The sequence below is a fragment of the Trifolium pratense genome, linkage group LG5, assembly GCF_020283565.1.
Source record: "Trifolium pratense cultivar HEN17-A07 linkage group LG5, ARS_RC_1.1, whole genome shotgun sequence".
NCBI classification, from domain to species: domain Eukaryota; kingdom Viridiplantae; phylum Streptophyta; class Magnoliopsida; order Fabales; family Fabaceae; genus Trifolium; species Trifolium pratense.
Genome location: NC_060063.1, coordinates 23,445,486 through 23,517,574, shown reverse-complemented (window position 1 = coordinate 23,517,574; position 72,089 = coordinate 23,445,486). Strand labels below are relative to the sequence as shown.

The 72,089-nt window shown below is 36.9% G+C and overlaps 3 protein-coding genes and 1 long non-coding RNA gene across 4 annotated transcripts; 3 read left to right on the top strand and 1 right to left on the bottom strand.

Moving 5' to 3' along the window:
• The first annotated feature begins 10,194 nt into the window (after positions 1 to 10,194).
• On the top strand, positions 10,195 to 10,851 carry LOC123886281. The gene has a single exon (XM_045935614.1). It carries the CDS (start codon positions 10,195 to 10,197, stop codon positions 10,849 to 10,851), a length of 657 nt encoding a protein of 218 aa, XP_045791570.1.
• An 11,116-nt stretch (positions 10,852 to 21,967) lies between these two features.
• LOC123886280 lies at positions 21,968 to 41,458 on the bottom strand. The gene is made up of 4 exons (XM_045935612.1): positions 41,157 to 41,458; positions 22,594 to 22,973; positions 22,193 to 22,479; positions 21,968 to 22,099 (listed from the first exon to the last, which is right to left on the bottom strand). The coding sequence occupies exons 1-4, from the start codon at positions 41,456 to 41,458 to the stop codon at positions 21,968 to 21,970; spliced, it is 1,101 nt and encodes a 366-aa protein (XP_045791568.1).
• Positions 41,459 to 43,484: 2,026 nt separating this feature from the next.
• On the top strand, positions 43,485 to 45,531 carry LOC123886279 (eukaryotic translation initiation factor 5B-like). The gene is made up of 5 exons (XM_045935611.1): positions 43,485 to 43,842; positions 43,965 to 44,098; positions 44,170 to 44,432; positions 44,550 to 44,670; positions 44,758 to 45,531. The coding sequence occupies exons 1-5, from the start codon at positions 43,485 to 43,487 to the stop codon at positions 45,529 to 45,531; spliced, it is 1,650 nt and encodes a 549-aa protein (XP_045791567.1).
• An 18,950-nt stretch (positions 45,532 to 64,481) lies between these two features.
• Positions 64,482 to 65,172, top strand: LOC123884987. The gene is made up of 2 exons (XR_006801040.1): positions 64,482 to 64,513; positions 64,900 to 65,172. It is a non-coding gene; the product is annotated as an uncharacterized LOC123884987 (long non-coding RNA).
• Positions 65,173 to 72,089: the final 6,917 nt, after the last annotated feature.

Below are 72,089 nucleotides of genomic sequence, written 5' to 3'. Positions count from 1 at the left end.
AGAAAATGCCGAGATGTTCATGATGTTTGCATCATTGAAACACGAAGGAATAGTTAAGATAGAAGAGTTACCGATCGTTTGTGAATTCCCAGATGTGTTTCCGGATGATATATCTGACGTGCCTCCAAAGCGAGAGGTAGAGTTTTCTATCGACCTAGTACCTGGAACTAGCCCGATATCGATGGCGCCGTATCGAATGTCAGCGTCAGAGTTGAATGAGTTGAAGAAGCAACTTGAAGAGCTGCTTGAGAAGAGGTTTGTTCGACCGAGTGTTTCGCCATGGGGAGCGCCGGTATTGCTTGTAAAGAAGAAAGATGGAAGCATGAGATTGTGTATAGACTATCGTCAGTTGAACAAAGTGACGATCAAGAATAAATATCCACTTCCGAGGATAGATGATTTGATGGATCAACTAGTTGGAGCTTGCGTGTTTAGTAAGATCGATTTGAGATCTGGATACCATCAGATTAGAGTGAAGACGGAAGACATACCTAAGACTGCATTTAGGACGAGGTATGGGCACTACGAGTATTCAGTTATGCCGTTTGGTGTGACCAATGCACCTGGAGTTTTCATGGAGTATATGAACCGAATTTTCCATTCATTTTTGGATAGATTCGTGGTGGTATTCATCGACGACATTTTGATTTACTCAAAATCCGAGGAAGAGCACGAAGAGCACTTGAGAATTGTTTTGCAAGTCTTGAAGGAGAAGAAGTTGTATGCCAAGTTGTCGAAGTGTGAGTTTTGGATGAAAGAGGTGAGTTTCCTAGGGCATATAATTTCAAGTGGAGGAATCGCGGTAGATCCTGCGAAGGTTGAAGCTGTGTCACAGTGGGGAACGCCGGAATCTGTTTCAGAGATTAGAAGTTTCATTGGTTTAGCCGGTTATTATAGAAGATTCATCGAAGGTTTTTCGAAGTTGGCTTTGCCGTTAACCAAGTTGACGAGGAAAGATCAAGCGTTTGTTTGGGATGGTATTTGTGAGAAGAGTTTCCAAGAGCTCAAGAGAAGATTGACTACTGCACCCGTGTTGATTTTACCCGATGCCAAAGAGTCGTTCGTCGTGTATTGCGATGCTTCGAAGTTAGGACTTGGCGGAGTGCTTATGCAAGGGAGTAATGTGGTAGCATATGCTTCAAGGCAACTGAAGGTTCACGAGAGGAACTATCCAACGCATGATTTGGAGTTAGCCGCAATGGTGTTTGCTTTGAAAGTGTGGAGACACTACTTGTATGGATCGAGGTTTGAAGTGTTTAGTGATCACAAGAGTCTGAAATACTTATTCGACCAGAAGGAGTTGAATATGAGGCAACGAAGATGGCTCGAATTCTTAAAGGACTACGATTTTGATTTGAGTTATCACCCCGGAAAAGCCAATGTGGTGGCCGATGCATTAAGTAGGAAAACTTTGCATATGTCATCATTGATGGTGAGAGAGTTAGAGTTGATTGAAGAATTCCGAGACTTGAGTCTTGTGTGTGAGGTTACTTCTTCAAGTGTGAAGCTTGGAATGTTAAGATTGACGAATCCTTTTCTTGAAGATATTAAAGAACATCAGAAATCGGATAAGAGATTGATGGAGAAGATGGTACTCATCAATGAAGGCAAGGAGACCAATATCAAGATTGACGAAAGTGGGGTCATGAGATTTCAAGGAAGAGTTTGTGTACCGGATGTACCCGAATTAAAAAGAATGATCATGGAAGAAGGTCACAGAAGTGGTTTGAGTATTCATCCTGGGGTACACAAGATGTATCAGGATTTGAGGAAGTTATTTTGGTGGCCGGGAATGAAGAGGCAAATTTCTGAATTTGTTTATTCATGCTTAACTTGTCAGAAATCGAAGATCGAACATCAGAAGCCGTTTGGTTTGTTACAGCCAATGTTTATACCCGAATGGAAATGGGATAGCATTGCAATGGATTTTGTGGGAGGTTTACCGAAGACCAAGAAAGGTAACGAGGTGATTTGGGTTGTGGTAGATCGTCTGACGAAGTGTGCTCACTTCATTGCTATCAGGAAAGGTACTTTGGTGCCTAAGTTGGCCGAGATTTATGTGGAGCAGATTGTGAAGCTACATGGTATTCCAACAAGTATTATTTCGGATAGAGATCCGAGATTTACTTCCAGATTTTGGGAAAGCTTGCAAGAAGCTTTAGGAACGAAGTTGAGGTTGAGTTCAGCTTATCATCCTCAGACAGATGGTCAGTCGGAGAGGACGATACAATCCTTAGAGGATTTGTTGAGGGCTTGTGTTTTGGAGCAAAACGTGAATTGGGATTCTTGTTTGCCGTTGGTAGAGTTTACATACAACAACAGTTACCATTCTAGTATCGGAATGGCACCGTTTGAGGCTTTGTATGGGAGAAGGTGTAGGACACCTCTGTGTTGGTATGAAACTGGAGAAGGTGCAATTCTTGGACCAGAGATTGTACAAGAAACAACAGAGAAGATTCGAATGATTCGTGAGAAGATGAAAGCGTCTCAGAGTCGACAGAAGAGTTATCATGATAAGAGGAGGAAGGACATTGAATTCCAAGAAGGGGATCATGTATTCCTACGAGTTACATCGACTACTGGAGTAGGACGTGCGTTGAAGTCAAGGAAGTTGACATCGAGGTTTATTGGACCGTTTGAGATTTTGAAGCGAGTTGGGAAAGTTGCATATAGGATTGCATTACCGCCATCATTGGCGAATTTGCACGATGTTTTCCATGTATCACAGTTGCGCAAGTATGTGTCTGATCCGACACACGTGATTGAATCGGACGATGTTCAAGTGAGGGATGACTTGACCATCGAGACTGTGCCTTTGAGAATCGAAGGAAGAGAAGTGAAGAGGTTGAGAAACAAAGAGATTGCATCCGTGAAAGTCGTGTGGGGAGGACCGGCTGGTGAGAATGCAACGTGGGAGTTGGAAAGCAAGATGAGAGATTCTTATCCCGATCTGTTTCTAGGTAATTTCGAGGGCGAAATTCTTTTAAGGGGGGTAGGATTGTAACGACCCATTTTTCGTATTCGTATATTTTATTAAATGTTATTTTATTTATTAATTGGCTTTTATTATTTTAGTGAGCGACGAATAATTATTTAGCCGAACGTAAGTTGTTAGACGCGAGAACCATTGTTTTGGGCTTAATGGGCGTGAGAGGCCATATGGGCCTAAGCCAATTGGGCTTGGTTCATGATTTTTAGGGAGAGGTATTTAAGGAAAACTTGTCATGAGACTTAGCTCATTTCATGATCTTTTGTCTTAGAAGCAAGATAGAGCTAAGCTAGGGTTTGATCAAGAGAGAAAGCTTGAGCAAGAGAAGGCTTGGATCATCACCAACTTAAGGTAAGAGATTAGAATTCATGATTCTTGAGTGGCAAGGAGAGGGGAGATTGTCTATGTCTCCATTCCCGAACTCTCCCACTCAAATTCTTTTAGACTTTCGATTAAGCTTTTGTATGTGAGTGTGATGTCCTTCATCATCACTTTGTATGTGTTAATCACTAGCTTGATTTCATGATAAATATGCATGTGTTTGGATCATGTTGAAAAAGTTTATGAAAGTTGCTTAAAACCCAAGAAATTGGCATGATTTTGATTGTTTGAGGTATTTGGATGTTTGGAAGGGATGATTAATGTTCCTTGATACCATATATGCTTGAAATAGCTGTTTATAAGAATTTATAACATGTTTGAATGAATTTTTGAGTTGATTCAATGTTAAACCGCCTTATTGAAACTCAAGAACAGATATTTTTCTGGTATAGTTCGCTAAGCGACCAGGAGTTTGCTGTAGCGAACATGTTCGCTGAAGCTCGCCAATGCTCGCCATGAGCAGGTGACTTCCGGGTGAGGTTCGCGTAGGCTCGCTAAGCCTTCGCTCAGTGACTAGTTCGTTGAAGCTCGCCAATGCTCGCCATGAGCAGGTAACTTCCTGGTGAGGTTCGCCATGTCTCGCTGAGGCTTCGCTTAGCGAAGGCCTCTGTGACAGCAATTCTTGTTGATGTTTGTAAGTGTGATTAGGCACTTGTAACATGGTTTAATGGTATCCTTACATGATTGTTGATACATGTTGATACTGTTAATGCTTATTGTTAATTGTTATATGATTGATAAACGTGTATGCAATAAGTTGTAGCTTAAAGTGAGCAATGTGAAGTTTTGGCATTAATTGTAATGTTAAGTGAATGTGTTAGGATTGTGTTCCCGCATTCATAAAAGAGTAGCTTCGAGCTAAAGAATATCATATGGTTGATATGTGTATACATACATGCATTCATGATTGTATGTGAACATTGGAAACTTGGGTTCCAATAACGAAAATGGATTATGTGTCCATAATGAAGCCGAGGATCGGATTAGATGAATCCATGAGTCCGGAGTTGCTATCCAACAGGATATAAAACTGTGTTGGCTTATCCAAGGGAGATAAGATGGTTCGGTAAGTTCCGACATATCCAGCAAGATATAAAACTGTTCTTGGTCCACCGTTGGTGAGACACCTTGGTACCACATGCATTTAGTTATGTCTAGGGATGGCATGACAGTGAATTAATTGGCATTAGATACCTTAGGGTAAATGCGCATATATTTGATAAATGGTATGTGACATTATCTGGTTGAATTGTGTTGAACCTTATTAATTGATAATTGTTTAGTACGATGTTTTGGCGTGAGTTAGAATATGTATGATGTAGTTCGAAAGTGTAAGACCTTTCTTATACTCGTATGATATGCGATTATGTTTTTCTAACTCTCTGCTTTGTGTTATTTGCTGGACCTTTGGGGGTTCAGATATTCAGGCTGAGGACTGTGCCAACGTTTAGACTGCTGTTTTAGCGTGGTGTTGAAGTACCTTTTGGTGAGGAGACTTAGCATAGATTTCTCCTTATAGTGCTAGCTTTTGACTAGAGGTTGTAAATAGTAAATGCTCTGGTAATGTAACATCGAGTCGGGGTTACGCTTGGATTTCATCGTATATCGGTGTTACCTTTTTGATATGCTAGTTCTTGTATAAGTGACATCCTTAGGGATGAATATGGCTTATGTATATATATGTATATATATATATGCATGTTTGGTTTGATTGAATCCGCTGTTGCTTTTCATGTTAAACTTCATGACGCTCTGTGTGTGTATGCTTGTGTTTTAATTACCGCGTGGCACTCTGCCTTTACACTTGTTGAAAAGTTTTTAAAATTACGTTTTTAAGGGTAGTATGGGTTAGGGTGTTACACTTCACAACTCCCAAATCCTTGATTTTGAAGTTGTGATCCAGAATAGTTTTGATTCTATCTATCTCTTGCATATTAGTGCCAGCCAATATCACATCATCAACATATATAAGTAATGTAGTGAAGTTGTTTTATTGATTGAGTGTGAATAATGAATAATCAGAGGTGGATTGTGTATATCCCTCCCTGACTAACAAAGATGTAAGCTTCTCATACCACTTTCTGCTGGCTTGTTTCAAACCATACAAATTTTGAGCAGCTTACAGACTTGGTTAGGCTGAGTGCACTGAACACCATCTGGTATTTGCATATAAACATTCTCCTGTAAATCTCCATGCAAGAAGGCATTATTTACATCCAACTGATGTAAGAACCACCCTTTGATGGATGCAATGGCAAGAAGCATTCTAACTGTAGTGAGTTTAGCAACAGGTGAGAAAGTGTCAAAAAAATCAAGACCTTCTACCTGGTTATAACCTTTAGCTACAAGTCTGGCTTTGTATCTCTCTATGGTGCCATCAGACTTGTGCTTAATTTTGTAAACCCACTTGTTACCAATTGGCTTAACATTAGGTGGCAAATCTACAATCTTCCAAGTGCCAGTACGAGCCAATGCCTCAAGCTCAGAATTCATAGCTTGTATCCAATGTTCTGATTTGCAAGCTTCATTATAGGTTTTAGGTTCTGTGTGTTGTGTGAGAGACATTGTGTAGACACTATGTGAAGAAGACAAATGATCTAAAGAATGAAATGAGGAGATAGGATAGAGAATACCTGGAGATGATGGCTGTGTGGATGAATCTGAAGAACTGCATACATAATCAGACAGATAGGAAGGTTTATGCTTTATCCTGTCAGGCCTAACCAATGGTGAAGTAGCAGTTGGTGTAGGGTTAGGTAAATTATGTTGTTGGTTAGGTGTGTTAGGAGGTGAGTCATTTGGTGGTGTAATGGCAGAAGTGTCAAAGTATTGGGTTGAATTATCTGGTGAAGGAGTGATGGAATCACAGTCAAGGATTGAATGGTAATGCCAATGGATTTTGGAATTATTGGTGGTATAAGGCAGGATATGATCAAAATGTTTAACATTTCTTGAAATGAAAATGTCTCTAGATTCAAGATCAAAAAGGATGGTACCTTTGACACCTTGCTTGTAGCCTAAGAAAATGCATTTTCTACCCCTTGGTGATAGTTTTGTTCTACCAGCAGTTAAAGTAGATGCATATGCAAGAGAACCAAAAACTTTCAAATCGTTTAAATCAGGTAAGGATTGATGCAACATTTCATATGGTGATTTATTTTCAAGTACAAGTGTGGGAATTCTATTAATGATGTATGCAGCATGTAATACAGCATAAGACCAGAAATTTTTAGGTAAATTAGACTGGTATAAAAGAGCTCTACCAATGTTCAAAAGATGTTGATGTTTCCTCTCCACTCTACCATTTTGTTGTGGAGATTCTACACAACTTGTTTGATGTAAAATGCCATTGGAAGAGTAGTAATCATGCATTAGAAACTCTGGTCCATTATCAGACCTAACAATTTTGACTTGATGATTATATTGAGTTTTTATCATTTTGAGTAAAGTTACTATATGAGTTCTAGTTTCAGCTTTAGATTTCATTAAGATAATCCATGTGAATCTGCTATAATCATCTACAGCAGTTAAAAAATATGAATAACCATGAACAGATTTTATTGATATAGGGCCCCAAATGTCAAAATGAATTACATCATAAGCAGCAACTGCTTTATTAAAACTACTACCATAAGGCAGTTTCTTAAACCTAGCAAGGTGACAAATGTCACATATTCCTTTATGATCTGCTATTACATAAGGGAACTTATTTTTCAAACTAACAAGTCTATGATGGGAAGGGTGCCCTAATCTAAAATGCCATATAGCTGTTTTGGGAATGGTGGCATGGTTAGAACCATCAATGGAAGCAACATGAGCCAATCTATCTGTGAGTTTAAGGTGATACAGACCTTCATGCTCATCACCAGAACCAATCATCTTCAAGCACTTCTTGTCCTGAATGACACATTGTGAACCAGTGAAATTAACAATGTAATTAGATGAACTACAAAGTTTGGACACAACAAGTAAATTGATTGAAAAAGCAGGCACATATAGAACATCATTAATGACTAAATTTGAAGAAAAACTAACAATACCAGAATATTTTGCAATTGCAAAATTTCCATTAGGCAATTTAATGTGAATAGGATTGATTTCAATATATGATTGAAACCAAGATAATGAATTGCATATGTGGTGACTAGCACCTGAATCAATGATCCAAGTACCAAGAACACATGCATTATGAGAAGAAAGATGAATACCTTTGTGAATCACTGATGAATGATCAGTGATGATGGAAGAACCAACCTGATTGGAGCTTGCAGAACCAACATTGGATGCAAGATTGGAATTCTGAAGGAGATTCATGAGCTTATCATACTGATCTTGAGAGAGTGATGGAGGAGTTGGAGCAACATTAGAATCAACACTACCTCCCTCAGCTGCAACATTATGAGCAGATGAAAACTTCTTCATGTGTGGTGGAACACCATTCTTTTTGAAGCAATTTTCAACCACATGATTGTCCTTTCCACAGTAAGAACAACTACGTGTAGAAGATTTTGAACTAGAAGAAGGTTTTGCAGATCTTGCAGCATTAACCAAAATCTTAGAATCATCAATTTCAGCAAAGTTACCTTGGCGTTCATGCTGGATAACTAGGGAAAAAACTCTGTTAATCGGAGGAAGAGGCTCCATGATCAAAATCTGTGACTTAACAGTGGAAAAATTCTCATTCAAACCAGTTAGAAAACGAACGGTTTGAAGCAAGGTGTGATTTCTACGCGCAGATCTCATAGCTTCGCAAGCACAACGCTGACGGCAAGTGCAAGAAGGAATTGGAAGATACAATTCCAATTCTTCCCAAAGAGTCTTGAGTTCAGAGTAGAAATCAGTTACAGAACGATTATCTTGTTTTAAAGCATAGATTTCTTGTTGAAGTTCAGAGATACAAACCAAATCACCTTGCGAGAAACGTTCACGAAGATCATTCCATATATCAATGGCGTTCTCCATGAATACCACAGATTGAGCAATCGAAGGAGAAATGGAGTTCAAAATCCAAGATGAAATCAACTGATTGCAACGGTGCCAAGCACGATATGCAGGATCAAAGTCATCGTACGACATTGGAAGAGCACCGGTGATGAAATCAAGCTTCATCTTCGCACCGAGCGCACGTTTCATAGAACGTGACCAAGAGTGGTAGTTAGAACCGGTGAGAAGAGGAGTAACAATAACGGAGGAAGGTCCATCGCCGGGATGGACATAGTAAGGAGAAGAATTGTCAAGAACGGGATCAGGTTGAGCTCGAACCATGATGAAAAACGGTTACGGCGGCGGAAGAAAACAGTTACGGTGGTGGAAAAGCGGTTAGGATCTTGAAGGCGGATGATACCATGTTATGATTCAAGGATAAAGAGAGAATTGAAGGAAAAGATTCATCATTATTGAATAGAATGAATTATTCTTACACTAAGATCACTTATATACAATCTAATGGATCTACCATAAGCTAAGCTACACTATCTACACAATAACTTGTGCTACAAGTTAGTTACAAAGTTGTTAGCTATACAATGTATAATGCATCTTAGGCTTGATCATGAGCATCACTTAACAATTATGGAAGATTTTCATTTACTTGTGGCGGCTTGCCCCCAATGTGTTTGCCTTACATCCGCCACTGGTAATATAATTAATGTTGCATGGAAAAGAGAAATTATAAGTTACTCCAGTTTACAAAATTGTCCTTCATTAATGGTATGGAAAAGATAAATTATGAGTTTGTTTACAAAATTGTTCTTTGTTAATGGTATGGAAAATATAAATTGAAGAATTTAAAAAAGATAGAGTAATAAATAGTTAATTGTATAATAGGAAAAATAACATTAAATATTTCATGGGTATTATAAGATGACTTATAATTTAGTACAAATTTTTTTCTCAAAACAACTTATAATTTGGTACGGATGAGTAATAATTAGAATTCTTTTCTATTGTAACCAACTCAATGTTTCTCTACATACCCATAGTTGAGAGCAAAGCCTCATAACAAATTAAGACTCATGGTTAACAGCAAAAATGAAAAGAATTTGGAAATTTTTATGAGCGGGAGCTACCTGATAGGGCGGGAGTTAGACGGGCAGTAAACAGTGTTAAATGGGAAGGGTGATATTTGTTGCATTGATTGACAAATAAGGGAGGTTAGTGTTCACTTACAAATTAGATAGGGTGTTTGTGTTATTTAAAAAGATCTAAAGGGAGGTCAATTTAATTCGTGTAATTGTATTGTTTAAAGCTCATCAATATCATCAACTTCCTTGGGCAAAATTGATATGAAACCTTCAAAATCTCTTAGTTTGAAGAATTTTCATGACAAAATGCCAAATTGCCAATAGATGAGATGCTAAGGGACAGAGGTGTTGTTTAGTAATTGTCAAACTTATCATATTGTGTCAGATGTAGTTACATCTGTCCATAATAAAGTGTAGCGAAAAGTGTGTGAACATCTGTCTAGCTGAGTCAGTTAGTTAGTTAGTTCGACAGTTACACATTCTGTTAGGTTGTTACTTCGAGAATAAGATACACTGTATAGCTTATAAATACAAATGTATACTCTGGTTTTTGAATCAGATGATTATCACTTCATTGTAATTCACTATTACTCTCAAATTAATAAAGAATTCATTTTTCTCTCTTCTCCTTCATCTCTCTCAAACCACAAAGTGTGTATATCTGATTTTGCTTCAACATTTTGTTACAACATATTGGTATCTAGAGCCTTTTGGTTCACAGTGTAGATTACACAAAGATCTAGATTCTTGGGTGAATTCTCATCACAGTATAGAATTCACATCCAGTATGAAGTGTTTGAGATGGATAAGAATGAGTCAATTGCAGAATATGTCTCAAAGGTGCAGGGTTTGGTTCATACAATGAAGAATTGTGGAGAAACCATAACAGATCACATGATCATAGAAAAGGTAATGAGAACTTTAATCCCTAACTATGATCACATTATTGCTGCTATACAAGAATTTGGTAGTTTTCCAACAATGCAATTGGAAGATCTTGTTGGCTCATTGGAAGCACATGAATTAGTGATAAATAAAAGAAAGAATGCTCAAGAAACTGTACAGGCTATGCAAGCACAAACATTCAAGAAGAATGGTGGGAATAAAGGAAAGAATCATGATAAGTCAAAGAATTTTTCACAAAAGCACAATAAATTTGATGGAAAATCTGAATCCTTCAAGAAAGGAGGAGGAACATCAAATTCAAAGAAAAAAGATAAGAGCCACATTCAGTGCTATAATTATGAAAAATATGGTCATTATGCATCTGATTGCTGGTACAAGAAAGGGAAAGAAAAGGCAACAGATTCAGAAGATGATGAAGCAAAGCTTGTGCAAGAAGGTTCAAGTAGTGGAGCAGTCGCATTCATGGCTGCAGTTTCTGAAGAGAGAACTACATCTACATCTGCTCAACATCTGGAGAATGGTTTTTCGATACAGGTTGTTCCAACCATATGACATGACATCAGAACTGGCTAAACAAATTTGATGACACAAGAAAAACAAAGTTAAGTTAGCAGATGGCAGATGCATTCAAGTAGAAGGAACTGGTAACATGGTGATCAAGAGAAAGAATGAGAGTTCAACCATAGTGAAAGACATCTTGTTTGTACCAGGTATGGATTGTAACTTACTTAGTGTTGGTCAATTGATAGAGAAAGGCTTCTCAGTCAGTATAAAGAATGAGAATTTTGAGTTGTATGATCCTGCAAATATGTTAGTATTGAGGTCACCTTTGGCTAAGAATAGAACATTCAAAACTGTGATCAACAATACTGAAGTTGAATGTATGAAGGCTGCAGTAGCAGAATATAAGAAAAATTGGTTATGGCATTTAAGGTTTGGTCATTTAAACTTTAAATACTTGAATCAATTAGCAAGTAACGAGATGGTAGCAGGATTGCCCAGGAATGCATTCACAAAATCTTTGCCACTAAGATCAACAAGTGTTTTGGAAGTTGTACACTCATATGTGTGTGGACCATTTGATGTAGAATCACTTGGTGGAAACAGATATTTCATAACATTTGTGGATGAGTATAGCAGAAAGTTGTGGATACACTTGATGCAGTCAAAGGATGAGGCACTTGATGTATTCAAGAATTTGGTAGAGAATCAAAGCAGCAAGAGAATTAAAATTCTCATAACTTATGGAGGTGGTGAGTATACTTCAAGGAAGTTTGAGTCATTTTGTGAAGAAAATGACATTGAACATGAAGTCACAGCTCCATACACACCTCAACACAATGGTTAGGTTGAGAGAAGGAACATAACCATACTTGACATGGGCTAGATGCATGGTGAAGCATAGAAATCTACCTAAGCCATTTTGGGGTGACGTAGTTAACACTGCAGTTTATGTGTTGAACAGATGTCCAACAAGAAAGTTGAAGGATAAGGTTCCTGAAGAGGTCTAGTATGGCAAGAAGCCAAGTGTCAGTCACTTTAGTGCATTGTGTTACAAGCATGTACCAGAGGCCAAAAGAAAGAAACTGGATGATAGAAGTGAGTCTATGATTCTAGTAGGCTATCATGCAACTGGTGCATACCCTAAGTCAAAGAAAATGATATTTAGCAGAGATGTCATAATTGATGAAGCAAAATCCTGGGATTGGATATCTGGCAGCAATACAAGCAAGCCAATGATGAGCCTGACTGAAGATGAAAACACTGACAGTGAGACAGGTGTAGATACACCAGATGTTAGATCACCAGACACTCATGTTAATATAGAAACAAGAGCCAAATCAACAAGGACAAGAAGAGCTCCAGCTAGATTACAAGATTGTGAGCTTGCACATGACAATGAATTCAATGATGATGGTGAATTAGTGCATTTTGCATTATTGGCAGGTGCTAAGCTAATTAACTATCTTGAAGCCTTAAATGACAGAAAATGGAAGAAAGCCATAGAAGAGGAGTTAAATGCTATTGAAATAAACCAGACTTAGGAGTTAGTGAAACTTCCAGCAGAAAAGAAAGCCATAGCAGTAAAATGGGTTTTCAAGGTAAAACTCAATCCAGATGGTTTAGTAGCAAAGTACAAAGCAACATTAGTGGAAAGAGGCTTCTTACAAAAGGCAGGGTTAGATTACTCTGAAGTTTATTCACTTGTGGCTAGAATTGAAACAGTGAGGCTGGTTATAGCTATTGCAAATGCAAGATATTGGCCTATGTACTATATGGATGTGAAGTCTGCATTTTTTAATGGACCACTCGAGGAACTAGTTTTTGTGACTTAGCCACCTGGTTTTGTGATTAAAGACAAGGAGAATATGATATACATGTTGAAGAAGGCATTGTATGGATTGAAACAAGCTCCAAGAGCTTGGAACAAAAGAATTGATGGATTTCTTGTGAAACTTGGTTTCATCAAGTGCAAATCAGAATATGGAGTTTATGTGCAAAAATCAATGTCTAGCATCATTTTAATATATTTGTATGTAGATGATCTTTTGATAACTGGAAGTGACATAGTGAAGATCAATGAATTCAAAATTGTTATGATGACTGAGTTTGAAATGACAGACTTGGGTTGAGTTTCTTACTTCTTAGGAATTGAGTTTCTGAGAACTACAAGAGAGTTGATGCTACATCAAAAGAAGTATGTTGGAGAGATATATGTTTTGCTGTAGGCTTGGTAAGTAGGTTCATGGAAGAGCCTAGAAAGTCACATATGAATGCAGCCAGAAGAGTGTTGAGATACATTGCAGGTACACTTGAGTTTGGAATTCTCTTTCCAACATCAGCAAGGAATGCAAGGCAAGAGATAATTTGTTGTTCAGATGCTGACTGATGTGGTGACAAGATTGATAGAAGGAGTACCACTGGTTATTTCTTCAAGTTCATGGATGCTTTAGTTTTTTGGTGTTCAACGAAGCAACCTGTAGTTGCCCTTTCATCATGTGAAGCAGAGTAGATTTGCTGGTTCATATGCTGCTTGTCAAGCTTTATGGATTGAATCAGTTTTAAAGGAGCTAAAGGTAGGTGTTGAAAGACTAATCAAGTTGCAGATTGACAACAAGTCTGCCATAAACTTAGCTAAGAATCCAGTGCTTCATGGTAGAAGCAAACATATCGAGGCAAGGTTTCACTTTCTAAGGGAGCGAGTTAATCAAGGAAGCCTAGAAGTGGAGCATTGTGCAACTGAGTCTCAGATTGCAGATATTCTGACAAAGAGTTTGGAAACTGACAGGTTTTTAAGCCTTAGAAATTCACTAGGTGTTTTTTAACTTAAGAATTGATGTATAGGTTTGAAATTAAGGGAGTATGTTGTTTAGTAATTGTCAAACCTATCATGTTTTGCCAGATGTAGTTACATCTGTCCATAATAAGGTGTAGCGACAAGTGTGTGAACACATTCTGTTAGGTTGTCTAGCTGAGTCAGTTAGTTAGTTAGGCAGTTACACATTCTGTTAGGTTGTTACTTAGAGAGTAAGATACACTGTATAGCTTATAAATACAGATATATACTCTAGTTTTTGAATCAGATGATTATCACTTCATTGTAATTCACTATTACTCTCAGATGATTTTGTTTCAACATTTTGTTACAACAAGGGGTTGCTAGTTACCTTCTGTCTGCAGCTTGTGCTTCAAGTAATCTGAAACCTTACAACATTTATTCTTTTCTTGTCCATATGCTTTGAAAATCTGGGCCTAGTTCTTTGACGTTCTGCACAACAGTTATAAAAATGTCTTTGATTGATGATCTTGTCAACATTTGTGATAAAGCTACATTAGTTAATATTTTAAGCACAATGTTTTTTTTTTAAAAAATGGATTTTAAGGAAAAATGCTAACTAGTGCCCGTAGTTAATTAATGAATCAAAAGTATTAAAATTGTCTTGAAACTTGTATAGTCAAAATTTTTTTAAAATCTATAAAAAAAATTAATGTAAAATTTAGTATTATTTTTGGGTTTGTTAACTAGTGTTCCGAAGCACTAATTAACATGACCCATGTTTTAAGGTATACCGGAAACCAAATTAAATTTCAGAACGCTTATGCACTTCAATTTTGTCATTGTCTTACTAGTTTCAAATGTTGCTTTATCGGGTAACAAATCCAAGTGCTTCGCCAATTCATCCATCACAAACTTCATTATTTTGAAACTCCTGACAAAAAAATAAAATGGAATTACTTGCTTCAAAGTGCGAGTTTTTAGCCACTCGTAACACAAAAATAAAAATTTGCAGGTTGGTCCGCCCTGCTCCCGCTCTATTTTTTCAACTAGCTAAGCGGAGTGGCCCAATTAGAGGGGTCGAGTTCAAACTTTTGGCTTAGTTCACAAAAAATAGCAAGTTAAACAAACAAACCGACTCATTTTACCATCCCAATAGTCATCCTAGTTTCTTTTTATGAGAGAAATTTTACTTCAATTCTTCTTCATCCATCGAAAATAAGTGATTTTAGGTCTTTTAATTTTTTGGCTCGAAATCACCATGCATCCTTTTCCGCTCATTTATATATATATATATATATATATATATATATATATATATATATAGAGAGAGAGAGAGAGAGAGAGAGAGAGAGAGAGAGAGATATGTACTATGAGAATGATATTGTTATATGAGAATATGAGAATGAATCTTAACCATTAGATTAAAAATAGACATTTTGCATTAAAAGACTTATTAACAATAAAACATGTTTCTCTCTCTACTGTATCATTTCTCATAAACCAATACACTTTGTCTTCTCCAACCCACCACCACCATGACGATATGCAAATCTGGAACTTCAAATTAAGGAAAGAAAAATCCAATTACAGAACATGTCTCTTATCTAGTGAAGGGGTTTGCTGCAACATAAATTCTTTCATCTCTTCCAGTCACTTCAATTTTTGTTGCCAATTTCTAGTGCCGCCAATATTATAAACAGATTTCAAACAAAATAAAGTGCTCAAAGATTAAATTTTATAATCTGGCGGTGACATGAATCATTTCAATTGAAGAATCAAACCCATAAAGAGTTGTGCTTGTCAATTTTTCTACTGTGAATGCTTTAATAGAGACAACGAACAATAACGACGAATCGACAAGCAACAGGAGAACAACGGCGGACAACAACAACACGGCAAAATTGACCGACACGGCAAACAACGATGTTGACTATGAATGTTCAATGGCGAACAACGACGTCGACGGAAGCAACGGGAGAACAACAACACGGTAAAAACGACCGACACGGCGAAATCCACAAGGCGAAAAACGGCAACCAACGACAGCAAAATGACTCTCAACGCTGAACAAGATGTCGAAAAGAGATGCAATGAGAAAATGAGAGAGGAAGAAGAAGCGATAAAATGGGTAAAAAAACATTAAAAAAGATAGGTTGTCACTCACTTAATCCATGTATTTCAATCCAATGGTTAAGATTAATTCTCATATTCGTATATAACAATATCATTCACATAGTATTACATCGTATGAGTGTAGCATTGTTGTCCTTGGTGCGACAAGGTAATTGGTTTTTCATGTTTGTATGCCGGAATATTTGTTCAGCTCAGATTGACAAAATAACTTTCGATTCAATGTAGATTTATCTAATGTTGAGCTGGTGATCAACACTACATATTCAAATGCATAGTATTCCGGTCACTTTAACTTTATCAATTTTGTAGTTGTTTTGTCGTTAACTTGATATTGTGAACTTATTCACATATTCATATAGTTTTATACTACAAAAGATAATTGCATTTTGCGACGGTTCTGGAGGCTATTAGCGGCGGTTTGAAGCGTCGCAAAATCTTGGTGTCGGAACCACAAAATGTGACGGTAATGTCAACTCACTGCCGCACAAACCTTCGCAGACGGTCTTGCGGCGATTAATAGCGTCGCAATACACATAAATGGAGCTGAAATTTTTGAACTATTCCGCGGCGGTTTTGAACTGTCGCCCTTGTATTTTACTGTTTAGCGGCAGTTTGAAACCGTCGGAATATATATCGTTTTTTAAAAAAAAATAATTCTGGCCTTATTTTTCCTGCAATTATTTGTTCTTTTCCGTTTCTTTTTTTTTTTTTTTTTGGAATTAACTTCTTTTTTTTACAACATAATGTAATTCAAATCTTCCCAAAATATAACATAAGTGTGAATATATTAATAATTGGCATAGCCACAAACACATTAAGTGGCTGTAGCTAAAATTAACACAAAAATAACAATATCAAATGTTGCACATTAATACTTGAGAAGTTTGATCTCATAAAGGCTTTGATCAAAGAAATCCTTGTCGTAAGCCACTAGATTTTGGTCTAGTGGTGAGGGGTTTGAGTAGGGGCGTCTCTGGGTTTTAGGAGACCCTGCGCAAAATATAAAATGGCCCCTTAATATAAAAAAATTATTTTTTTTATTAAAAATAACTGTCGATTTAAATTGCGTATAATATAAAAAAAAATCATTTTTATTCTTGTAAACATATAGATTATCAATATTAAACCAATTGCATCAAATCAAATGAGATAAGAAATACAAAATAATTATCTTTGTATATAACGTCAAAAAAGAACCTCCTAATCTGAGTTTAAATTTTATGGAAAGATTAAAATGGACTAAAACTATATTTCCGAGTATAGATAACTAATCTATTGATATTCATATGATATTATATGAACATTAACAATATATAACTATTAGTTTAGGGCCTAAAAATTAATCTATTAATATACATATACATATGTCTCTACATCAACACCTGGGCGCAGATCTTGAGCTTGTATAGCTTTATTAAATGTAGTAGGTGACATGATAGCGGTCAACTATTACAAAATTTAAAACAACTTGTAAATTCTTGTCCTGGGATGTAATGTAACGTTTTGAATGAATAAATATCTTATTTTTAATAAATATATTATTTAAATTTGAAAATAAGTCGTTTTCCACGTTTTCTTTTCATTCATTATAAATTATAATGCGTTCTTTGAAATGTTTTTTTGCGTGAATGTTTTATCATTGATTAGAAGGCCAGTGAGATAGTGGCCAGAAACACATTGACAATGACTGCAAGATTATTAAGGTTAAAAAGAATTTCAAAGACAAACTTCTAAGAACTATTTTGAATTTTCATATTATTAAATGGAAGAATGATGAAAGCTTGTTGGAGGGACAAGGTGACAAAATTGGGTATGCTGGCTTTTAAGCATCTTTCTTCATGATAGGGTCACAGGGAACAATGCTAAGGTCATTTCTGTTTAAATTAGAGACTAGAAAATCTAATTAATCTTATTATAATGTTTTAAACATGTCTACGAAATATTCATTCAAAAAGACACATAAAAGAATGGACTAAAACTAGCACTGACAATGACCCGAGCCAACTCACAAATAGTTCGAAACTTGATTCATTAGTTGACTCATTGAACTTGGTTCATGAACTAAATGAATTGAACTTGAGTTAAAAATTAAATTCGTTAAATAAATGAGCTGAACATAAACTATACGCGTAAATGATCTTTTTAGTTCAGTTTAAACCTATATTTGGCTATAGCCTATACCTTTGCACTTTAATTTGTTTTAAACTCTCCCTTTACCACAAAAATAAATTTGTATGCGTTTATGCATTATACATTTGTGGTGATTTTTATATTTCTTGTTTTTTTGTATTTATGTCGGCTTGAATTTTATACGTGTTTGTCCATTATACATTTTGGGTGACTTTTGTTGGAATATTTTATAATATTCTAATAATATTATGTGGGCAAATATCTTTATATAATTATATTAGCTATTTATCAATTAGAAGCCTTAATTGATTAAGTGATCAAATAAAGTTAAAAGGCTTATTAGATTTCTATTTAGAAATTAATTAATTAATTGGATATGGGTTCAATATGAGTGGATGTCAGGATGGCCCATTTCGGAATAATGGGAACCCTAATTGGCCATCACACTATATATAGGCTATGGTCCCCAATATACCGGACACACCGCATATCGACTCTTCACCCCATCTGAATAGTCCTAAAGGCATAAGGAGTCCTGGTTGAGGAAGAACCATAAGTCAACGGGTGTTCGTCATCCGATTCTGTTTCAGGTCAGTTCATCAAGTGGATTCATCTATCCATGTATTCCTATAATCCTTGATAAATCAACATGTCGTAGATCCTATTTTATATACATGCTTGTTTTTATTTGGCTTCCGCACTAAAGTAAGATTATAATTTAATCTTTATTATTAAGAGCATGTATATAATTAAATTATTAAGTTAATTCCAACAAGCGGTATCAGAGCAGGTCTTCATAGTTGATTTATTAGCATTCAATAGATTGGGATAATAAGGCTTTGCGTTGCAATTTTCTTTATGGTTATGGTTTTGGTAGTTCAAATCGATCCGGTGGGTTTAATTAAAGGCATGACAAATTTCAATTTTTGTGAATTTGTGTCAAAGTTTTTTTTTTTTCTTCTTCTTCTTCACCAGATTGAATGTTTCGATGATTAAGGATCCCATTAAAATAATTGATTTAAATCCAGGTTGTTTCTTTGAGATCATTTATTTTATTTGAAGTGTTTTGTGATTTTAATTATTTGGTACTAATTAAAATCGAATACGTGAACTGGCTAGCATCGGAAAAATTGGACATTGATATGATATATTAAGCTTAAATTTGAATATGAGGATTTTAAGTGATTGTATCTTACTGTTTTCTTCAATTTATCAAAATATACAAAGTTATGGAAAATAAAATCCGGTTGATTTTACTGTCAAAAAAAAAAAAATCCGGTTGATTTGTTTTCTATTTTATGGTTCATATACTTTTATCAGGTTTATTAGTAGTATATTTTGATCATATCTATTATTTGGTCAAATTTTGTGTGACCATTAATAAGGATTAAAGACTATGATTATTTTTCTAATCTCCAGATGCCAATTTTATTTTAATTTTCGGATCATATTATACTTATATATCCTTGATCCAACTTTATGTTATGTATAATTGTATTGGAAAATTGAGCAGTAGTTTTTCCGGATCATATTTCTATGATAATCTATTCTCGATGCGAAAGCATGTTTTCGGTGACTTTCAGTTTGATACAATCTTTCGGTTTGACGTATAAAGTTTGGTATAATGTCATACCCATTGTTATAGCAAATTCAGATATGTTATCGTCTACTAAGGGTTTATATTTTATTTTTTGATGATTCAATTTTTTTTTAAGGATTAAAATTGATTCACATTAGTTTTGTACTTGAAGTTTATTTTGAGAAAAATAAGGTATATAAAGATTTGGTATATATATTTGGTTATTGTATATATTTTTGTACAAGATTAATTGCCGTTAAATAGCAATTATAAGATTCTCAAAATATCCTTAAAAAAAAAAAAGATTCTCAAAATATTTTGATCAAATTTGTTTGGTATGTACAGAAATTAAAGTTTTGATTCTTTAATTTTTTGGGAAAATATAAATTCTATAATTATTTGTTTATTTATAGAATATAAAGTTTTTTTTTTCTTTTGTTTTAGAAATATCATTCTAAAACTAGTTGATTATTCATTTACAGAATCATTGAGCATATGTGAATAAATTGTGGCATGAGATTCATTGGTATATATAAAGATTTAATTTTATTTGAAATTAAATATTTTGTTTGTAGCATGATTATGATGTTTGAGTTAATTGTTATTATGTTTCATGTTATATATTCGGATATATTTCATGCTAAAATTTAGGTTTTTTGTGAGTTTGTTCTCACATTAAGGGATGTCGTTTAATCTTGTGATTATCAGGTAACATCATAAGGAAAATGGCCTACATTTTGTGAGTAGTGCCTTGTAAATTTAAGACTTTTCTCATTTGATTTAATAAATTGTCAGATGATTTTGACTGTCTTGGTTGAAACAACAAGTTACAAAAGTAATCTCTGTTGCGTAGATTTGATTCAGTTAGAATCACATAAGGATGTATAAAATTATTCATGCAAACTTGACATTCTGGTATCACTAAAATGATGTTACAACAGATGTTCCAACAACTGCTTTATGAATAATGTTGTACTTATTGTTGGCACATCTGTCGAAACATGTGTAAATGACAGGAAGTAAATAAATTGCACAAGTAATTGTTAACCCAGTTCAGCCAACCTGCCTACTCTGGGGGATACCAATCCAGGAAGGAAATCCACTAATAGCTCTAGTCACTAAGACCTCCAGCAAACCCTCAGGCTTACGTCTTACACTAAGACCTCCAGCAAACCCTTGGTTTACGTCTTATAACCTCGACACTATTCATGCAACTTATGCCTAGGAACTCATAGACATGAGATCCCATCTCACTTCCACTCAACCAACACAACCTGTGTTGTTCATACAATGTTGGATACAATGTGGTGACAATCACCAAGACAATATTTCACTCTTACTTAAAAGCTTCGAGTAAATCACACACGGTCAACTCCGTACTTCAAAGCTTGGGAGTAACCTTAAAAACAAACACAACAAACTCAGTTCTTATCTTGTGTTATAGAATCCACAAGTAAGAATCACAAATAACAAATACAGACACTTTGACTCAATAAAGACTCAAATGTATATTTCAATATATTTCAATGAGATACTTAGTCTTGGTCTTCATATAAATAGTGAGCTAGCACGCTCCACTTTCTTCAAGATAGATAGGACGCTCCTTCAGAGTCATAAAGGTGATCTGATTCAATCTCAATGATCATCAATGATAGATCAAAACATTCCTAAAGTGTTTGAATGACTTAAGGAGATAAGTATAGTCATACAATTGTTCCATTAAGTCTGACTTATCTCAAAAACATTTGATCAGATCAAATCTTCAACAAAACGCGCTCCTATGTGGATTTCCATATATAGAAGATGCTCGTATTAAATGCGCGAGATTTCCTTAGCAAATAACATGTTGTAACGAATGTTGTAACATGTCTTCCAACATCTTGCTTGTATATTTGTTTTAGCAAAATTAGGCCAATTCAAATATCCAACAATCTCCCCCTTTGGCAATTTTTGGCTAAAACAATTTCTGGCCATTTAATCACCTATGAGAGATAAAAAACACGCAATCCTTCAAGTCACCATGATCACACAAAAATGAAGAATGTTAGAGCAACTTAAACAAAGTATCAAAGGCAGGCAGTAGCGGAGTCATCATCAAATAGCCTCGAACAAATAAAACATGTGTTAACAAAATGTTTCAACATGTTCAACCAGCATGGTATCAATGCATGTGGTCTTCCAATCAGAGCAATGAGCATCCATCTAGCAAAAACTCCCCCTGAATTCATCAGCTCGTGCATTATCTCAGGGTAAATTTTTTTTTACTCCCTCTGAACACAAGCTTACTGCTACTCCACAGACAAGTGTCTTAGAACATGTCACAACAAAAGACACAACAACATAGTAGCAGAACAACAAACATCAAAGTACTACTCCCCCTTTTTAGCCACAAAATGTGCCAAAATAGTGAAGCATAGTATCCAAAGTGCAGAAACAAAACAAGATTACAAACCATGCACTCAGAAGGTGCTAAAATCCAGGGCAATGAACCCATAAACCAAATAAAAGTAAACGTGCATAAAAAACAAGTAAAACTTGTAACACAATCATTCTTCATCACTGCTACCAGAGTCATCATCCTTAGCATCTGTAGCAGCCTCAGTGTCAGAGTCTTCATTGTCATTAGCATCCTTTGGTTCATCATCAGCAACAACATCTTTATTTGCTTTGACAGTCACCTCTTAAGCCTCCAAGGATTAGATCATCCTTTCAAACATCAGCTTCTTCTCATCGAGCTTGTCTTTCTGCTTATCAATCTCCTGACATTGAACCATTAGAGCAGCAATGATCTCCATTCTAGTCATAGGACCAGCTGCACCAGTAGATGTCCCAACAATGTTTGCAACATTATGGTCTCCAAACAACTTGTGATGAAAGGTGAAGGCAGTTTCCCTTTTCTTAGGAGTATCAGTAATGATCTTGATATCAGGGTATTGATCCAAAATGATCCCATATAATAAAGATGGAAATGCTATAGGCATCTTAACAGCAGTGGATCTAATGTGCTTAACAGTTTGATCAAAAATATAGGTACCATAATCATAATCAACTTTGGTTCCTACAACATAAATAAAATGACCCAAACCTATTGCAACATTTGTGGCATGCTTGGTTGGTACCTAGTTTGTAGACCCAATCCTATTCAGGATGGCATACTTCATAATCAGCTTACTAGTGGGTATTAACTTGTTTTTAGGCCACACCTTGACCTTGCCAGCAGTAATCTCAGTACTTACAGCATCATTAGCCACCTCTAGTTCAGGCTTAGGTTCAACAGATCTTCCAAGATAATTATTGATCACAGTAGGAGAAAAGTCAATACATTTACCTCTGACATACACCTTTTGATAATCCTTGCTCAGTGGATTATCACACTCCTCAGGAATGTTGACAAGGAATTCTTTGACAAGGAGTTCATAGCATGGACTAAAGTCAGCAACAGTTTTCAACAAACCTGCTTCCTTGATGAGGTGAAAGATGTCTTGACATTTGAGGGCATCTTTTGTCAGTTCCCTCTCAACAGCAAGTCTCCTCTTGTATATATAGTCCCATCTTAGTGTTGGGAAATCGTTTCATAAAACATTTTTATAAACGCAGCGGAATTTTAAAGTTTAGAATTTCCCATCAATGGATTCTTGTGAATGAGCATGATCAGGTCTAGAATATTACCTTTGAAGAACAAATTCGTGGTCGCCTTTCTTGATCACAAGCACCGCACTTGCAGCACCTCCACTTAGTCCACACGAACAGGAACCTTCGATCTCACAGTGCTAGCTGTTCTTGGATGAAGGCTGAGGGAATTTTGTGCGGTTTTAGGGTTTAGAGAAATTCAGAATTCTTCTAAACTCAGTTAGGGTTTCAAAAACGTAACTACTGAACTTCATAAGGCTCTATTTATAGAGTTTCTTATGAGGTCTTTAGTTTACACGAAATTGGGCTTCTCAAGCCCAATAACCGTTTTTCACTAACTGCACCCCCACAATAAGTCTTACTTATTTTTCCCTTCTTAACTGTCCTTATGTGTGTGACCCTGTAGGTTCTTATGACGTTGGCAATAATATTAATCGTAATATTATAAACAGTGAGCGGTATCTAGCAACACATCACTGTTACCCAAGTCACAGGAATGTCACGTGATCTGACTAACCTTTCCGTGATAAATATCTTGTGTATAATTACCCTTTTGTCCTCATGTCTATATTGAACACAAGGCATAGTATGTCATCCTTGTCTAGTTCAATATTGGGCCCATAGACATATCTCCCGTTATGTAGGAGGGACAAATTCCATCTAGGTCACTCATGTCCCTCAGCATGATTCGTGGGATACCCATCAACCAACTTTATAATTATCCAGTTACGGATAACGTTTGAATGGCAACAAGGTATTACACTCCTGCATCTAGGGTACATAGTGGTTTCAGGTCGAAGGGTGGAATACACCTTTTATCACTATGAGAAAACTTATGACATTTCATAACACTCTATGTAGTATTCTCATGGTGGGTCAATCCGATATAAAGTTACCCTTAACATTTATATCTATGTGAAGACTTGATAACTCATTATCCATGATCAGTGAGATATGATCATCAGTCTACCAACATAATAGTCTTTATGCTTTAACGTTATCCCATTTCACAATAAAGCTTGACTATGGATATGTTTAAGAATAGTGTTCTTATATTTAATGGAATCTCACGATTAAGTCATACTTAACGTTCCATACAATGAACTTACTATTCTAGGGACTCTATTATTATTTAACACATACACATAATAAAGAAAAGCCTTTATTTAATAAGTAAATTATTCAATACATTTATTATGCAATTATAAATAATTGGCCTCTAGGGCTTACACCAACAATCTCCCACTAGCACTAGAGCCAATCAGGCATACTCCTAATACCTATGCCCCTAGTGTGGCCCTCATGCTTCGGCTGAGCAAGAGGCTTTGTAAGTGGATCAGCAGCATTGTCAAGTGTTGGTACTCTGCATATTTTCACATCTCCTCTATCAATTATTTCTCGAATAAGATGATAGCGCCTGAGTATGTGTTTGGACTTTTGGTGAGATCTAGGTTCCTTAGCTTGTGCGATTGCACCATTGTTGTCACAAAATAATTCAATGGGATCCACAATGCTAGGGAATATGCCAAGTTCAGTAATGAACTTCTTTATCCAAACAGCTTCCTTTGCTGCATTTGATGCAGCGATGTACTCAGCTTCGGTTGTAGAATCAGCAACTGTATCTTGCTTTGAACTCTTCCAGCTCACAGCGCCACCATTTATGCAAAACACATAGCCTGATTGCGACCTAAAGTCATCCCTATCTGTTTGGAAGCTAGCATCAGTGTAACCAATTACATTTAGCTCTTCTTGGCCTCCATATATTAGGAATGAGTCTTTAGTCCTCCTTAAGTATTTAAGGATGTTCTTGACAGCCACCCAATGAGCCTCACCAGGATCAGACTGATAACGGCTTGTTGCGCTTAAGGCATATGAAACATCTGGTCGAGTACATATCATGGCATACATGATAGATCCTATAGCCGATGCATAAGGGATCTTACTCATGCGGTCTCTTTCTTCCTTAGATGAAGGAGACTGTGTCTTTGAAAGACATAGGCCATGTTGCATAGGAATAAATCCTTTCTTGGAATCATGCATATTAAAGCGTCTTAACACTTTATCTATGTATGTACTCTGGCTCAGGCCAAGCAGTTTTTGTGATCTATCTCTATAGATTCTTATTCCTAATATATAGGCTGCTTCACCCAGATCTTTCATAGAAAAGCAATTCCCTAACCAAGTTTTAATTTGTTGCAAGGTAGGGATGTCGTTTCCTATTAGTAATATGTCATCTACATATAATACTAGGAATGCGACTATGCTCCCACTAACCTTCTTGTAAACACAAGTCTCATCTTCATTTTGAATGAATCCGTACTGTTTTACAGTTTCATCAAAACGAAGATTCCAACTTCTGGAAGCTTGCTTCAATCCGTAGATTGACCGCTGTAATTTGCATATCTTTTTGGCTTCTCCTGGAATGCAAAAGCCTTCAGGTTGTGTCATATACACATCCTCAAGGAGACTCCCATTAAGGAAGGCAGTTTTTACATCCATCTGCCAGATTTCATAATCATAGTATACAGCGATGGCAAGTAAGATCCGAATGGATTTGATCATCGCAACTGGTGAAAATGTTTCATCATAGTCTACCCCATGAATTTGTTTGAAACCTTTAGCAACCAATCGCGCTTTGTAGGTCTGTACCTTTCCATCCATGTCAGTCTTCTTCTTAAAGACCCACTTGCATCCTATGGGTTTAATCCCATCAGGAGCCTCCACCAAGTTCCAAACTTGATTTGTGTACATGGAATCCATTTCAGATTTCATGGCTTCAAGCCACTTCTCAGATTCAGGGCCAGTAATGGCCTCTTGGTAAGTCACAGGCTCATCTTGATCCATGAGTAATACATCACCTTGTTCCGATATGAGATATCCATATCTTTCAGGTTCTTGACGTATCCTGTTGGACCTACGTGGTTCTTGTGTTATATGAGCAGGATTCTCTATCACAACATCTTGTGCATCCCGCTCTTGTTCCTCCATTGGTGTGTCATTACTTTGTGGATCGTGAATTTCTTCAAGATCTACTTTCCTCCCACTGATTCCTTTGGAAACAAAGTCCTTTTCTAGGAATACTCCTGTTCGAGCGACAAACACTTTGCCCTCCGAAGGATTGTAGAAGTGATATCCTTTTGTCTCTTTTGGATATCCCACAAAGAAGCACTTGTCAGATTTAAGTTCAAGTTTAGTAGAAATTTGACGTTTTACATAAACTTCGCAACCCCAAATCTTTAAGTAAGACATATGTGGTTTCTTGCCACTCCACATCTCATATGGTGTCTTTTCAACCGTTTTAGAAGGAACACGGTTAAGTGTATAAGCTGTTGTTAATAGGGCGTGTCCCCAAAAGGAGTTTGGAAGATCAGCGTGACTCATCATAGACCGCACCATGTCCAACAAGGTTCGGTTTCTTCTCTCAGACACACCATTCCATTGTGGTGTTCCAGGAGGAGTGAGTTGGGATAAGATCCCACACTCTTTTAGATGGTCATCAAACTCTAGGCTTAAATACTCACCTCCTCGATCTGATCGAAGGGTTTTGATTTTCTTTCCTAGTTGGTTTTGTACTTCATTTTTAAATTCTTTGAACTTTTCAAAGGATTCGGATTTATGCTTCATTAGATACACATATCCATATCTACTGTAGTCATCAGTAAATGTGATGAAGTATTGAAAACCACCTCTAGCATGTGTGTTCAATGGTCCACATACATCAGTATGTATGAGAGCCAAAAGATCACTTGCCCTTTCACCTTTACCAGTGAATGGGGTCTTTGTCATTTTTCCCAATAAACAAGATCTGCATGTTTCAAAAGATTCATAATCAAATGAATCCAAGAGCCCATCTTTATGGAGCTTGGAAATGCGTTTCTCATTTATATGGCCTAAACGACAGTGCCAAAGGTATGTAGGATTTAACTCATTAGGTTTAATCCTTTTTGTATCAATGTTATATATTGGCATTTCAAGATCAAGAATATATAATCCATTACTCATTTGTGCTGTGGCATAAAAAATATCATTTAAATAAATGGAGCAACAATTGTTCTTTATTATAAATGAAAAGCCAAGTTTATCCAAACAAGAAACAGAAATAATATTCCTGCTAATGGCAGGTACATAAAAACAGTTCTCTAACTGTATTATTAAACCAGAAGGTAAAGTCAAATTATAAACTCCTGCAGCTAATGCGGCAACTCTTGCTCCATTTCCCACTCGTAGGTCGACTTCACCTTTAGCCAATCCTCTACTCCTTTGCAGCCCCTGCACATTAGTACAAATGTGAGAACCACATCCAGTATCTAATACCCATGTAGAAGAAGTAGATAAATTAATTTCAATAACAAAGATACCTGCTGAATTGGAGCTCTCTACTCCATTCTTTTTATGTTCCAGGTATTTTGGGCAGTTCCTCTTCCAATGTCCAGTCTTGTTACAGTGGAAGCACCTACCCTCCTTTGCAACTCCCCTAGTGGGCTTCAAGGCTTTAGGGGTAGGTTTGGGTTTGGCAACTTCCTTGCCCTTCCCTTTGACTCCCTTTCCTTTGTTGCCCTTCCCTTTGTTTCCATTGCCAATCATAAGAACATGGTTGGACTTCCCTTTTGTTTTCATGTTCTGCTCAGCTTGCCTCAACATGCCTAGCAGTTGTGGCAGAGTCTTCTCCATGTCCGACATGGTGAAGTTCAGAACAAACTGATTAAAACTCTCCGGCAACGATTGCAAGATCAGATCAGTTGCAAGCTCATTTCCAAGTGGAAATCCCAATTTTTCTAAGTTCCCCACGTACCCAATCATCTTGAGCACATGTGGACTTACTAGAGATCCCTCAGATAGCTTGGCTGAAAACAGGGCTTTGGAAACCTCAAACCTCTCAATCCTGGCTTGCTCTTGATAGAGCGTTTTCAAGTGTTCGATCATATCGAACGCATTCATGTCCTCATGTTGCTTCTGAAGCTCAGAGGTCATGGTAGCCAGCGTGAGGCACTTTGCATCCATGGCATCATCAAGATGCTTTTGATAAGCATCCCTTTGAGCCTTAGGAGCATTGGCCGCAGGTTCATCCTCCGGGTTAGGTTGGGGTTCCTCAATAGCATACAACTTTTTCTCGTGCATGAGGACTATCCTCAAGTTACGATGCCAATCAAGAAAATTTGTCCCAGACAATTTTTCTTTGTCAAGAATGCTTCGCAAAATGTTGTTCGAAGTATTGGTGTTTGACATGGTGATCTACAATTGTAAAAGTGAAAATATAAGTATTGAACAATTTTAATACACATTTAATTAGGCCTTTAATTAAACATGTGCTCTCACTATTTTACTCAAAACAAATGACCCTCGACATTTGATTCGGAAAATCCCGTTGGAAGATTTTCTAGTGAGAATGAGATCCATATTTCACTTCGTTTTAAGTCAGCGTTGGGCTGATTACACAAAACTTAGTTATTTAGGTAGGAAACTCCTTTCCAATTGTATCTCATACAACTCTCATATCCTTTCTATTGGGTGAATAACACTTATTCTAATCCATCATATGGAATAACCCAATACTTGCTTCTAAAGTCATATAATCTTATTATATTTTCTTTAGTTAAGTTAGACCCATTAAATAGCGATCGGATAAATAAATTACCTCACCGCAACTTATCAATATTGACAATGCACTTCGCGTTGGCAAAACCTACATTGATCGATATTGATCTTGAAGGGCGCTATTCGTTGGAAAGCGATAAAACTTAATATTAATTCCTTTGAGGGCTTTTATAATTAATTTGATCTCACCTTACCACGGCTTACATACAATGACGTCACTCCATACATAACATGCATCAACATACATAATATAATAAAATGATATGGTTATGGCCCCTAGCGTGATTGTTCCCTCAAGCAAATGAGAGAACCTATGCTCTATCTAAGAACGACCTATACTTCTCCAAGATAGATCTTCATTGATATCCTTCCTGTCCTATTTGCTAATCTTATATTACATCACTACAAGAAACTCGTGTTCATACGAGGGAGTGAGATGAGAAAAGAAATTACATCAAGAAAATATAAGAGAGGCACGACACGCAGGCCGTATTTAAAATCCCAAATAAAACAAAAAGAAGAACTAAGGCCATAACCATTCATCATGCAACTTTAATAACAATAAACACACAATTTATTATTATTACTTTAGTCCAATTAATAAAACACCATGATTGATCACCTTACAAAATTTGATTGATCATGGTGTTTATTTAATTGTACTAAAGTAATAATAATAAATTGTGTGTTTATTGTTATTAAAGTTGCATGATGAATGGTTATGGCCTTAGTTCTTCTTTTTGTTTTATTTGGGATTTTAAATACGGCCTGCGTGTCGTGCCTCTCTTATATTTTCTTGATGTAATTTCTTTTCTCATCTCACTCCCTCGTATGAACACGAGTTTCTTGTAGTGATGTAATATAAGATTAGCAAATAGGACAGGAAGGATATCAATGAAGATCTATCTTGGAGAAGTATAGGTCGTTCTTAGATATAGCATAGGTTCTCTCATTTGCTTGAGGGAACAATCACGCTAGGGGCCATAACCATATCATTTTATTATATTATGTATGTTGATGCATGTTATGTATGGAGTGACGTCATTGTATGTAAGCCGTGGTAAGGTGAGATCAAATTAATTATAAAAGCCCTCAAAGGAATTAATATTAAGTTTTATCGCTTTCCAACGAATAGCGCCCTTCAAGATCAATATCGATCAATGTAGGTTTTGCCAACGCGAAGTGCATTGTCAATATTGATAAGTTGCGGTGAGGTAATTTATTTATCCGATCGCTATTTAATGGGTCTAACTTAACTAAAGAAAATATAATAAGATTATATGACTTTAGAAGCAAGTATTGGGTTATTCCATTTGATGGATTAGAATAAGTGTTATTCACCCAATAGAAAGGATATGAGAGTTGTATGAGATACAATTGGAAAGGAGTTTCCTACCTAAATAACTAAGTTTTGTGTAATCAGCCCAACGCTGACTTAAAACGAAGTGAAATATGGATCTCATTCTCACTAGAAAATCTTCCAACGGGATTTTCCAAATCAAATGTCGAGGGTCATTTGTTTTGAGTAAAATAGTGAGAGCACATGTTTAATTAAAGGCCTAATTAAATGTGTATTAAAATTGTTCAATACTTATATTTTCACTTTTACAATTGTAGATCACCATGTCAAACACCAATACTTCGAACAACATTTTGCGAAGCATTCTTGACAAAGAAAAATTGTCTGGGACAAATTTTCTTGATTGGCATCGTAACTTGAGGATAGTCCTCATGCACGAGAAAAAGCTGTATGCTATTGAGGAACCCCAACCTAACCCTGAGGATGAACCTGCGGCCAATGCTCCTAAGGCTCAAAGGGATGCTTATCAAAAGCGTCTTGATGATGCCATGGATGCAAAGTGCCTCATGCTGGCTACCATGACCAATGAGCTTCAGAAGCAACATGAGGACATGAATGCGTTCGATATGATCGAACACTTGAAAACGCTCTATCAAGAGCAAGCCAGGATTGAGAGGTTTGAGGTTTCCAAAGCCCTGTTTTCAGCCAAGCTATCTGAGGGATCTCTAGTAAGTCCACATGTGCTCAAGATGATTGGGTACGTGGGGAACTTAGAAAAATTGGGATTTCCACTTGGAAATGAGCTTGCAACTGATCTGATCTTGCAATCGTTGCCGGAGAGTTTTAATCAGTTTGTTCTGAACTTCACCATGTCGGACATGGAGAAGACTCTGCCACAACTGCTAGGCATGTTGAGGCAAGCTGAGCAGAACATGAAAACAAAAGGGAAGTCCAACCATGTTCTTATGATTGGCAATGGAAACAAAGGGAAGGGCAATAAAGGAAAGGGAGTCAAAGGGAAGGGCAAGGAAGTTGCCAAACCCAAACCTACCCCTAAAGCCTTGAAGCCCACTAGGGGAGTTGCAAAGGAGGGTAGGTGCTTCCACTGTAACAAGACTGGACATTGGAAGAGGAACTGCCCAAAATACCTGGAAGATAAAAAGAATGGAGTAGAGAGCTCCAATTCAGCAGGTATCTTTGTTATTGAAATTAATTTATATACTTCTTCTACATGGGTATTAGATACCGGATGTGGTTCTCACATTTGTACTATTGTGCAGGGGCTGCAAAGGAGTAGAGGATTGGCTAAAGGTGAAGTCGACCTACGAGTGGGAAATGGAGCAAGAGTTGCCGCATTAGCTGTAGGAGTTTATAATTTGACTTTACCTTCTGGTTTAATAATACAGTTAGAGAACTGTTTTTATGTACCTGCCATTAGCAGGAATATTATTTCTGTTTCTTGTTTGGATAAAGTTGGCTTTTCATTTATAATAAAGAACAATTGTTGCTCCATTTATTTAAATGATATTTTTTATGCCACAGCACAAATGAGTAATGGATTATATATTCTTGATCTTGAAATGCCAATATATAACATTGATACAAAAAGGATTAAACCTAATGAGTTAAATCCTACATACCTTTGGCACTGTCGTTTAGGCCATATAAATGAGAAACGCATTTCCAAGCTCCATAAAGATGGGCTCTTGGATTCATTTGATTATGAATCTTTTGAAACATGCAGATCTTGTTTATTGGGAAAAATGACAAAGACCCCATTCACTGGTAAAAGTGAAAGGGCAAGTGATCTTTTGGCTCTCATACATACTGATGTATGTGGACCATTGAACACACACGCTAGAGGAGGTTTTCAATACTTATCACATTTACTGATGACTACAGTAGATATGGATATGTGTATCTAATGAAGCATAAATCCAAATCCTTTGAAAAGTTCAAAGAATTTAAAAATGAAGTACAAAACCAACTAGGAAAGAAAATCAAAACCCTTCGATCAGATCGAGGAGGTGAGTATTTAAGCCTAGAGTTTGATGACCATCTAAAAGAGTGTGGGATCTTATCCCAACTCACTCCTCCTGGAACACCACAATGGAATGGTGTGTCTGAGAGAAGAAACCGAACCTTGTTGGACATGGTGCGGTCTATGATGAGTCACGCTGATCTTCCAAACTCCTTTTGGGGACACGCCCTATTAACAGCAGCTTATACACTTAACCGTGTTCCTTCTAAAACGGTTGAAAAGACACCATATGAGATGTGGAGTGGCAAGAAACCACATATGTCTTACTTAAAGATTTGGGGTTGCGAAGTTTATGTAAAACGTCAAATTTCTACTAAACTTGAACCTAAATCTGACAAGTGCTTCTTTGTGGGATATCCAAAAGAGACAAAAGGATATCACTTCTACAATCCTTCTGAGGGCAAAGTGTTTGTCGCTCGAACAGGAGTATTCCTAGAAAAGGACTTTGTTTCCAAAGGAATCAGTGGGAGGAAAGTAGATCTTGAAGAAATTCACGATCCACAAAGTAATGACACACCAATGGAGGAACAAGAGCGGGATGCACAAGATGTTGTGACAGAGAATCCTGCTCATATAACACAAGAACCACGTAGGTCCAACAGGATACGTCAAGAACCTGAAAGATATGGATATCTCATATCGGAACAAGGTGATGTATTACTCATGGATCAAGATGAGCCTGTGACTTACCAAGAGGCCATTACTGGCCCTGAATCTGAGAAGTGGCTTGAAGCCATGAAATCTGAAATGGATTCCATGTACACAAATCAAGTTTGGAACTTGGTGGAGGCTCCTGATGGGATTAAACCCATAGGATGCAAGTGGGTCTTTAAGAAGAAGACTGACATGGATGGAAAGGTACAGACCTACAAAGCGCGATTGGTTGCTAAAGGTTTCAAACAAATTCATGGGGTAGACTATGATGAAACATTTTCACCAGTTGCGATGATCAAATCCATTCGGATCTTACTTGCCATCGCTGCATACTATGATTATGAAATCTGGCAGATGGATGTAAAAACTGCCTTCCTTAATGGGAGTCTCCTTGAGGATGTGTATATGACACAACCTGAAGGCTTTTGCATTCCAGGAGAAGCCAAAAAGATATGCAAATTACAGCGGTCAATCTACGGATTGAAGCAAGCTTCCAGAAGTTGGAATCTTCGTTTTGATGAAACTGTAAAACAGTACGGATTCATTCAAAATGAAGATGAGCCTTGTGTTTACAAGAAGGTTAGTGGGAGCATAGTCGCATTCCTAGTATTATATGTAGATGACATATTACTAATAGGAAACGACATCCCTACCTTGCAACAAATTAAAACTTGGTTAGGGAATTGCTTTTCTATGAAAGATCTGGGTGAAGCAGCCTATATATTAGGAATAAGAATCTATAGAGATAGATCACAAAAACTGCTTGGCCTGAGCCAGAGTACATACATAGATAAAGTGTTAAGACGCTTTAATATGCATGATTCCAAGAAAGGATTCATTCCTATGCAACATGGCCTATGTCTTTCAAAGACACAGTCTCCTTCATCTAAGGAAGAAAGAGACCGCATGAGTAAGATCCCTTATGCATCAGCTATAGGATCTATCATGTATGCCATGATATGTACTCGACCAGATGTTTCATATGCCTTAAGCGCAACAAGCCGTTATCAGTCTGATCCTGGTGAGGCTCATTGGGTGGCTGTCAAGAACATCCTTAAATACTTAAGGAGGACTAAAGACTCATTCCTAATATATGGAGGCCAAAAAGAGCTAAATGTAATTGGTTACACTGATGCTAGCTTCCAAACAGATAGGGATGACTTTAGGTCGCAATCAGGCTATGTGTTTTGCATAAATGGTGGCGCTGTGAGCTGGAAGAGTTCAAAGCAAGATACAGTTGCTGATTCTAGAACCGAAGCTGAGTACATCGCTGCATCAAATGCAGCAAAGGAAGCTGTTTGGATAAAGAAGTTCATTACTGAACTTGGCATATTCCCTAGCATTGTGGATCCCATTGAATTATTTTGTGACAACAATGGTGCAATCGCACAAGCTAAGGAACCTAGATCTCACCAAAAGTCCAAACACATACTCAGGCACTATCATCTTATTCGAGAAATAATTGATAGAGGAGATGTGAAAATATGCAGAGTACCAACACTTGACAATGCTGCTGATCCACTTACAAAGCCTCTTGCTCAGCCGAAGCATGAGGGCCACACTAGGGGCATAGGTATTAGGAGTATGCCTGTAACGACCCGATTTTTTAGTAAATCGATATTTTATATATTTGCATATATTTTGGGTTAGTGTTAAATATTTATTTACGCGACCTATAATTATTTATCGCGAACATAAGTTTGTGAGCGAAACCTTTGCCATGTTAATGGGCTTGGGGCGTGTGAGAGCTTAATGGGCTTAGGCTATTGGGCTTGGTTCATGACCAATAGAGAGTGGTATAAGTAGCAAGTCAAAACCATGAATAGTCTCACAATTCATTTTTCATGAGAAGTTAGAAGTTGTAAGCTTAGGAGCAAGAACAAGCTAAGCTAGGGTTTTGGCAAGAAGAACACGAGCAAGGAGAAGAGATTTAGAGGCTAAGAATCATCATTCAATCTAAGGTGAGAGTGGTTAAGCATAAGCTTGGGTGATCCAAGAGAGGGGAGGTGTCTAGCCTCCATTCCTGAACTCTCTCATCCAATTTCTTTGGGGTTTGGGTGAAGTTTCTTTATCATAAACATGTCTTTTCATCTTAGTATGCTTAATGAACATCTAGGAGGGAATATGTATATGTTTGATGATGGTTTTGCATGTTTATGCAACTTTGCTTATTTTGCAAGAAATTGACATGATTTTGTATGTGTGATGTGTTTTGGTGTTTTTGAATGTTAATACATGTATATATGTATGGTATATACATGATTGATCACTTGTTATGCATTTATAACATGTTATAATGTATTTTGGATGGATTTGGATGTTAAACCGCCTTAGAAACTCAAGAACAGATATTTTCTGGTGTAGTTCGCTACGGATTCGCTACGGATTCGCTTAGCGAATAAGTTCGCTACGGATTCGCTACGGATTCGCTTAGCGAATAAGTTCGCTACGGGTTCGCTATCTGTTCGCCATGTACCTGTAACCCTCTGATGTAGTTCGCTACCTGTTCGCTACAGCGAACGTGTTCGCTACGTGTTCGCTATGTGTTCGCTACGTGTTCGCTACGGGTTCGCTACGGATTCGCTTAGCGAACAGCACTGTGACAGCAACTTTTTGATAATTGTTTTAAATGCAATTAGGCACTTGTAACATGGTTTAAGGGTATCCTTGCATGATTGTTGATACATGTTTAATATTTGTGTTGTGTGATGGCATTTATATAAAATGTCAAAGAAGTATATGTATTTTTGTATATCGGGTTGTCCGATAAAGAAGAATATCAGTTTGTCTGATAAAGAAGTTTAATGGATTATGTTATCCATGTAGTGAGCAGTAGCTTCGTGCTAAGTGATTATCATATGTTTGGTAAATGCATGGCATTCATAAATTCATGCATTATTTAGGGATATCAGACTTGTCTGATAAAGAAGGATATTGGACTTGTCCAATAAAGAAGGATATCAATGGTAAGTTCCTTGATAAAGAAGATGGTACCACATGCATTAGTCGTGTCTAGGTTGGCATGACATTGAATGTTTGGCATTAGTCGCATTTGAGTAAATGTGCAATTATGTGTTATGTGTTATGTGAGTTCTTTGTGTGGTCCGAAACGACGCGAAACTATCTGGTTGTGTATTTGTGAGTATGTGTTATCTGGTGTATTGCTTATCGAGGCATGTGTGTGAGTTAGTATTACGTGATAGGTTGAATATAGGTGCGTTTCTATATTCGTATGTATGTGATTATGTTTACTAACTCTCTACCTATTTGTTATGTGCTGGACCTTTGGGGGTTCAGGTATTCAGGTCGAGGTTTCGATCGAGTTTTAGCTGCAGATCGTTTTGGTGTGGAGCACTTTTGGTGAGGAGCTAGTGTAGGCTACCTTTGTATAGTTTTGTTAAGTTTAGTTTGGTTGAGATGTATATTAGTGCTCTGGTAGTTTGTAACATCGAGTCGGGGATCGTTTGTATTCCGTCGTATATCGATGCGAACATCTTAACTTATGTTTTATGTTAATGAATTATCTTTTGAACTATTTTGTTCATTGCTTTGAAAATCCTTTATGTTATGTTTTCCGCTGCGACGTTTCGTGTTATGTGCACGATCGTTTTTGAAAATGTTTTTCCGTAGCGCTCCGGCTACTTATCTTTAAAAAGTTTTTAAGATCACGTTTTTAAGGGTAGTTAGTTCGGGGTGTTACAATAGTGGTATCAGAGCAGGTCGGTTCATGTGAGCCATTAGGATTTTCTTTCTCTTGTATGAAGCATGTGTTGGGTACACTGTTAATACATTCTAACGTCGAGTTGTGATTCGTTCAGGAATCATGGCTGCTGCTAGGACCAACGCTCAGATTGCACAAGCTTTGACTGCTTTGACTACATTGGTGGTAAGAGATAATGACCCGGGAAGGGATAGTGAGAAAAGATTGGAAAGGTTTATGTCGCATAAACCGACTCTGTTTACCGGTGGCTATAACCCGGAGGGAGCTATCAAGTGGTTAGATGAGGTTGAGATCATCTTTGAAGCAATGTGTTGTTCTGAGGAGAACAAGACTACTTTGGGAACTTATGCCCTTAGAGAGGAGGCAATCGTTTGGTGGAGGAATGTGAAACTCAGGTTTGGAGTGGATGGTGTTGCTATCGTTTGGGAAACTTTCAAAAGGGAATTTTTAAGGAAGTACTTTCCGGCTGATGTGAAGAATAAGAAAGTGATCGAGTTCATGGAGCTCAAGCAAGGAAATTTATCGGTCGCCGAGTATACGGCTAAGTTTGAAGCTTTGTGTGTGTTTAGTCCACACTACAACACGGTGGAAGCCGAAGAGGATAAGTGTGTCAAGTTTGAGAGTGGACTTCGTCCGGATATCAAGCTTTTGATTGGATTTTTTGAAATCAGGGATTTTCCGACCCTTATGACTAAGGCAAGGATTTGTGATGAAGATAGCAAAGCCAAGACTAACTACTATAAGGCTCTGAATGATAGGAAAGGAAAAGGTTTGGATCGTGGTAAGCCGTATGAGAACAAGGGTAATGGAAGTGGAAAGAAGAAGCAAGGAAGTGGAAGTTGTTACAAATGTGGAGAGCGGGGTCATATGTCATATGATTGCCCGAGGAGAAGCGACAAGTGTTTCAGTTGTGGACAGTTTGGGCACAAGGCCGATGCTTGTCGGGTGAAAGTGTTTTGTTTCAATTGTGGCGAGGAAGGTCACAAGAGTCCGGTATGCAAGAAACCGAAGATGCCGCGTTGAGGGTTCGTTCTTCGCTTTATCTCTTAGGTAATTTCGAGGGCGAAATTCTTTTAAGGGGGGTAGAGTTGTAACGACCCGATTTTTTAGTAAATCGATATTTTATATATTTGCATATATTTTGGGTTAGTGTTAAATATTTATTTACGCGACCTATAATTATTTATCGCGAACATAAGTTTGTGAGCGAAACCTTTGCCATGTTAATGGGCTTGGGGCGTGTGAGAGCTTAATGGGCTTAGGCTATTGGGCTTGGTTCATGACCAATAGAGAGTGGTATAAGTAGCAAGTCAAAACCATGAATAGTCTCACAATTCATTTTTCATGAGAAGTTAGAAGTTGTAAGCTTAGGAGCAAGAACAAGCTAAGCTAGGGTTTTGGCAAGAAGAACACGAGCAAGGAGAAGAGATTTAGAGGCTAAGAATCATCATTCAATCTAAGGTGAGAGTGGTTAAGCATAAGCTTGGGTGATCCAAGAGAGGGGAGGTGTCTAGCCTCCATTCCTGAACTCTCTCATCCAATTTCTTTGGGGTTTGGGTGAAGTTTCTTTATCATAAACATGTCTTTTCATCTTAGTATGCTTAATGAACATCTAGGAGGGAATATGTATATGTTTGATGATGGTTTTGCATGTTTATGCAACTTTGCTTATTTTGCAAGAAATTGACATGATTTTGTATGTGTGATGTGTTTTGGTGTTTTTGAATGTTAATACATGTATATATGTATGGTATATACATGATTGATCACTTGTTATGCATTTATAACATGTTATAATGTATTTTGGATGGATTTGGATGTTAAACCGCCTTAGAAACTCAAGAACAGATATTTTCTGGTGTAGTTCGCTACGGATTCGCTACGGATTCGCTTAGCGAATAAGTTCGCTACGGATTCGCTACGGATTCGCTTAGCGAATAAGTTCGCTACGGGTTCGCTATCTGTTCGCCATGTACCTGTAACCCTCTGATGTAGTTCGCTACCTGTTCGCTACAGCGAACGTGTTCGCTACGTGTTCGCTACGTGTTCGCTACGTGTTCGCTACGGGTTCGCTACGGATTCGCTTAGCGAACAGCACTGTGACAGCAACTTTTTGATAATTGTTTTAAATGCAATTAGGCACTTGTAACATGGTTTAAGGGTATCCTTGCATGATTGTTGATACATGTTTAATATTTGTGTTGTGTGATGGCATTTATATAAAATGTCAAAGAAGTATATGTATTTTTGTATATCGGGTTGTCCGATAAAGAAGAATATCAGTTTGTCTGATAAAGAAGTTTAATGGATTATGTTATCCATGTAGTGAGCAGTAGCTTCGTGCTAAGTGATTATCATATGTTTGGTAAATGCATGGCATTCATAAATTCATGCATTATTTAGGGATATCAGACTTGTCTGATAAAGAAGGATATTGGACTTGTCCAATAAAGAAGGATATCAATGGTAAGTTCCTTGATAAAGAAGATGGTACCACATGCATTAGTCGTGTCTAGGTTGGCATGACATTGAATGTTTGGCATTAGTCGCATTTGAGTAAATGTGCAATTATGTGTTATGTGTTATGTGAGTTCTTTGTGTGGTCCGAAACGACGCGAAACTATCTGGTTGTGTATTTGTGAGTATGTGTTATCTGGTGTATTGCTTATCGAGGCATGTGTGTGAGTTAGTATTACGTGATAGGTTGAATATAGGTGCGTTTCTATATTCGTATGTATGTGATTATGTTTACTAACTCTCTACCTATTTGTTATGTGCTGGACCTTTGGGGGTTCAGGTATTCAGGTCGAGGTTTCGATCGAGTTTTAGCTGCAGATCGTTTTGGTGTGGAGCACTTTTGGTGAGGAGCTAGTGTAGGCTACCTTTGTATAGTTTTGTTAAGTTTAGTTTGGTTGAGATGTATATTAGTGCTCTGGTAGTTTGTAACATCGAGTCGGGGATCGTTTGTATTCCGTCGTATATCGATGCGAACATCTTAACTTATGTTTTATGTTAATGAATTATCTTTTGAACTATTTTGTTCATTGCTTTGAAAATCCTTTATGTTATGTTTTCCGCTGCGACGTTTCGTGTTATGTGCACGATCGTTTTTGAAAATGTTTTTCCGTAGCGCTCCGGCTACTTATCTTTAAAAAGTTTTTAAGATCACGTTTTTAAGGGTAGTTAGTTCGGGGTGTTACAATGCCTGATTGGCTCTAGTGCTAGTGGGAGATTGTTGGTGTAAGCCCTAGAGGCCAGTTATTTATAATTGCATAATAAATGTATTGAATAATTTATTTATTAAATAAAGGCTTTTCTTTATTATGTTTATGTGTTAAATAATAATAGAGTCCCTAGAATAGTAAGTTCATTGTATGGAATGTTAAGTATGACTTAATCGTGAGATTCCATTAAATATAAGAACACTATTCTTAAACATATCCATAGTCAAGCTTTATTGTGAAATGGGATAACGTTAAAGCATAAAGACTATTATGTTGGTAGACTGATGATCATATCTCACTGATCATGGATAATGAGTTATCAAGTCTTCACATAGATATAAATGTTAAGGGTAACTTTATATCGGATTGACCCACCATGAGAATACTACATAGAGTGTTATGAAATGTCATAAGTTTTCTCATAGTGATAAAAGGTGTATTCCACCCTTCGACCTGAAACCACTATGTACCCTAGATGCAGGAGTGTAATACCTTGTTGCCATTCAAACGTTATCCGTAACTGGATAATTATAAAGTTGGTTGATGGGTATCCCACGAATCATGCTGAGGGACATGAGTGACCTAGATGGAATTTGTCCCTCCTACATAACGGGAGATATGTCTATGGGCCCAATATTGAACTAGACAAGGATGACATACTATGCCTTGTGTTCAATATAGACATGAGGACAAAAGGGTAATTATACACAAGATATTTATCACGGAAAGGTTAGTCAGATCACGTGACATTCCTGTGACTTGGGTAACAGTGATGTGTTGCTAGATACCGCTCACTGTTTATAATATTACGATTAATATTATTGCCAACGTCATAAGAACCTACAGGGTCACACACATAAGGACAGTTAAGAAGGGAAAAATAAGTAAGACTTATTGTGGGGGTGCAGTTAGTGAAAAACGGTTATTGGGCTTGAGAAGCCCAATTTCGTGTAAACTAAAGACCTCATAAGAAACTCTATAAATAGAGCCTTATGAAGTTCAGTAGTTACGTTTTTGAAACCCTAACTGAGTTTAGAAGAATTCTGAATTTCTCTAAACCCTAAACCGCACAAAATTCCCTCAGCCTTCATCCAAGAACAGCTAGCACTGTGAGATCGAAGGTTCCTGTTCGTGTGGACTAAGTGGAGGTGCTGCAAGTGCGGTGCTTGTGATCAAGAAAGGCGACCACAAATTTGTTCTTCAAAGGTAATATTCTAGACCTGATCATGCTCATTCACAAGAATCCATTGATGGGAAATTTTAATTTTAAAATTCCGCTGCGTTTATAAAACTGTTTTATGAAACGATTTCCCAACACCAACATGCTTTAGCTCCACACAATTTTCTTCCACCAGATCTCTGATAAAGTGATGCCTAATGTCAATATGTTTAGTCCTTGAGTGTTGAACAAGATTTTTTGAAATGTTGATTGCACTCAGATTGTCACAGTATAATGTAATGACATCTTGGTCAACATTATATTCCTTCAGCATTTGCTTCATCCACAACAGTTGAGAACAACTGCTCCCTGCTGCTATGTATTCAGCCTCAGCAGTAGATAGAGACACACAATTTTGTTTCTTTGCTGAACCACGAAATTAGATTGTCACCTAGAAAGAAACAACCTCCTGATGTACTTTTCCTATCATCAGCACTCTCAGCCCAGTCAGCATCACAATACCCTACCAAGGTAGAGTTCTTTGTCTGTGAGTACAAAATCCGATAGTCACTGGTGCCATTAACATACTTCAGAATTCTTTTAACTTGTACAAGGTGACTCATCTTTGGTTTGACCTGATATCTTGCACACACACCAACAACAAAGGTGATGTCAGGTCTACTTGCTGTAAGATACAAAAGGCTCCCAATCATGCTTCTGTATAAACTTTGATCAACATCAATGCCTTTCTCATCCTAAGTTAGCTTCAAATGAGTGGCAGCTGGAGTTCTTTTGTGAGCTGCATTCTCCATTCCAAACTTCTTGACCATATTCTTTGCATACTTGCTTTGAGAAACAAATATGGTATCTTCCATCTGTTTGACTTGCAAACCAAGGAAGTAGGTTAATTCACCTACTAAACTCATTTCAAATTCTGACTGCATTTGTTGGACGAAATGTTGCACCATTTCTTCAGACATTCCCCCAAACATTATGTCATCAACATAGATTTGAGCAATCATCATCTTTTCTTACATGCAAGATGAACTAACTCAATTCAGAAGAAGTGATGTGTGGGATCTTGTTCCAAGACCAAATTGTGTTAATATCATTGGCACAAAATGGGTGTTCAAGAACAAATCAAATGAAAATTGTGTTGTTACAAGGAACAAGGCTAGATTAGTAGCTCAAGGATATACTCAAGTGGAAGGACTTGACTTTGATGAAACATTTGCTTCAGTCGCAAGATTAGAATCTATAAGGCTACTTCTTGGTATAGCATGCATCTTTAAATTCAAGCTATATAAAATGGATGTTAAGAGTGTCTTTCTTAATGGGTACTTACGTGAGGAAGTTTATGTGGAGCAGCCAAAAGGATTCATAGATCCTGCCCATCCTGATCATGTATACAAACTAAAGAAAGCTTTATATGGGCTAAAGCAGGCTCCAAGGGCATGGTATGAAAGACTGACAAATTTTCTTGTTAGTCAAGGCTATAGAAAGGGTGGTCATGACAAAACTCTATTTGTTAAAGAGAAGGAAGAAAAGCTGATGATTGCTTAAATCTATGTTGATGACATAGTGTTTGGGGGAATGTCTGAAGAAATGGTGCAACATTTCGTCCAACAAATGCAGTCAAAATTTGAAATGAGTTTAGTAGGTGAATTAACCTACTTCCTTGGTCTGCAAGTCAAACAGGTGGAAGATACCATATTTGTTTCTCAAAGCAAGTATGCAAAGAATATGGTCAAGAAGTTTGGAATGGAGAATGCAGCTCATAAAAGAACTCCAGCTGCCATTCATTTGATGCTAACTAAGGATGAGAAAGACATTGATGTTGATCAAAGTTTATACAGAAGCATGATTGGTAGCCTTTTGTATCTAACAGCAAATAGACCTGACATCACCTTTGTTGTTGGTGTGTGTGCAAGATATCAAGCCAAACCAAAGATGAGTCACCTTGTACAAGTTAAAAGAATTATGAAGTATGTTAATGGCACCAGTAACTATGGGATTTTGTACTCACAGACAAAGAAATCTACCTTGGTAGGGTATTGTGATGTTGACTAGGCTAGGAGTGCTGATGATAGGAAAAGTACATCAGGAGGTTGTTTCTTTTTAGGTGACAATCTAATTTCGTGGTTCAGCAAGAAACAAAATTATGTGTCTCTATCTACTGCTGAGGCTGAATACATAGCTGTAGGGAGCAGTTGTTCTCAACTGTTGTGGATGAAGCAAATGCTGAAGGAATATAATGTTGACCAAGATGTCATGACATTATACTGTGACAATCTGAGTGCAATCAACATTTCAAAAAATCCTATTCAACACTCAAGGACTAAATATATTGAGATTAGGCATCACTTCATCAGAGATCTAGTGGAAGAAAATTGTGTGGAGCTAAAGCATGTTGGTACAAATGAGCATCTAGCAGAAATTTTCACAAAAGCTCTTGATGCAAGTCAATTTGAATTTTTGAGGGGCAAATTAGGAATTTGCCTGCATGAGGAAGCATAACAGTTTCTGCAGTTATGGCGTGCAAAAGGAAACCGCTCTCTCTCCCATTCATTAATGCACACTAATTTAGGGAAATCATTACAAACTTCCCTTAAATGTGTCACGACACGCAATCAACTGTTTTTCTCCCACAATCAAGCCTTTGCTCGTGAAACCTACTCTCCCACTTCTCCTTACAACCTTCATCTGTTCATCTTCTCAAATTACCAAAAATCACAAATCATGTCTGAATCATCTCAAACCACAAAATCTACCCGTTCCACTCGATCAAAAGGAAAGGCTGAAGCATCTAAGATCATCAAGGATGCAGTTCCTATTACCACGGTGCACACTAGCAACATCAAAGTTCAATCGAGTGTTGCTGAGAAGAAAGGAAAGGCTAAATCAGTTGAGAAGAAGAGTAAAACTCCAAGAGTAAGTAAAGCTATTTCTCCTTCTGTTGTTGATAAATCTGGAAAGGAAAGTTCTAAAAAGAAAAGGAGGGATTATAAGTCTAAAATTCCTTATACCATGTCTGAGTTAGTTTTTGGGTGTCAATCTATTGTTAAAACATCTGAGAAAACATCTGAGATAATCGAAGGTGAACCCAGAACCCTATCTCAGGTGAAACTCAAACTATTCAAACCATAAACCATACCCCTACTGAAACAAAAATTAGTGAAACCCTAATTTCTGATAATCCTAAATCAACTGAGAATTTAGGACATGTTGCTGTGAATGAAGCTGATATCACTTCTGAAAATATGCAAGCTGATGATACCCAAACAGAGGTTATTCCTGATCCTCCTACTAGATCTTCAACCATTGCTGAGATTGTTGCTGAAAAATCAACTCAAGTTATTCCTGAAGAAGATGTCATGCCAATAAACATAATGTTGATGATACTATCGTGAAGCAAACTGTTCAGGAAGATGTTGTGGAGAAAGATGTTGAGACAACTGTCACATTATCTGATTCATTTTATGAAGAGACGGAGTCTGATGAAGAAAAAGCCACTGATGCTGAAGAAGATACTCAGTCTGATGAAAGCAACCAAACCACTCCTGATAGTCAAAATGAACCTGAAAAATCCTTGGATGCTGAGAAAGGAAAAGAAGATGTTGTGGTTGATGTAGAGACATATGAGGCTACTAAGCTTACTGAAAGAGCTACTAGAGGTATGACAAAGAGGTTGAGAAGCAGTTCAGGTAAAGTTGTGCCTACATCAAGCTATACTCCTGCACCTAGAGTCAAAACTACTGGTGTTGGACCTAAGAAAGGATGAAGTAAAGTTTTTGTGCCTGCTAGCAAGAAGAAAGAAAATTTGAAGAGGAAGAAAGCATCTTCAAGTGATTCAGAGTATGATGTTGCAGAAGATGTTCCAAACATTACATCTCCCTTATCCAAAATGAAGGCTACTGTGAAGAAGGTGTCTCAGAATGTTGAAGAAGCTCCTTGTGATAATATTTCATTCCATCGTGCTGCCTTTGCTATAAGATGAGACTATATATACAAGAGGAGACTTGCTGTTGAGAGGGAACTGACAAAAGATGCCCTCAAATGTCAAGTCATCATTCACCTTATCAAGCAAGCAGGTCTGTTGAAAACTGTTGCTGACATTAGTCCATGCTATGAACTCCTTGTCAAAGAATTCCTTGTCAACATTCCTCAGGAGTGTGATAATCCACTGAGCAAGGATTATCAAAAGGTGTTTGTTAGAGGTAAATGTATCGACTTTTCTCCTACTGTGATCAATAATTATCTAGGAAGATCTGTTGAACCTAAGCCTGAACTAGAGGTGGCTAATGATGCTGTAAGTACTGAGATTACTGCTGGCAAGGTCAACGTGTGGCCTAAAAACAAGTTAATACCCACTAGTAAGCTGATTGTGAAGTATGCCATCCTGAATAGGATTGGGTCTACAAACTGGGTATCAACCAAGCATGCCACAAATGTTGCAACAGGTTTGGGTCGTTTTATTTATGTTGTAGGAACAAAAGTTGATTATAATTATGGTACCTATATTTTTGATCAAACTGTTAAGCACATTAGATCCACTGCTGTTAAGATGCCCATAGCATTTCCATCTTTATTATGTGGGATCATTTTGGATCAATACCCTAACATCAAGATCATTACTGATACTGCTAAGAAAAGGGAAACTGCCTTCACCTTTCATCACAAGTTGTTTGGAGACCATAATGTTGCAGACATTGTTGGGACATCTACTGGTGCAGCTAGTCTTATGACTAGAATGAAGATCATTGCTACTCTAAAGGTTCAATGTTAGGAGACTGATAAGCAGAAAGACAAGCTCGATGAGAAGAAGCTGATGTTTGAAAGGATGATCCAATCCTTGGAGGCTGAAGAGGTGACTGTCAAAATAAATAAAGATGTTGTTGCTGATGATGAACCAAAGGATGCTAATGAGAATGAAGACTCTGACACTGAGGTTGCTACATATGCTGAGGATGATGACTCTAATAGCAGTGATGAAGAATGATTGTGTACAAGTTTTACTTGTTTTTGATGCACTTTTACTTTTAATTGGTTTATGGGTTCCTTGCCCTGGATTTTAGCACCTTCTGAGTGCATGGTTTGTAATCTTGTTTTGTTTCTGCACTTTGGATACTATGCTTCACTATTTTGGCACATTTTGTGGCTAAAAAGGGGGAGTAGTACTTTGATGTTTGTTGTTCTGCTACTATGTTGTTGTGTCTTTTGTTGTGATATGTTCTAAGACACTTGTCTGTGGAGTAGCAGTAAGCTTGTGTTCAGGGGGAGTAAATTTTTTTTTACCCTGAGATAATGCACGAGCTGGAAGAACACATGTCTGTGGAGTAGCAGTAAGCTTGTGTTCAGGGGGAGTTTTTGCTAGATGGATGCTCAATGACCTGATTGGAAGACCACATGCTTTGATACCATGCTGGAAGAACCTGTGCTATAAGTTGTGCTACCATGTGTTGCAACATCTTTGCTAACATGTGACGTATTTTGTGTTTGCTCCTGTTTGCTCTGATACCATGCTGGATGAACATGTTGAAACATTTTGGCTAACACATGTTTTATTTGTTCGAGGCTATTTGATGATGACTCCGCTGCTGCCTGCTCTAACATCCTTCATTTTGTGTGATCATGGTGACTTGAAGGATTGCCTGTTTTTTTATCTCTCATAGGTGATTAAATGGCCTGAAATTGTTTTAGCCAAAAATTGCCAAAGGGGGAGATTGTTGGATATTTGAATTGGCTTAATTTTGCTAAAACAAATATACAAGCAAGATGTTGGATGACATGTTACAACATTCGTTACAACATGTTATTTGCTAAGGAAATCTCGCGCATTTAAAACGAGCATCTACTATATATGGAAATCCACATAGGAGCGCGTTTTTGAAGATTTGATTTGATCAGATGTTTTTGAAATAAGTCAGACTTAATGGAACAACTGTATGACTATACTTATCTCCTTAAGTCATTCAAAAACTTTTGGAATGTTTTGATCTATCCTTGATGATTATTGAAATTGGATCAGATCACCTTTATGACTCTGAAGGAGCGTCCTATCTATCTTGAAGAAAGTGGAGCGTGCTAGCTCACTATTTATATGAAGACCAAGACTAAGTATCTCATTGAAATATATTGAAATATACATTTGAGTCTTTATTGAGTCAAAGTGTCTGTATTTGTTATTTGTGATTCTTACTTGTGGATTCTATAACACAAGATAAGAACTGAGTTTATTGTGTTTGTTTTTAAGGTTACTCCCAAGCTTTGAAGTATGGAGTTGACCGTGTGTGATTTTGTAAGACCCGTAATTTTGCAGGTTATTTTGTGTAAGGAAATTAAATATTGGATAAAAGTTTTAGGGTTTTGTTTAAGTCGTTTTGTAAGTATCGTTGTAATAACGGCATTTTTGCTGAGTTTAAGTCTGTTTTGTACTCGTGCGCTGAAGAGGCACAGACTTTTGGGTTGTAATCCTCCTTTATGTATGAGAAGGTTTATGCAAATTCAGAATGACGAGTTTTGGATTATTCTCGCTTTTGGAAAAACGAGTAGAAATTTTACCCGCTGACGTAAAATTTTACGGTTTCTGAATTCAGTAGAATTTTGGGTGGAAGTTTTATATATCTGCGCGAGTTAGGATATGTCCTGAGAATAATTTTCGAGAGTGTGGAAGAAAATTACAGTCGCGGAAAAAGATTCGGCGATAAGTTTTGGAATTATTTTGAGACGGACTTCCGTTCCGTAAGTTTTCTGTTTTTACGAGTTTTGCTCGTCGCGGCGCGCGAGAGCTGTGGGGCGTGAGAAGGAAAATATCTAGATATTTATTTTAGATTGCCAGTTGGCCAAGTATTTGATCCAAGGGCTAGGATTTGATCTAGAGAAAGTGCTTTTGATCCAATGGCTAGGGAATGCCTAGGCTTTACTTGTGAAGGAAAGTCACATTGCTTTTTGTACTTAGCCAAAATCAAAAGATCACATTTCTTTCTCCTTTCTTCTTCTCTTTGCCGTGGCTTCTCCTCTCTTAAACCCCATCTTCATAAATTTTTCCTTTCCACCATTTTCATTGAAGATCAAGCTTGCTTTCCATTAGTTCTTTGCTAGCTTACTTCCTTCTTGAGGTATATCATTCTTTCTCTTTATTTCACTAGTTTTTCTCATGATTTTTCTTAACTCTAAACTCTATGAAAAATTTCTTAACTTGTGAAAAAGAGTTTTAATCCATGGAAAAGCTTCATTGTTGTTAAACTAACATGGATTAGGCTTTGTTTCTCTTGATTCCTTTAGCTATTGAATTTTTCATGGATTTCTCTCTAGTCTAGGGTTTTCGAAAATTCTCTTGATCATTGAGTAGTCTAATGACATTTTGTGCATAGGAGAGAAGTGTTTAGAATGTGTTTGTGAGCTAGAAAACATTGTCAAAAATCATTTGTGAGAAAAATAAAATTTTTGTCATAAAACACTTGGTGAATTTTATGAAAATTTCATGAATTTTGGGTGTGTTTGGAAAATGTTTTGGGTATGCAAGAAAATTATCTTAAGAGCTAGGTGATCAAGGCTATGGTTTTAAAAATGAAAATTTGTGGGAGAATGCCTTGATTTCTCAATTCTGGACAAACTGTGCAGGGGCATTTTCGTCCATTTAAAATTGTTCCAGTTCCAAAAAAACTTAACCATTTGATCCGTCTTTTCGAGACGAAGAGTTTGGCGTATGGTTCGTCTCGATTGGACAAGAATTGAATGTGTTATGGTCATTTTAGTTTGAAAACTATTTGGTCGAAAATTGTGTTTAAAAGAGTTTTACTTGAATTGGTGATCAATTAGGGAGGTCTCGAAAACACTATCCGAGAGTGTTAGAACGTATCCTTAGAACCCCTTTCGATTGTGTAGAATAGGTTCGTTCCTTTGGTTTTGTCGGAGAGTGACTTATGGTATTATGTGTATTATTTTAGGAAACGAGTAACGGTGTTTAATTGCGCGTTCGATTGTGTGATTGGAAACTTTTGCCGAGGTAAGGGCATCTTCTATCCATGACTTTAAATTATGTCAAAAGCCATGAAATATTTGATGTTTGAATTTGTTTGAAATGCATGTGAAATGTATTCATTTTTGGATGGTTTGTAGGGTTGCATTAGCATATGATGTGAAGTTATATGTTCATGCATTCATTGGTAGACATGTGCGTACAGTGAATGGCGTTACTAAATGTCTTTTGTATTTTTGAGTATTAGACTCGTAACGCACAGTGAATGACGTTACACAAGAGTCTCTTATCCATTTATTTTAGTAAGCTTGTGATGTACAGTGAATGGCATTACTAGAATGTTTACGACTCCCTGCGGTGAGGTTAATTTCCGGAAATCATGCATGTGACGTACAGTGAATGGCGTCACGGTGACGTACAGTGAATGGCGTCCCAGTGGTGCACAGTGAATGACACCACCATTCATTAGAGTTTTGCATTAGGCTATGTGCGCATTTTATTTATTATGCTTGTGTGCGACTTTGTGGTAATTGCCTAATATTTGTATACATGTTAATTGCTCAATACTTGTATTTATGTTAAATGCTATTTGCCTATTTGTTACTGTTGGTGACCCTTACTTTTGCATGTATACATCGCGGGCTCCTCCCACCCCTAGATGACATTCATGAGCGTGGTGCCGTCGGCCACGAGGATGAGTTTGATTTGGAGCGCTCTTAGGATTGTGGTGTTTGTGATGAGACGTTCTCCACCACATCCGTTTTATCAGACCTAGAGTCTTAGTTCATTTTGCTTACGTATCTAGTTTATTTTGAGATGTAGTACTTTGACAGACTATTATACTTATGGTGCCTTAGTGGCCTTGTGATACATTAGGTTCACGTAACCGTCTTTGTGGTTCGTGAACTAATTGTATCCCTTTTGATATGTATATTATCCAGGTGAACACTTGCTTCTCGTAAGCCCTATATATATATATGATGGTTGGTTGTATATTATATTTTGTCTTGTGTAATTTAATTTCTTGAGCCGATTTCGAGTTACGCGCACTCTGATAAATTTTTAAAAAGGCGTGTTTTATTTCGAAAAAAAAATATGCCCTTGTTTGCTTCCGCATTGTATTTATTTAAAAAAAATCGGGCTGTAACATTTTTGGTATCAGAGCTCAGGTTATTAGATTATCAAACAGGGAAAGTGTTCACATGAATAGATAGTCTGGAGTCGGTCGGTCTAGAGTTAGAGTTGTGTCAGTTTCGTGAGTGTTAGAGTGTCTCCTTGATTTAGTCGTGTCTTTCACCAAACATAGACTTATATATTTAACGTTTGACTTTCTTGGACGTGGAACTCTGTGGAATTGGAAAAGGAGTAAATTAACAATTTGGTTGTCACAGGAACTATGCCTCCAAGACGGGCACCTGCTGCTCCTGCGACTGAAGATGACCGAGTTGAGCGGATGGCTAACTCGATGAATGTGATGGCTGCTGCCATAAATGCTCAGACTACTGCTAAGACACAGCGGGATTTGGAAAAGAGGGAAAGAGAGGTTCTTGCTGCGGGAACTCGTGTTCTCACAAGCTTTAGCAATCAGAATCCTCCGAAGTTTACCGGAGAGGGAGGACCTGCTGCTGCTGATTTATGGCTCCAATCTGTGGAGAAGATCATGGGGGCAATTCATTGTCCGGAAGAGGAGATGGTAACATTGGCTACTTATCAGCTCCGGGGAGATGCTGAGTACTGGTGGGGGAATGCTAGTCAGCTCATGGAAGCCGCTTTTGAGGAGTTCACCTGGGAGAACTTCAAGAGAAAGTTTCTGGCCAAGTATTTTCCGGAAACTGCTAGAGAGAGGTATGGTGAAGAATTCCTGAAGCTGGTTCAGGGAGGTTTGACTGTCGAGGCTTATGCTAAGAAGTTCGAGTCCTTATCTCGATTCTTCCGTTTCTTCAGGGATGGCATCGATGAAGCTTATATGTGCCGTCGTTTTCAAGGTGGGCTGAGGTATGAATTGCAAGATGCGGTAGTCCCGTTGGGAATCCGTCAATTTCAAGTGCTTGTGGAGAAATGTCAGGAGATAGAGGATATGAGAAGCAAGAGGGCTAATCGCCAGGGAGGTTTTGTTGCTGGAGGACCTAGTCGTCCGAGTCACCATAATTCTAACCGTGGAGGACGTGGGGTTAAGCCTTATAACCGTCCACAAGGTAACCGTGGACCGCCTATTGCTGGAAATCAAGGAAACCAAGAGAATCCGGGCCGAGTAAAGCAGTCTTGCTACAAATGTGGAGAGGAAGGTCATTATGCCAATAACTGTGGGACTAAGAGCCTCACTTGCTACAACTGTCAAAGGCAAGGACATTATGCTTGGGAGTGTCGTGCTCCGAGGAAAGAGGCACCACCGGCGAATGTGGCACAAGGGGGTAGACCTACTGCTAAGGGTCGTGTGTATGTTATGGGCGCTGAAGGGGGAGAACAAGCTGGTAATGCTATCCATGAGGACTGTCAGATAGCAGGTAACACTTTAACAGCTTTGATAGATACTGGGGCAACACATTCTTTCATTTCTTTGGAGTGTGCTCAACGTTTGAATTTGGTTATTTCTCCGCTCATGTTTGATCTAAATGTTTCAACGCCTGCAAAAGAATTAATGGTTAATACTGCATGTCTGCATTGTCCGGTAGTAATTCAAAATAGGGAGTTTTTGATTAATCTGATCTGTATGCCCCTTAAGTCTCTCGAGATCATTCTCGGGATGGATTGGTTGTCTTACCATTACGTTATTCTGGATTGTGCTCGTAAGTTGGCGTTCTTTCCCGAGCCGGGAGTTGCTAAATATTTGTCTGCTAATAGGCTTGTAGTGTCTTTGAATAATGGAGAGACTGAGTTTGTGTCACTTGCTAGTATGGAAGTAAGTTCGGAAATTCTTGTGGGAGAAGTGCGTGTGGTCCAACAATTTCAGGATGTTTTTCCATCAGAGATTCCGGGTTTTCCACCAGTCAGAGAAGTGGAGTTCTTTATTGATTTGCATCCGGGTACCGGACCAATTTCTGAGTCTCCTTATCGTATGGCTCCAGCTGAGTTAGTAGAGTTGAAAAGTCAGATTGAGGACTTGTTGCAGAAAGGTTTTATTAGGCCGAGTGTGTCTCCGTGGGGAGCACCGGTTTTGTTGGTTAAGAAGAAGGACGGGAAGTCAAGGTTGTGTGTGGATTATCGGAAGTTGAACAAAGTGACCATTAAGAATCGTTACCCTTTGCCTCGAATTGACGATTTAATGGATCAATTGAAAGATGCATCGGTGTTTTCCAAGATTGACTTGAAGTCGGGTTACCACCAGATAAGAGTGAGGAATGAAGATATTCAGAAAACAGCTTTTCGTACGCGTTATGGACATTATGAGTATTTGGTAATGCCATTTGGAGTGACGAATGCACCTGCAATTTTTATGGATTATATGAATAGAGTATTTCATCCGTTCTTGGATAAGTTCGTGGTGGTGTTTATTGATGATATACTTGTGTACTCGAGGAGTGAAGAAGAGCATGAAGAGCATCTTCGGTTGGTTTTGCAAGTTTTACGCGACCGTGAGTTGTATGCTAATCCGTCAAAGTGTGAATTTTGGATGGAAAAAGTGAATTTTCTTGGTCATGTTATATCTAAAGAGGGTATAGCTGTGGATCCGGCTAAGATTGATACTGTGCTTTCATGGAAACAACCCGAAACTGTTACTGAAGTGAGGAGTTTTGTTGGTCTTGCGGGTTATTATCGGAGATTTATCGAGGGTTTTGCAAAGATTGTGGCACCTATGACGCAACTTACTAGAAAAGATCAACCTTTCGCTTGGACTGATAAATGTGAATCTAGTTTTCAGTTGTTGAAAGAGCGTTTGACTACATCACCAGTGTTGATTTTACCACAGTCGGACGAACCGTATGAAGTGTATTGTGATGCGTCGCATCAAGGGCTTGGTTGTGTGTTGATGCAACATAGGAAAGCGGTGGCTTATGCATCGCGTCAGTTGAAAGTGCATGAGAAGAACTACCCCACTCATGATTTGGAATTGGCTGCGGTGGTTTTTGCTTTGAAGATCTGGAGGCACTATCTGTATGGTTGTACTTTTGTGGTGTTCAGTGATCATAAAAGTCTGAGGTATCTGTTTGATCAGAAAGAATTGAATATGCGACAGAGACGTTGGATGGAAACGCTTAAGGATTTTGACTTTACTTTGGAGTATCACCCCGGGAAGGCTAATGTGGTGGCAGATGCCTTGAGTAGAAAGAGTGTATCGGCGTGTTCAGCTGTAATGGCAAGTCAACAAGAGTTACTAGAGAAGTTTCGAGATTTGCACCTTTCGGTTAAGTTTGCACCTGGAGTTCTAAAGTTCGGTATGATTACAATTTCAAGTGGATTTTTGGAAGAGATTGCAAATTGTCAAGATGACAAGTTGCTTATGGCGAAGAGAGATTTGATAGTACGAGGAACGACCACAGAATTTAAAGTAGGGCCGGATAATATTCTGAGATGTAATGGGCGAGTTTGTGTGCCAGATGTTAATAATTTGAGAAATACCGTTTTGGAAGAGGCTCACAAGAGTAAGTTAAGTATTCACCCTGGAGCTACCAAGATGTATCAGGATCTGAGGAAAGATTTTTGGTGGCCGAGTATGAAAAGGAATGTTGCGGAGTATGTGGCATCGTGTTTGACGTGTCAGAAAGCGAAGGTGGAACATCAGAAACCTGCTGGGTTGTTACACTCATTGGATATTCCGGAATGGAAGTGGGACAGTATTTCAATGGACTTTGTCACGGGTTTGCCTAAGACAAAGAAAAAGAAAGATTCGATTTGGGTGATAGTGGATCGTTTGACGAAATCCGCTCATTTTCTAGCTGTCAAGATTACAGATACTACGGAGAAGTTAACTGACCTCTACATTGCAGAGATTGTGAAATTACATGGAATACCTTCGAGTATTGTTTCGGATAGAGACCCAAAGTTTACTTCACATTTTTGGACAACACTTCATGAAGCGTTGGGAACTAAGTTAAGATTGAGTTCGGCTTATCATCCACAAACAGATGGTCAAACAGAGAGAACTAATCAGTCATTGGAGGACTTATTAAGAGCTTGTGTGTTGGATGAACGAGGAAGTTGGGACGACGTGCTACCATTGATAGAATTTACCTACAACAACAGTTATCATTCGAGCATTGGTATGGCTCCTTATGAGGCACTTTATGGGAGGAGATGTCAGACACCGTTATGTTGGTATCAAGGTGGAGAAAGTATGATATTAGGACCTGAGATGGTGCAACAGACAACGGATAAAGTGAGGCAAATCCAAGCGAGGTTGAAAGTTTCTCAGGATCGCCAGAAAAGTTATACGGATAAACGTCGTAGACCCTTGGAATTTGAAGCGGGAGAGCATGTTTTTCTTCGAGTTACACCTACCACGGGCGTGGGGAGAGCTTTGAAAGCAAAGAAGTTAACACCAAAGTTTATTGGACCGTATCAGATTACGGAGAGAATAGGAAAAGTGGCCTACCGTATTTCTTTACCACCGGTTTTATCAAGGATTCATGACGTGTTTCATGTGTCGCAATTGAGGAAATATATTTCGGACCCTTCACATGTTATCACACCAGACGATATTCAACTTAAGGAAAATTTGTCGTTTGAGGTTCCACCAATTAAGATTGCGGATAGAAAGATGAAGAGTTTGAGGACGAAAGAGATACCGTTAGTCAAAGTTATTTGGAACGAGGTTACCGGAGATGCGACATGGGAACTTGAAAGCAAAATAAAAGAGCAATATCCGGAGTTATTCAACGACGTTTAAGTTTCGAGGACGAAACTTCTTTTAGGAGGGTAGTAATGTAAGACCCGTAATTTTGCAGGTTATTTTGTGTAAGGAAATTAAATATTGGATAAAAGTTTTAGGGTTTTGTTTAAGTCGTTTTGTAAGTATCGTTGTAATAACGGCATTTTTGCTGAGTTTAAGTCTGTTTTGTACTCGTGCGCTGAAGAGGCACAGACTTTTGGGTTGTAATCCTCCTTTATGTATGAGAAGGTTTATGCAAATTCAGAATGACGAGTTTTGGATTATTCTCGCTTTTGGAAAAACGAGTAGAAATTTTACCCGCTGACGTAAAATTTTACGGTTTCTGAATTCAGTAGAATTTTGGGTGGAAGTTTTATATATCTGCGCGAGTTAGGATATGTCCTGAGAATAATTTTCGAGAGTGTGGAAGAAAATTACAGTCGCGGAAAAAGATTCGGCGATAAGTTTTGGAATTATTTTGAGACGGACTTCCGTTCCGTAAGTTTTCTGTTTTTACGAGTTTTGCTCGTCGCGGCGCGCGAGAGCTGTGGGGCGTGAGAAGGAAAATATCTAGATATTTATTTTAGATTGCCAGTTGGCCAAGTATTTGATCCAAGGGCTAGGATTTGATCTAGAGAAAGTGCTTTTGATCCAATGGCTAGGGAATGCCTAGGCTTTACTTGTGAAGGAAAGTCACATTGCTTTTTGTACTTAGCCAAAATCAAAAGATCACATTTCTTTCTCCTTTCTTCTTCTCTTTGCCGTGGCTTCTCCTCTCTTAAACCCCATCTTCATAAATTTTTCCTTTCCACCATTTTCATTGAAGATCAAGCTTGCTTTCCATTAGTTCTTTGCTAGCTTACTTCCTTCTTGAGGTATATCATTCTTTCTCTTTATTTCACTAGTTTTTCTCATGATTTTTCTTAACTCTAAACTCTATGAAAAATTTCTTAACTTGTGAAAAAGAGTTTTAATCCATGGAAAAGCTTCATTGTTGTTAAACTAACATGGATTAGGCTTTGTTTCTCTTGATTCCTTTAGCTATTGAATTTTTCATGGATTTCTCTCTAGTCTAGGGTTTTCGAAAATTCTCTTGATCATTGAGTAGTCTAATGACATTTTGTGCATAGGAGAGAAGTGTTTAGAATGTGTTTGTGAGCTAGAAAACATTGTCAAAAATCATTTGTGAGAAAAATAAAATTTTTGTCATAAAACACTTGGTGAATTTTATGAAAATTTCATGAATTTTGGGTGTGTTTGGAAAATGTTTTGGGTATGCAAGAAAATTATCTTAAGAGCTAGGTGATCAAGGCTATGGTTTTAAAAATGAAAATTTGTGGGAGAATGCCTTGATTTCTCAATTCTGGACAAACTGTGCAGGGGCATTTTCGTCCATTTAAAATTGTTCCAGTTCCAAAAAAACTTAACCATTTGATCCGTCTTTTCGAGACGAAGAGTTTGGCGTATGGTTCGTCTCGATTGGACAAGAATTGAATGTGTTATGGTCATTTTAGTTTGAAAACTATTTGGTCGAAAATTGTGTTTAAAAGAGTTTTACTTGAATTGGTGATCAATTAGGGAGGTCTCGAAAACACTATCCGAGAGTGTTAGAACGTATCCTTAGAACCCCTTTCGATTGTGTAGAATAGGTTCGTTCCTTTGGTTTTGTCGGAGAGTGACTTATGGTATTATGTGTATTATTTTAGGAAACGAGTAACGGTGTTTAATTGCGCGTTCGATTGTGTGATTGGAAACTTTTGCCGAGGTAAGGGCATCTTCTATCCATGACTTTAAATTATGTCAAAAGCCATGAAATATTTGATGTTTGAATTTGTTTGAAATGCATGTGAAATGTATTCATTTTTGGATGGTTTGTAGGGTTGCATTAGCATATGATGTGAAGTTATATGTTCATGCATTCATTGGTAGACATGTGCGTACAGTGAATGGCGTTACTAAATGTCTTTTGTATTTTTGAGTATTAGACTCGTAACGCACAGTGAATGACGTTACACAAGAGTCTCTTATCCATTTATTTTAGTAAGCTTGTGATGTACAGTGAATGGCATTACTAGAATGTTTACGACTCCCTGCGGTGAGGTTAATTTCCGGAAATCATGCATGTGACGTACAGTGAATGGCGTCACGGTGACGTACAGTGAATGGCGTCCCAGTGGTGCACAGTGAATGACACCACCATTCATTAGAGTTTTGCATTAGGCTATGTGCGCATTTTATTTATTATGCTTGTGTGCGACTTTGTGGTAATTGCCTAATATTTGTATACATGTTAATTGCTCAATACTTGTATTTATGTTAAATGCTATTTGCCTATTTGTTACTGTTGGTGACCCTTACTTTTGCATGTATACATCGCGGGCTCCTCCCACCCCTAGATGACATTCATGAGCGTGGTGCCGTCGGCCACGAGGATGAGTTTGATTTGGAGCGCTCTTAGGATTGTGGTGTTTGTGATGAGACGTTCTCCACCACATCCGTTTTATCAGACCTAGAGTCTTAGTTCATTTTGCTTACGTATCTAGTTTATTTTGAGATGTAGTACTTTGACAGACTATTATACTTATGGTGCCTTAGTGGCCTTGTGATACATTAGGTTCACGTAACCGTCTTTGTGGTTCGTGAACTAATTGTATCCCTTTTGATATGTATATTATCCAGGTGAACACTTGCTTCTCGTAAGCCCTATATATATATATGATGGTTGGTTGTATATTATATTTTGTCTTGTGTAATTTAATTTCTTGAGCCGATTTCGAGTTACGCGCACTCTGATAAATTTTTAAAAAGGCGTGTTTTATTTCGAAAAAAAAATATGCCCTTGTTTGCTTCCGCATTGTATTTATTTAAAAAAAATCGGGCTGTAACAGATTTACTCGAAGCTTTTAAGTAAGAGTGAAATATTGTCTTGGTGATTGTCACCACATTGTATCCAACATTGTATGAACAACACAGGTTGTGTTGGTTGAGTGGAAGTGAGATGAGTAGAAGTTGCATGAGTAGTGTCGAGGTTATAAGACGTAAACCAAGGGTTTGCTGGAGGTCTTAGTGTAAGACGTAAGCCTGAGGGTTTGCTAGAGGTCTTAGTGACTAGAGCTATTAGTGGATTTCCTTCCTGGATTGGTATCCCCCAGAGTAGGCAGGTTGGCTGAACTGGGTTAACAATTACTTGTGCAATTTATTTACTTCCTGTCATTTACACATGTTTCGACAGATGTGCCAACAATAAGTACAACATTATTCATAAAGCAGTTGTTGGAACATCTGTGGTAACATCATTCTAGTCATACCAGAATTTCAAATACAAATACTATTATAGTCAATTCAGTTATGACTTGTGACAATCTAGAATTGTTAAAAATTTTGAGAAATATAAACTTTTGGCCCCATGTTAATGGACATTATGAGACGGAAATTGCAAAGTCTCTTGAAGATATTGAGTTTGGGGGAGAGATATGGTAAAAGAACAAAATTGAGTGAGGAAAAATTGGTTCTAAATCAATTCATATAGTTACTATTTATATAATAAATTTGGATCCTCATAAGTACATTAGTGTTCTTTCTCTCAATTAAGTTAAGAGATTAATTCATGAAGATCAAACTCAATACTTTCAAGAATTAAAGTATGAAGTGTCATAAAGTATTGACTGAAAAGAGAATTCATATTCGTTTTGTTTTGAAAACTCTATTAGGACAGTCACGACACTTGTTACTTATTATAGTTTTTGGAGCTAAATAAGATGGATATCAAGATAGTGTTTCTTAATGGCAACATCAAGAAACACAATAAAGTGCAACCAGATGAAACTTTATGTCAATAGACACAAAGTAGATAATGTGCAAACAAAAGAAATCCATTAATTTGTTAAGAAAGTTGTCTCATTATTGATACCACAAAAGTCTCATAAGGTGATTGTCTCATTTGGTTTTTGAGATGTATATTATGGAGAGTTGTGGATTATACAGGTTCAGTGGGAGTATGTTTATATTCTAAATTTAATGTGTCGAATTTATTTTATTTAGTCAACAGTGATATATGATTGTTGTGCAAAATCAAGAAATCACTAACAAAAGTTTAGTGACAAAAGATCTTGGGCACATCTCTTTTGTATTAGGCATTTCGATACTTAGAAATTATTCTCAATGTATCATTCGGGTATAACAAAAGAGTTGTATCAATAAAGTTGAAAGTAAATTCGACATGAAAGTCAATAAACTAAGGAATTGCCTTAATTATAAAGGGAGACTATCTAGTCTCAATCGTTGTTCAAAAGAAAAATCTAGAAATTTAGAAAATAAAGTATTTTCATATATGCTTCAGCTTTGAGAAACTTATGTACGATCTTACTTATACGCATCTGGAAATAGTGTACTTGATAAGATCATTTGGCAGATACTTGAGCAATTCAAAATTTGAATTGTTAAAATGAGGCAACCATAAAGATTGTTATAGAGAACAATAATTTGTGCTCATATATCAGAGATCTAACAATTTGGAGATCATCAGGATGTTTGACTCTGACCCTTTTGGATGTCTATATATAATGGACATTTTAACTCAAGAACTGATTGTAAGTATTTATGTCATTTGGTTGCATAAAGCAAAAGATTTTGAAAGACAAAAGTTATACTGTGACATAAGTCGGTCAGATAATGTTCAAACAACTATTATAGAAAGTTTGTTAACTTATTAGTTGTTGTTGAATGATAGAACATATAGAGATAAAATTTATGCTAGTTGACTCACTAATCAAAGATGTGACACCTAAGGTCTTTCATATTATTTTTGTCACGAAGGATGTCTTGGATCATTGGGAGTCTCTCATTCGTTATGTTCTAACTTTGGTTTTTGATACTGATACAAATTTTGTTAAGGTTTTCTGCAGAAATAAAGTTTGAGGTTATTATTATTATAACCGGTTCTGTATCTTTTGTGCAAATATTGAATTTGCAAACTTTAGTTTGATCTCACTAAAGTTTTCAGTTGGACCAGTTGGAAATAGGCATGATATAGAGATCACATTGCATGAAATTTCCATGCCACTCATCCATATCAGATCTATGTCGTCAAGTACATTGATGTGGTGGTCGTCGGGGTTCCGTCACGTTATACGTCAGTGACGACAGTCACGGTGGTCCCATTATTGGTGTATGAGATGGACCATATTGTAAAGTTGAAATCTAAATATAAATAGCATTTGGATGCGCGCCTAAGGAATAATGATATAATTATTTCGATATGTAGCCCAAGTGGGAGATTGTTGGAATATTTTATAATATTCCAATAATAATATGTGGGCAAATATCTTTATATAATTATATTAGCTATTTATCAATTAGGAGCCTTAATTGACTAAGTGATCAAATAAAGTTAAAAGGCTTATTAGATTTCTATTTAGAAATTAATTAATTAATTAATTGGATATGGGTTCAATATGAGTGGATGTCAGGATGACCCATTTCGGAATAATGAGAACCCTAATTGGTCATCACACTATATATAGGCTATGGTCCCCAATATACCGGACACACCGCATATCGACTCTTCACCCCATCTGAAGAGTCCTAAAGGCATAAGGAGTCCTGGTTGAGGAAGAACCACAAGCCAACGGGTTCTGTTTCAGGTCAGTTCATCAAGTGGATTCATCTATTCAGGTATTCCTATAATCCTTGATAAATCAACATGTCGTAGATCCTATTTTATATACATGCTTGTGTTTATTTGCCTTTCGCACTAAAGTAAGATTATAGATTTAATCTTTGTTATTAAGAGCATGTATATGATTAAATTATTAAGTTAATTCCAACAACTTTTATTTTAATTTAATATTTGCATTTTCTTTTAAAAAACATAGCTTAAAAGCTTAAAGATCCAATTTTGAATTTTTTTTTTAAAAAATGACTTTAAAATCATGAGATTCACTTAATGAGTTGAACCAAGTTATTTGTGAACTTAAAACGAGTCGAGTTTGAGCTATAAAAAATAGTTGATAATGAACTTGAACTGAATTTCGAGCTAAATCAATCATTGGCGAACTATGTACATAATAGTTTTGTAGGGATCAAAACATGTCACTCTTATTTTATAGAAATCAAAAACAAAATTTAATAATTTTATATAAACCAAGAACATATTTAACCCTTTAAATTTCATAGCAATAAATAAGTTTTATTTTTTTTACAAAAACCTATAAATAAGATCTGATGATAATAGAATTTACAAGTTTCATACGCGTGGCAGATAGAGAATTCCCTCCAAGTAGGGTTGGGAATAGGCCAGGCGGCCTACAGGGGCCTTCGGCCTGGCCTGTATAAGCCTGGCCTGGCCTGACCTGGTTATTAAAAATGCCAGGCTTAGGCTTTGAAAACGGCCTGTTTACATAAATAGGCCAGATTTAGGCTTCTAAAAAGGCCTACGAAGCCTGATAGGCCGGCCTGTTTATAATAATTATTATTTATATCTTATAAAAAAAATATTATTTATATAAATACAAAATATCAGAGATTTTTTTTTTTAACAAAACAGAGAAAATATATGTGTTTTTATATTTCACGCATATAAATTAAAAGTAGAAACCCTACCTCCATTCCATCTCTCATTCTCTCGAGCAAGTAGCAACTCATCCTATATTTTGGTTGTTGGCTTGTTGCTGACTACACTTAGCAAACAATTTGTATTATGGCGACTTTGTCGTAATCGTATTTGTTATTTTAGTAGTTTTTAATTATTGTGCTAATCATATTATTAATTTTTTCTTAATGTTGTAGAAATTATAAAAATTTAAATGTGAACTTTTTAAGGCCTGTTTAGCCTATTTAAAAAGACTATATAGAGAAGCTTTTAATGTAACACAGGCTTTTAATTAGACAACAAGGTCAGGCCAGGCTTTTAAAAGGCTCAGGCCAGGTCAAAAAAAATAACATTTGATAGGCCGCACGCCAGGCTCAGGCCTGAAGAAAAATCGTAGGTCAGGCTCAGGCCTTGAGCCTGGCCTGTTCCCAACCCTACCTCCAAGTGTTATTGGTTGAACCATTCTGAATTTAGTGATGTGACAAAATGTGAAGAAGGCAAGACAATGGCAATTTTGAAATTTCATTAGTATCTACTTTTATTAGATTTATTTATATGATTTAGTAGTGGAACTGGGCCAGAGGGATTTAGTAGAGTGCATGTATTAGTAGAAATATAGGTCCTAATAGAAATTACTACCTTTATGCATAAGACTCATTTAAGATTTTTCATGAGTATAATTTTCCACGTAAAAATTATTAACAAAATAGACACGAATATCATTATACGATTAAAAATATATAAGTCCCTATTAAAATTACTACTATAAAAATAATATGATACAATCGATATACAAATATTAAAGAATTATTATGTGATAAAATGTTGGTTTACAATGACTTAATTGTCCATATAATTAGGATATGGCAATTTTTTAAAATGGGTAATATCGTATTTTCTATAGTATCTATCTTTACTAAATATATATACATGATTTTTAAATCTCTTGTGGCGATTGCCTTTTTTTTATTATCTTTTTTGTAGAATTGACGATCATTCATCTCTATGTTCGTTTCTTTTCTAATCAACTTTTTGTAAGTTTCCAATTCTTTATTAGTTCTTGATTTGTGATTCTAGGTTCATTCTTGAAAACTTGAAATCAATAATAAAAATAAAGACCATTTATCATCGAACCATCATATTAGGTTTACATAGAAAAGCGGATAAACTGACACTAACATATCCATCTTTTCGCAGTATTTTAAAGACGAAACAAGAAAAAGAAGAAGTGAGGTGTAAATAGTAGGAAGCATATCAAATATGAACATGGGCACTACCCACATTGGTGGAAAACAAAATATCCATACCCCCACATCTTCCAATTTCAGACAAAAAATATCATTTTGTTAAAAAACAAGAATAAGGCCAGGTCGGGGTGTGGAAAAACGGGTGATGGGGGGTGTGGAAAAAACGTTTTAGGCCATTTATTCTTTGGACATAATAGGACAAAAAGCCCATCAACTGCTCAATTTTTTGATGTTTTCTCTTCCCACCCCTAGTGAATCTTTTATCTCCTTTGAATTTCCAATTTTGCCCTTGAAAAAACTTCGGTTCGTAGAAACCGAAGTTTTTTTTTGCCTTGAAAACAAATTTCAGTTTCTAAAAACCGAAATTTACTCTGAATTTGCACTAGTAAAAATTTGGTTTCTGCGAACCGAATTTTTCTGCAAGAGCAAAATTGGAATATTGGGGGTATAAAAGATTTATGGGAGGTGGGAAGAGAAAACATCCTATTGTTTTTTTTGGGATTACCATCAACTGCTCAATTTGTTGCATCCTTTGGGCGAGATTCGGTACATCCACTCTCACAAGTAAGATATTGGTTGGTGATAAGTCAAGGGTCCAAATGCTCCGAGATCAAGGATCAACCAGTGTTATTTGAATTTTCACAGTGAAGCATAAGGAAATTGCTTTTTAAGCCCTACTAATTGCTCCGAAACCCCCCAAAAATCCCAAAATGCCCCAATATATGTCTCAGTTCCATTCGGATTCTATCTACCGAATTCAATTTATGTCCCTGTCCCGTTCGGATTCTATCTACCGAATTCAATTTAGGTTCCAGCAAACCGCACGAACAACAACAGAGGCACACACGACAAGCAGGTTGTCATCTAAAGTTGATGAATTTTGCTTCCTGGAATTGCATTATGCTTCCTGAAATGCCAACTTTTTCCCTTATTTGAGTTTTGCTTCCTGAAATTGCAATTATTCATGTTCGGAATTATGTTGGGAATTGCAATTGCTTAGGTGATGTGTGGGCGATGGGGTTTTGATTCTCCCATTGTTTGTTTGATTCAGCCTCTCGTGTTGTTATTTTTGTTTTTGTGTTTCTGGTGTAGCAGAAAACTAAATACAAGCCTAACGAATAGGCAACAAACCAGCGATGCAACCAACAAAAAACCAGAAGAAATTAAAACAGAAGCGCAGCAGCAAATCAAAGCCAAACCAACCTTCTCTTTTTTTTTTTCGATTCGGTTTCTCTGTACCGAAAATGCTTCAATTCGGTTTCTATCTACCGAAAACGCTCCCATTCGGTTTCAGTCTACCGAAAAGCTTACTCTGTTTTCTTAATATGTATTAGCACATTGTCTGGTAATTGTGTTACTCTATCTTCAAAGGAATTGATATTTCAAGTTCAACTTCAGGTCCTGCTTTGTTGTTTTTGTGTTGCTGCGTTTTTTCCTTCTGCTGTGTTGTTTCCTTATGGGAGCAGCTGCTTCCTCCTTGTATCTCTCCTGGGCGGTTATGTACTCCTTGTACATAGCTTGCCTTTTATTAATAAAATTTGCAGTTCAAAAAAATAGAAAAAAACACCGTTCGGATGATCTTTGTTTTACTGATTTTTCTTAGCAAGTTAGCATTATGTTAATTTGTCTCGGGTAACCCTTTGATAGTTTGATTTATGCCACGTCCCTGCTTTATACTATTTTGAGATCATTTTTCTCAGATTATGAAATTGAAAGCTCGACTTATAATTGGTGCAGGTATGCTTCGGAGATGGCCTCCAATCTGCAATATATATAGGAACTGATAGTTTAGTAAGGCTAGAATAAGTGTTTGATAAAAATGCATCATAGGTGTTTGATTAAATGCCCATGAAAATATTATGGTGTTTAGCATCACATGTTTTTGGTAGGATTAGAATATGTATGGAGAATTGATATGGGATCTCTTGGTAGCAGGGATATGTTCTCTAGGGTTCAGAATGTCAATAAAGGTTTTAATAAGATATCTAGCCTTCATGAGGATAGAACAACTTGTTTTAGTGGTAAGCTTGTACTACTTAAAAGTTGCGAATTGTTTCGAAGTCTGTTTTGAAGGCATTTATGCTCTGGTTTTCAATTGAGTGTCAATAACTTGTCCTAAGAGTTGTAGCTGATGTTGGTTTGATTGTAAGTATTGCATCTATTCATAGTGCTATATTTAGTTCTTTATGGGTCTTCTCACTTTTATCTTCATAATACTTTGTGTGGGATGTTGATAAGTTAACTATGTGTCTTATCTCTTTACCAAGCATCATGATAATTTTGAGATTTCTGGGAAACTAAAATGGTGATTTTACTAACCACGACTTCTATTGAAAATTGTGAAGAATAGTAGGGTGAGATGTTGTAAAGCTTGTGTTGTTTCATCTAGTTTCTTTGGATTGTATAAATCATTTTTTAATATGGTGAAATTCATTGGTTTTAGAGGAAGTGAAAGACTGCTTTTTAGAAGGTTTTACTCCTGCAAAAATGTTTTCATTCAGCTGCTCAAGATCAAGTTAATCATGTTGCAGGGACTCCCAAATGATGGGAAATCAACGCTTCTGGCAGCCATTACACTTGCAAAACCCGATATCGCCGATTATCCTTTTACAACATTAATGCCAAATCTTGGTCGCCTTGATGGTCCATGTTGTTGATGCATCTATTGAAAACATGACTACAGAACTGTCAGAGAAGTATGTACATTGCATTTTATAAATTAGAATCAGGTTTTTTGTTGGCTCAGCAGCTTTAATCGAATTTGTTGGTTGTTATTGAATGTATTATAGCTTTAAATTTTTTTTACATATTTTGTATATTTTGCGGGGGTTTGAACCTCCTCCAAATTAGCTTGAACAAAACCCCCGCAAATAAGCACATTTTTTTGTAATTCGGTAGTTACGTACCAAAATAGTGTTATTTCGTATTGCATGTACCAAAATGGTTGTAAGGGCAAATTGGTCAAGACGGGGGGCCTGAAAGTATTATAGGGGGGCCTAAAAAGCAATTTTCGAAGCATAATCACTTCTAAAACTGGATTAAAAAACCCCCAGGGCCTTCACCATCCAATCCAATTGAAATAATACTTTGACCCACCTAACCAAAAATCCCAATAATATGCATAGTTTACAAAACAAACAGCAAGACTATAAACAATACTCCCTCCGTCCCAAAATATAAGCAAAAGTTGGTCAACAAAAGTGAATGTATTTGATCCAAATCTTTAACCAAATACATCAAGTTTTTTTGACTCACTTTTGCTTATATTTTGGGACGGAGGGAGTATATCACCCGAGTATCATTCTCGCTCCTCATAGGATAAATGACTCATCACGATCCTCAAGAATCACCTTAATTAAATTACACTAGGGGTAAACATGTGATTGATATAAATATAATAATATCATATAGTTAAATGATAGATATTAAAATAGCTTATTTAACTCATCTTCAATGTATTATTGGTCAAAAAAGAATAAAAAAATATGAGACATAAAAGTAATTTAAAGTTCGCTTATAGAGAAGTTGTAAAATAAATTACAACCTTTAACTTCTAAACTTTTGCATAGGTCATATACATTCAAATTATTTCTAATATAGTTGAGACATACATTTTTTTTTTTACAAAACATACCAAATCTATGGTTTAAATAGAAGGAAAACTTCCGATCAAATTGACGTGTTTCACAATCATACACTGCAATGACCACATTTATTTCATAAAGCAATCTTTAAACTTCGGTCCTTAAAGAGGTAAAAATTGGATATTGAAAATAGAATAACATTCATATATATATATATATATATATATATATATATATATATATATATATATATATATATATATATATATATATATACACGATTGCTTTGAATTGAATTGACAGTTTAATGTTTGCTTCCTAAATTACTACGATTGTTGTAAGTTTGAAGGGTAATAAGTAACATTTCTTATCAAATTTTCTTTCAACTGATGTTGCTTTTTAAAAACATCAACTTTCTTTTCATTTTTCTTTTAAAGGAAGGTTTTGATGTCTTTTTTCCTTTCAATTTTCTGGAATGCAACAAAATTAAGTCTTCTCATCTCCAAACGGTTATGTATAGGTGGAGAGAGAACAAAAATGTAAGAGAGAAAAAAATTTGATCTAGTGTGGTGATGAAATATTACATCAAATAGACTATTTTAATCCAACGGTAAAATTAAATAGTACACCGGTGAGGGACTTGATAGAGCCCTCACCCTAGAATGCACCTATATATATATATATATATATATATATATATATATATATATATATATATATATATATATATATATATATACTTAAAAAGATAAAGATATATAGTGGCTGACTTACTTGTTGAGAATATATATAGACATAATTTGCTAAAATATCTATACATAGAAAACATACAAAATAATTTAAATACAAAAAATGAGAGAGCATAATTAAACAAAAAGTATGTGATACAGGTGAATAGATATTAGTTATATAAGGACCATGGTTACATTGAGAAGCATTCCAACAGTCATAAGATTTAATTGTAATGAGTATTTAGTTATCATTGCATTATATTTTTACAAATTAACTACGCAAAGGTTAATTTATAGCATAAGAAATTAGAACTCTTTATGCAAAAACCACAATAACACATGGAGTTTTATTCTTTTCATTTTAGTGTGTCGTTTCTTTTGCAGATAATCAAAAGTCACACTATTAAATGGTGTTTCCAATTATTTGCAATTAAGCATAAAATAAATCTCATAACCGATTTCAATTATTTTTTTTTCTATGGACTAATAATAGACATGTTATTGTTCTCGTATTTATCAATTCTCTTTTCTAAAAAGTCTGGTATCAATTACATATTATTAATTTTTTTTCTAAGGAAGATTTTTTTTTTATCAGACAATTTTTTTAATAAAGTTGGACGCAAAAATGTCAATATGGCGCAATTCAATTTTTTCTCAATTACATTATATACTATCATTTATCATTATAAGTCCAAATTTAGTAGAAAGCTGAGACAAATAATATAAGAATACATAATTGTTTGTTGGTATATCTTCTTGTGAGTATTTCATTTTAGAATTCCAACAATCATGAGAATTTGATGGTCATAGTATTATTTATGTCTCTCTCTAAACCATAACCGAGATATAAGTTTGTAGGTCTTATAATATTAGTTAGTCACTTTTAATTAAATTTTTCATTTTTCATTATTGATATATTCTTTTGTAAGAAATTCTCTTAGAGGTGCCACATCATCACAAAGAAGGCCTAAGATCAATTCAAGCTTCCTTTTAATAGTAAAAGATGTTATATCAATTTTCAAGATATAATTTGGCCGATCAATATAATAGATATCCAACCATAAAAATTATGGATTAACATATATGAAGAATAATATATGAAATACAAAATGGATAAATAATAAAAGGGTGAAACTGAATATACAATAGATGATAAGATATTCTTATATGAGTGACCATTTGTTTTACAAATTTCTCGTAAGGATGCATGAAAATCAACAGATACTTTAGTCAATATTCTGCCATAGAAATCAATAAATTAGTGAAGACATATGATGGATAATTTTCGCAAGTGAACGAATTACCACGTAGTAATAAAAATATCGATCCACAGGGATTGTGTGATTAAACTAGTCGAATAGTGCTCATAGACATTATGCACGAAATACACATAAATTGGGGGTATGTTGAGTGATGAATTGTTAGAAAACGTGCTTTGATATAATGGAAAAGCGAGGTAGAATCATCGGAATCGCCTAGTCTATAGCTAAACCACATGCAATCTACTATATCATAGGAATCTACTCAAGTGTTAACAACTAGATCGACAAATTAGTGAATCGCAATCTCTTGTCAAAATCCACTCTATTCGTTGTCGATACTCCCCCGATCTCTCGGGCGGAAGCTACCTACAACGAATGATATTAACGCGCGTCAATCGTTCGCTACACTCTATGCCTCAATCTCTCGACCGGAGACACTCGAGCGCTCAATGCAATTCAGTTCAGAAATTAAATCAATACTCTCGCACGTGACTTAACTCGAAATCATTACAACACTAATGAAGGATTATAAAGCATTATGCATCGAATTGCATTAAATCAACACTATGAACAGAGTAGATTCTTACACATATAGCAGATTACAACTGATCTATCTACATCCTAGACTATCCTAGATCCTACCTCCAAAGAAGCTTAGCTCCTCATCTCCCTTTGTTCGCGTCCGAGCTTCAATGTCATGGCTTGTGAATCCATGCTATCGATGTGCTTGGAGCTATCCTCTGGAGTCTTGAATCCCAATCTTGAAGTTCCAAACCCAGAATGTAGATCAAATTTGCAGAATTTTCCAACCCGAAAACAGAATTATGCAGAAACCATATATACTAAACGCAACCACGCCGCGCGTCAGATCTATCACGCCGCGCGTGGTTGCAGATCCATCAACTACGCCGCGCGTGATAACGGTATCACGCGGCGCGTGATCAAGTCAGAGAGCAATCTTCTTCTTGAACAAGGCTTCACGCCGCGCGTGGTCAAGTATCACGCCGCGCGTGATCAGAGTGAAAATCTTGGCTCCCTGTGAGCTCCATCACGCGGCGCGTGATGGGCTACGCCCCCAGCGTAGTGAAAAACATCCATTTCCTGCAATTTTTCCTGTTTTCTTGCAAAACAAGTAATCAAGCTTATGGTTAGATTTCTCTTATATTTATTGCTAAAAACCTACTAAAATGCATCCAATGTTGCTAAAATAGGCCTGGATTAGAGAGTGTGACGATTCGTCATCACAACCCCAAACTTGAACCTTTCCTTGTCCTCAAGGAAACAACTTTTACCTCAAGCTTTTGTGTCAAGACCTTGGCATTTTCCTTAAATTCACTCGAATCATACATACGTGAGAATCACCTGATGATCAATGATCCACCCGCAAGCAATGCTCAATTGCACACTCGTTCCCGCAAGACATTTTCAAGTAGTTCACACTTTTCGACCAAGGCTCTATGATTTCATCACACTACTCACATGCACTCTTCAGTTTTTGGTAATTCACTCAAATCAACACATCAATGCAAGTCAACAATAATTTTGCAAGTAATCTAAGAATTCATTCGGTTCACTTTGTGCACACACATTAGAGGTCTTTTAGGGTTATAACGTGGCTTGGCTAGGGTGGATGGTGGCATTTTGGATAAGTAGTAGAAAAACTTGGAGTTAGATCCCCCTATTAGTCAAAGAACATTTTCATAAACCAAACCCTTTTGAAATATAGTGGACTAGAGAACTTTTTCAAATCATCAAACAAAGTTTTGCAATTCTTTTGAATTCAAGGCTATCACTTCTTTTTCATTTTTTTTTTTTTTTCACATTCATTCATCATGTTTGGTTTTTGTTTTTTCATTTTTTTTTTTCATTTTCTTCTTTGCCTTGCAATTTTTGAAATTTTTCAATCAAAACTTTTATAAGTTCCCTAGTACCCTCACCCCAAACTTTATTTGTTGCTAATTCCAAAGAGCAACCCCAAACTTAGCGGTGAGCAATGCGCATCAACCACTAATTAGGTGCCTAACCTCCAAGAAAGTCATTCCTTTTTTTTTCAAAATGTTCTTAAGGTTGTGCAAAATAACATTTTCTTTTTCAGCTCAAATTGGTTAAGCAAAGGATAATTATATGTAAGGGTGGATAGAAAGGCTCAAAGGTACCAAGGAACATGCCTCGTGTGTGCTACAAAAGTACCAATCAAATAAAAAGACGACAAGCAAAATCGAGAGACAATACATGAGTGGATATCACACATAGAAGGAAAAGGAGTGTTTGGCTCAATACCTCTCGGTTGGGTCGAATCAAAGAACCGGTCAAAAAGTGTGCGTTCCCTTCCTTTGCCTCTTGATCACATGAGTGCAACAAGCTATTGCACTGCAGGTTTCACATATCACACACGGAGAAAATCAAGCAATTGATACTCAAGTAACTAGAAGGAACATGCCAAAATATTGAAACAAACTCTAGAAGTAAAAACCATTCCACAATTATACAAAAGAAGATTCAAATTCAGAGTACACAAATAAAATATCCAGCCAATATCCAAGCAACATCAAAATATTATTACAAACCAACGAAAGTAAAATAAACGAAAGTAAAAAAGTAGAGATAGAGTAGTAGTGTAGCAGCAGCAGCAGAGATCATAACCAAAGACGTCAAACGGTGTCATCCGGCTGGCCAGTGAAGTAGTTTGTGAACGGGCTATTCAAGTTCAGATTCAGCCCATCCACATCCAGCATCTCCCTCTCCATAGCAGCTGCCTCATCCTGCTCAACCCGGCGTCGCCTTTCGATCTCCGCCAACTCAGAAGCTCTCAAACTAGAATTGTAAGCTTGTCTGGCCTGGAATGATGTCAGCTCCCTCGCCTGATGTGCCTCCCAATCCGCATCAACGGGATACAAAGTCCCAAAAGTAGGAGGAGGGAAAGTAGACCGGTAAGTCATCGCCTCGGTGTACATGGAAGAGGCGGTATCAAAGTAGAGATTCGGCAGCCCCGAATATTGAGAAATCTCCATCTGATGCAACATAGAAGCAAGCTGATTCATATCATGAGAGTAACGAGGAGGGTCCTGAGCTGGTATATCGTGATACTCATGTACCGGATCCCCCTGTTGATCCGGATGATTACCTTCTTCAAACCGATTAATCTCTTCTTCTTCCCTCAAAGCTTCCTCCCTTGCAGCATTCCCCTCACCTCGGGGCACAATCGGACCTCTCTCAAATCTCTTCTCAAAGTATGCTAAAGATAGTGGACGGACGGGGTGTAAGTCACCTTCTTGCACATTCATTGGGACATTGCTTGCTCTACACAAAGCAGCAATTAAGTTGCAATGCCCCAAAGTAAAAGTCGGATTATTATTATTTGCCATTTCATATAAATCCTGTTGTAACCAAAGACCAAGGTCGACATAACGACCATCAGCTAATAATCGAACAGCAGCAACATTATCAATCTGGATTTCGGAGTTATTACCAACCACTCTAACATTCTTAAGCCAAAATTCACCCCAAGCACGGTGAATAGGGTTAAAACTCGTCAAACTCAACCTAGTAGGAAGGGATGAGGCTGAGTGTGACAGCCATCTAGCTCCAGGCCTGCAAACAATCACCTTTAACTCTTCTCTCACCGCAAGGCCACCATTAGAAATTCGTTCCTTCTCGGATACCAACTCACAAGCACCTCTCACACGACAACCCAATAATGTATTAATGTGAGCCGCGGAATAGTACACTCTTATTCCCCTAACTGTCGAATAGAACTCCGGAACCGATGACTGGTCAGGCAAATAAGCATTTGCGAGAAACTCCCTTACCCACATCTGATTACCCGGATTAGCTTCATTTTTAATCATCAACTTATTAAACTTCCCCCATTTTCTAGACTTAATCTCATTTCCTAACTCAGCAACACCCTTCAACAAGTCCTCTCCAAAACCTTTTTCTTGATTAATAGTAAAGGTTTGGATTTTTGTGTACCTTTTTTCATGAACTGCACTGATGAAGTGGGGGTGGACCTGTGGGTGAGTCACATTGCTCCGGCGAGGAGGAGATGCTTGAGCGGACCGAGAAGATTGGCCCTTGCTTGCACTCATCTTTGTTCTTGGTTTCTTTGGTGGCTCTTGTGTTGGATTAGCATCACTCTTCTTCT

Bases quoted from the DNA above. Each gene is read 5' to 3' on its own strand.
- LOC123886281 (XM_045935614.1), top strand. From the start codon at position 10,195: ATGGATAAGAATGAGTCAATTGCAGAATATGTCTCAAAGGTGCAGGGT.
- LOC123886280 (XM_045935612.1), bottom strand. From the start codon at position 41,458: ATGATTGGGAGCCTTTTGTATCTTACAGCAAGTAGACCTGACATCACC. The intron at 22,974-41,156 runs GTGTGTCTCTAT...CCCAACACTAAG, and splicing joins TTCAGCAAAGAAACAAAATT to ATGGGACTATATATACAAGA. The intron at 22,480-22,593 runs GTAAGCTGATTA...TTTATGTTGTAG, and splicing joins AAACAAGTTAATACCCACTA to GAACCAAAGTTGATTATGAT.
- LOC123886279 (XM_045935611.1), top strand. From the start codon at position 43,485: ATGTCTGAATCATCTCAAACCACAAAATCTACCCGTTCCACTCGATCA. The intron at 43,843-43,964 runs GTGAACCCAGAA...CTGAGAATTTAG, and splicing joins AACATCTGAGATAATCGAAG to GACATGTTGCTGTGAATGAA. The intron at 44,099-44,169 runs GTTATTCCTGAA...CAAACTGTTCAG, and splicing joins TTGCTGAAAAATCAACTCAA to GAAGATGTTGTGGAGAAAGA.